At 37.6% G+C, this 68,009-nt stretch overlaps 2 protein-coding genes and 1 long non-coding RNA gene across 3 annotated transcripts; 1 reads left to right on the top strand and 2 right to left on the bottom strand.

Moving 5' to 3' along the window:
• The first annotated feature begins 9,014 nt into the window (after positions 1 to 9,014).
• Positions 9,015 to 26,954, top strand: LOC120129180. The gene is made up of 3 exons (XR_005516715.1): positions 9,015 to 9,045; positions 10,723 to 10,725; positions 26,837 to 26,954. It is a non-coding gene; the product is annotated as an uncharacterized LOC120129180 (long non-coding RNA).
• LOC120129179 (feruloyl CoA ortho-hydroxylase F6H1-3-like) lies at positions 26,831 to 28,048 on the bottom strand. Its single transcript, XM_039146755.1, has 2 exons — positions 27,512 to 28,048; positions 26,831 to 27,404 (listed from the first exon to the last, which is right to left on the bottom strand). Exons 1-2 carry the CDS (start codon positions 28,015 to 28,017, stop codon positions 26,831 to 26,833), a joined length of 1,080 nt encoding a protein of 359 aa, XP_039002686.1. The 5' UTR covers positions 28,018 to 28,048.
• A 2,414-nt stretch (positions 28,049 to 30,462) lies between these two features.
• On the bottom strand, positions 30,463 to 31,005 carry LOC120129231 (secreted RxLR effector protein 161-like). Its single transcript, XM_039146795.1, has one exon. It carries the CDS (start codon positions 31,003 to 31,005, stop codon positions 30,463 to 30,465), a length of 543 nt encoding a protein of 180 aa, XP_039002726.1.
• Positions 31,006 to 68,009: the final 37,004 nt, after the last annotated feature.

The following is a 68,009-nucleotide window of genomic DNA, read 5'->3' as shown; positions in this document are numbered from 1 at the left end:
GAAAGGTTGCACTCTCCTGAAGATTGTCGCATTTTTCAAAGATCCTTTGGCAAAGGCTGTATTCAAGGTCACCTAACGGCTTTTCAGCTCAGAAGTTCCCACATTATTGAAATCTAAGATATTCATTTATACCTCATCATGTCTTCATCTTCCAAAATGTTTGTTATGAATTATTTGTTCTTTTTACCTCATGAATAAAAGACAATCCTTTTCTCTACACCAATTCCTTTTGAGCATCTTGGATTGAGCTTAAACTTAATGATTTATTCACTCATGCAAAAGATATTCGCATATTACTGCACAAAGATTCATTGAAAAGCACAGGTACTTAGAAGCTGATCAGGGCTCATGCATATACTTGAGATGGTCGATAGGCGGTTCTCGAATCAAGGATAAAAAAAAAATCAGATTTGAACATTTGAAGAATTCAAGACCAAGAGTCGAAATCTTCAAAATTCCATACAGACAACCAAAGATCGAGATTTTTCTCCAGATCCCCATAACTTTTTCAAGTTTTAGCCAGAGTCAATTTCAACTTCGCGACGAAGGGTATTGAACTAACAATTTGCTCGAGAGTAGATTTCAACCTCACGACGAAGGATATCTAGCTCGAATCCAAACGCCCACGATTTCAACTCCATGGCGGAGGATATCACTCAAGACAACACAAGTTTAACTTCACAACGAAGAGACGGCTGGTTGTCAACGACAATTTCAGAGCCAATTTCAACTTCACAGTGAAGGATATTGGACTCCAGACAACGCAAGTTCAATTTCACGACGAAGGGACAGCTGGTTGTCAACAATAACTTCCCAATTTCGGGGCTAATTTCAACTTCACAGCGAAGGATATTGGACTCCAGACAACGCAAGTTCAACTTCACGAAGAAGGGACCGCTGGTTGTCAACAATAACTTCCCAATTTCAGGGCCAATTTCAACTTCACAGCGAAGGATATTGGACTCTAGACAATGCAAGTTCAACTTCACGACGAAGGGACCGCTGGTTGTCAACAGCTTCCCAATTTCAGAGCCAATTTCAACTTCACATCGAAAGATATTGGACTCTAGACAACGTAAGTTCAATTTCACGACAAAGGGACCGCTGGTTGTCAACAACAACTTCCCAATTTCAGAGCCAATTTCAACTTCACATCGAAGGATATTGGACTCCAGACAACGTAAGTTCAACTTCACAACGAAGGGACCGCTGGTTGTCAACAACAACTTCCCAATTTCGGAGCCAATTTCAACTTCAGAACGAAGGATATTGGACTCCAGACAACGCAAGTTCAACTTCACGACAAAGGGACCATTGGTTGTCAACAACAACTTCCTAATTTCAGAGCCAATTTCAACTTCATAGCGAAGGATATTGGACTCCAGACAACGCAAGTTCAACTTCATGACGAAGGGACCGTTGGTTGTCAACAACAACTTCCCAATTTCAGAGCCAATTTCAACTTCACACCGAAGGATATTGGACTCCAGAAAAAGCAAGTTCAACTTCACGACGAAGGGATCGCTGTTTGTCAACGAAAATTTTCCCAATTTCAGAACTAATTTCAAAGGATATTGGACTCCAGACACCGTAAGTTTAACTTCACAACGAAGGGACCGCTGGTTGTCAACAACAACTTCCCAATCTCAGTGTTCGATTTCAACTTCACGACGAAGGATATCATGCTCATGAGCTTCCAATTCAACTCAATCTCACAACAAGAGAGTCATCCCATATTTCAGTTCAAATTGACAAACCAATCAAATATCGGATTCCAACTCTACGACAGAGGACATTCGATATGGATGAAATTTGTGTCTATTAATCTTTGCTCCATTTTCGTTACACGATAATAAGCAAAGAGGGGCAGCTGTAGACGCCCATATTTCATCCATTTATGCATATTATAATAAACATATTTCAGACCAACAGTGGCCCAAACGAGGTCCAAACAAGCGACCCATCAGCTGCCAGCCCAAGCACTCAAGGGTTTCTCTCCATATTTCATCCATTTATGCATATTATAATAAACTTAATGATTTATTCACTCATGCAAAAGATATTCGCATATTACTACACAAAGATTCATTGAAAAGCACAGGTACTTAGAAGCTGATCAGGGCTCATGCATATACTTGAGATGGTCGAGAGGTGGTTCTCGAATCAAGGATAAAAAAACATCAGATTTGAACATTTGAAGAATTCAAGACCAAGAGTCGAAATCTTCAAAATTCCATACAGACAACCAAAGATCGAGATTTCTCCCCAGATCCCCATAACTTTTTCAAGTTTTAGCCAGAGTCAATTTCAATTTCGCGACGAAGGGTATTGAACTCACAATTTGCTCGAGAGCAGATTTCAACCTCACGACGAAGGATATCTAGCTCGAAGCCAAACGCCCACGATTTCAACTCCACGGCGGAGGATATCACTCAAAACAACACAAGTTTAACTTCACAACGAAGAGACGGCTGGTTGTCAACTACAATTTCGGAGCCAATTTCAACTTCACAGCGAAGGATATTGGACTCCAGACAATGCAAGTTCAATTTCACGACGAAGGGGCCGCTGGTTGTCAACAATAACTTCCCAATTTCAGGGCCAATTTCAACTTCATAGCGAAGAATATTGGAATCTAGACAACGCAAGTTCAACTTCACGACGAAGGGACCGCTGGTTGTCAACAACAACTTCCCAATTTCAGAGCCAATTTCAACTTCACATCGAAAGATATTGGACTCTAGACAACGTAAGTTCAATTTCACGACAAAGGGACCGCTGGTTTTCAACAACAACTTCCCAATTTCAGAGCCAATTTCAACTTCACATCGAAGGATATTGGACTCCAGACAACGTAAGTTCAACTTCACAACGAAGGGACCGCTGGTTGTCAACAACAACTTCCCAATTTCGGAGCCAATTTCAACTTCACAACGAAGGATATTGGACTCCAAACAACGCAAGTTCAACTTCACGACAAAGGGACCATTAGTTGTCAACAACAACTTCCTAATTTCAGAGCCAATTTCAACTTCATAGCGAAGGATATTGGACTCTAGACAACGCAAGTTCAACTTCATGACGAAGGGACCGTTGGTTGTCAACAACAACTTCCCAATTTCAGAGCCAATTTCAACTTCACACCGAAGGATATTGGACTCCAGAAAAAGCAAGTTCAACTTCACGACGAAGGGACCGCTGTTTGTCAACGAACATTTTCCCAATTTCAGAACTAATTTCAAAGGATATTGGACTCCAGACACCGTAAGTTTAACTTCACAACGAAGGGACCGTTGGTTGTCAACAACAACTTCCCAATCTCAGTGTTCGATTTCAACTTCACGACGAAGGATATCATTCTCATGAGCTTCCAATTCAACTCAATCTTACAACAAGAGAGTCATCCCATATTTCAGTTCAAATTGACAAACCAATCAAATATCGGATTCCAACTCTACGACAGAGGACATTCGATATGGATGAAATTTGTGTCTATTAATCTTTGCTCCATTTTCGTTACACGATAATAAGCAAAGAGGAGCAGCTGTAGATGCTCATATTTCATCCATTTATGCATATTATAATAAACATATTTCAGACCAATAGTGGCCCAAACGAGGTCCAAACAAGCGACCCATCAGCTGCCAGCCCAAGCACTCAAGGGTTTCTCTCCATATTTCATCCATTTATGCATATTATAATAAACTTAATGATTTATTCACTCATGCAAAAGATATTCGCATATTACTACACAAAGATTCATTGAAAAGCACAGGTACTTAGAAGCTGATCAGGGCTCATGCATATGCTTGAGATGGTCGAGAGGTGGTTCTCGAATCAAGGATAAAAAAACATCAGATTTGAACATTTGAAGAATTCAAGACCAAGAGTCGAAATCTTCAAAATTCCATACAGACAACCAAAGATCGAGATTTCTCCCCAGATCCCCATAACTTTTTCAAGTTTTAGCCAGAGTCAATTTCAACTTCGCGACGAAGGGTATTGAACTCACAATTTGCTCGAGAGCAGATTTCAACCTCACGACGAAGGATATCTAGCTCGAAGCCAAACGCCCACGATTTCAACTCCACGGCGGAGGATATCACTCAAGACAACACAAGTTTAACTTCACAACGAAGAGACGGCTGGTTGTCAACTACAATTTCGGAGCCAATTTCAACTTCACAGCGAAGGATATTGGACTCCAGATAACGCAAGTTCAATTTCACGACAAAGGGATAGCTGGTTGTCAACAATAACTTCCCAATTTCGGGGCTAATTTCAACTTCACATCGAAGGATATTGGACTCCAGACAACGCAAGTTCAACTTCACGACGAAGGGACCGCTGGTTGTCAACAATAACTACCCTATTTCAGGGCCAATTTTAACTTCACAACGAAGGATATTGGACTCTAGACAATGCAAGTTCAACTTTACGACGAAGGGACCGCTGGTTGTTAACAACAACTTCCCAATTTCAGAGCCAATTTCAACTTCACAGCGAAAGATATTGGACTCTAGACAACGTAAGTTCAACTTCACGACGAAGGGACCGCTGGTTGTCAATAACAACTTCCTAATTTCAGAGCCAATTTCAACTTCACATCGAAAGATATTGGACTCTAGACAACGTAAGTTCAATTTCACGACAAAGGGACCACTGGTTGTCAACAACAACTTCCCAATTTCAGAGCCAATTTCAACTTCACATCGAAGGATATTGGACTCCAGACAACGTAAGTTCAACTTCACAACGAAGGGACCGCTGGTTGTCAACAACAACTTCCCAATTTCGGAGCCAATTTCAACTTCAGAACGAAGGATATTGGACTCCAGACAACGCAAGTTCAACTTCACGACAAAGGGACCATTGGTTGTCAACAACAACTTCCTAATTTCAGAGCCAATTTCAACTTCATAGCGAAGGATATTGGACTCCAGACAACGCAAGTTCAACTTCATGACGAAGGGACCGTTGGTTGTCAACAACAACTTCCCAATTTCAGAGCCAATTTCAACTTCACACCGAAGGATATTGGACTCCAGAAAAAGCAAGTTCAACTTCACGACGAAGGGATCGCTGTTTGTCAACGAAAATTTTCCCAATTTCAGAACTAATTTCAAAGGATATTGGACTCCAGACACCGTAAGTTTAACTTCACAACGAAGGGACCGCTGGTTGTCAACAACAACTTCCCAATCTCAGTGTTCGATTTCAACTTCACGACGAAGGATATCATGCTCATGAGCTTCCAATTCAACTCAATCTCACAACAAGAGAGTCATCCCATATTTCAGTTCAAATTGACAAACCAATCAAATATCGGATTCTAACTCTACGACAGAGGACATTCGATATGGATGAAATTTGTGTCTATTAATCTTTGCTCCATTTTCGTTACACGATAATAAGCAAAGAGGGGCAGCTGTAGACGCCCATATTTCATCCATTTATGCATATTATAATAAACATATTTCAGACCAACAGTGGCCCAAACGAGGTCCAAACAAGCGACCCATCAGCTGCCAGCCCAAGCACTCAAGGGTTTCTCTCCATATTTCATCCATTTATGCATATTATAATAAACTTAATGATTTATTCACTCATGCAAAAGATATTCGCATATTACTACACAAAGATTCATTGAAAAGCACAGGTACTTAGAAGCTGATCAGGGCTCATGCATATACTTGAGATGGTCGAGAGGTGGTTCTCGAATCAAGGATAAAAAAACATCAGATTTGAACATTTGAAGAATTCAAGACCAAGAGTCGAAATCTTCAAAATTCCATACAGACAACCAAAGATCGAGATTTCTCCCCAGATCCCCATAACTTTTTCAAGTTTTAGCCAGAGTCAATTTCAATTTCGCGACGAAGGGTATTGAACTCACAATTTGCTCGAGAGCAGATTTCAACCTCACGACGAAGGATATCTAGCTCGAAGCCAAACGCCCACGATTTCAACTCCACGGCGGAGGATATCACTCAAGACAACACAAGTTTAACTTCACAACGAAGAGACGGCTGGTTGTCAACTACAATTTCGGAGCCAATTTCAACTTCACAGCGAAGGATATTGGACTACAGACAATGCAAGTTCAATTTCACGACGAAGGGACCGCTGGTTGTCAACAATAACTTCCCAATTTCAGGGCCAATTTCAACTTCATAGCGAAGAATATTGGAATCTAGACAACGCAAGTTCAACTTCACGACGAAGGGACCGCTGGTTGTCAACAACAACTTCCCAATTTCAGAGCCAATTTCAACTTCACATCGAAAGATATTGGACTCTAGACAACGTAAGTTCAATTTCACGACAAAGGGACCGCTGGTTTTCAACAACAACTTCCCAATTTCAGAGCCAATTTCAACTTCACATCGAAGGATATTGGACTCCAGACAACGTAAGTTCAACTTCACAACGAAGGGACCGCTGGTTGTCAACAACAACTTCCCAATTTCGGAGCCAATTTCAACTTCACAACGAAGGATATTGGACTCCAAACAACGCAAGTTCAACTTCACGACAAAGGGACCATTAGTTGTCAACAACAACTTCCTAATTTCAGAGCCAATTTCAACTTCATAGCGAAGGATATTGGACTCTAGACAACGCAAGTTCAACTTCATGACGAAGGGACCGTTGGTTGTCAACAACAACTTCCCAATTTCAGAGCCAATTTCAACTTCACACCGAAGGATATTGGACTCCAGAAAAAGCAAGTTCAACTTCACGACGAAGGGACCGCTGTTTGTCAACGAACATTTTCCCAATTTCAGAACTAATTTCAAAGGATATTGGACTCCAGACACCGTAAGTTTAACTTCACAACGAAGGGACCGTTGGTTGTCAACAACAACTTCCCAATCTCAGTGTTCGATTTCAACTTCACGACGAAGGATATCATTCTCATGAGCTTCCAATTCAACTCAATCTCACAACAAGAGAGTCATCCCATATTTCAGTTCAAATTGACAAACCAATCAAATATCGGATTCCAACTCTACGACAGAGGACATTCGATATGGATGAAATTTGTGTCTATTAATCTTTGCTCCATTTTCGTTACACGATAATAAGCAAAGAGGAGCAGCTGTAGATGCTCATATTTCATCCATTTATGCATATTATAATAAACATATTTCAGACCAATAGTGGCCCAAACGAGGTCCAAACAAGCGACCCATCAGCTGCCAGCCCAAGCACTCAAGGGTTTCTCTCCATATTTCATCCATTTATGCATATTATAATAAACTTAATGATTTATTCACTCATGCAAAAGATATTCGCATATTACTACACAAAGATTCATTGAAAAGCACAGGTACTTAGAAGCTGATCAGGGCTCATGCATATGCTTGAGATGGTCGAGAGGTGGTTCTCGAATCAAGGATAAAAAAACATCAGATTTGAACATTTGAAGAATTCAAGACCAAGAGTCGAAATCTTCAAAATTCCATACAGACAACCAAAGATCGAGATTTCTCCCCAGATCCCCATAACTTTTTCAAGTTTTAGCCAGAGTCAATTTCAACTTCGCGACGAAGGGTATTGAACTCACAATTTGCTCGAGAGCAGATTTCAACCTCACGACGAAGGATATCTAGCTCGAAGCCAAACGCCCACGATTTCAACTCCACGGCGGAGGATATCACTCAAGACAACACAAGTTTAACTTCACAACGAAGAGACGGCTGGTTGTCAACTACAATTTCGGAGCCAATTTCAACTTCACAACGAAGGATATTGGACTCCAGATAACGCAAGTTCAATTTCACGACAAAGGGATAGCTGGTTGTCAACAATAACTTCCCAATTTCGGGGCTAATTTCAACTTCACATCGAAGGATATTGGACTCCAGACAACGCAAGTTCAACTTCACGACGAAGGGACCGCTGGTTGTCAACAATAACTACCCTATTTCAGGGCCAATTTTAACTTCACAACGAAGGATATTGGACTCTAGACAATGCAAGTTCAACTTTACGACGAAGGGACCGCTGGTTGTTAACAACAACTTCCCAATTTCAGAGCCAATTTCAACTTCACAGCGAAAGATATTGGACTCTAGACAACGTAAGTTCAACTTCACGACGAAGGGACCGCTGGTTGTCAATAACAACTTCCTAATTTCAGAGCCAATTTCAACTTCACATCGAAGGATATTGGACTCCAGACAACGTAAGTTCAACTTCACAACGAAGGGACCGCTGGTTGTCAACAACAACTTCCCAATTTCGGAGACAATTTCAACTTCACAGCGAAGGATATTGGACTCCAGACAACGCAAGTTCAACTTCACGACGAAGGGACCGTTGGTTGTCAACAACAACTTCCCAATTTCAGAGCCAATTTCAACTTCACACCGAAGGATATTGGACTCCAGAGAAAGCAAGTTCAAGTTCACGACGAAGGGACCGCTGTTTGTCAACGAACATTTTCCCAATTTCAGAACTAATTTCAAAGGATATTGGACTCCAGACACCGCAAGTTTAACTTCACAACGAAGGGACGCTGGTTGTCAGCAACAACTTCCCAATCTCAGTGTTCGATTTCAACTTCACGACGAAGGATATCATGCTCATGAGCTTCCAATTCAACTCAATCTCACAACAAGAGAGTCATCCCATATTTCAGTTCAAATTGACAAACCAATCAAATATCGGATTCCAACTCTACGACAGAGGACATTCGATATGGATGAAATTTGTGTCTATTAATCTTTGCTCCATTTTTGTTACACGATAATAAGCAAAGAGGGGCAGCTGTAGACGTCCATATTTCATCCATTTATGCATATTATAATAAACATATTTCAGCCCAACAGTGGCCCAAACGAGGTCCAAACAAGCGACCCATCAGCTGCCAGCCCGAGCACTCAAGGGTTTCTGGAAACCTTAGCATCAACCCAGCGCCGCAAGGACTCATGGCCAAGACTTCCACAGCCGCACGTTCCGGCCTTTCAGCAGCCCGAACTCCACGCCGGTTTCCTCGGAATAAACCAACAAGAAAACAAGCACGAGTATTAGTGTTTTGTTAGGATTTAAACACCTAAAAATAGGGTATTCGAATTCCTATAAAAGCATGTAATCATCTATTTGTAACAGAACAACAGTGGATATGAAATGAAAGCAAAAATTTCGAGCAAGTACGAGCAGTGATTCAAAGCATTTTTTTACGATTATTAAAGAAGAAATATAAGGTAAAACGGCTCACCTTTTATTATTTCGTTACGCATGTCGTCTCTTGGATGTAAAGCGCCGAAAGTCGATGACCGGAATAGGGGGAATTTGAAAATTTCTTTTTAGATCTACGCCCCTACGAGGCTTATTTAAAAAAACTAAGGCGTTTTTCGTGACAAGGGTGTTATGGGCTTTCGAAAAAATCATTATTTTCAGATTTGCCGCCGGTGAACGAGGCCGCATCGTTCACAGTGGCCGGCGAGGTGGCACACGGTGGCCGGTTTCTGGGTTGTTCTTCAATTTGAAGAACATATCAGAGGATATAAATGAAAAGGGGAGGTGATATTGTTTTGGTTCACGTGTTCTAGAGTTAAAAAGGAAGGAGGAGTGCTTTTTATTTGGATTTTTGGGTTAATCTCACTTAGGGTGCCTATAGTTTTAGTCATCTTTTACTTTGGTCGCTTAAGGTATTGGTTTATTCACATTCAAGTCCCCTCAATTCCTACCGTGTTTTACATTATGACCCGCGTGTTTCTGTTGAGAAAGGGGTAAACTTCTCTTTTAGTCCCTCGGGTTTTAAACTCCTATTTTTTGAACCCCAATTCAATTTCCCCCTAGATTTTCATTCAAAATCGACCCTCAAATTTAACTATCGTTTCAATTTCATCCTTATATTATTAATATATATGTATATTTATTTGTTTCCCTTACTGTTTTTACTATTTTTAGTATTTTCTTTAATTTATTTTTTATTATTATCATTATTCTTATTTATCATTTATTTATTTATTTATATTTTATTCTTATTATATTTTCTCTAATATTTTACATATATATATATATATATATATATATATATATATATATATATATTATGTATACTTTATGTAATTTTTATTATTATTATTTTTCTAATGTATTGCTTATATGTTATTATATATTTTATTTTATTTTTATTTACCTTTTTTCTCTATTTTTTCTTATGTTTTTATACTTGTCCTTATTTTTATTTCTGTCATGTTCTCTACCTTCATGCCAATTATGTTTATTGTTTATTTTTGTCTATTTTGTTCTTTATTGCACTTTCTTTATTTTTAATTTACTTTCATCAATTTTTTTAATACTTTTCATGACTCTTTAAGGGTATACTTTGAAATCGATCGAGGGTAAGTAGTTGGGATCGTTATTTTACCTTTTAATTTAAAATTACAATTTTCTTAATTTAAGACAACTGGAAATTACATAGTACCGAAAGGGCAGTTCAAGGGTGCTAACCCTTCCTTGACTGTAATCGACTCCCGAATCCGACACATCTTTGGTAAGACGCAGATCAGGTAATAAATAAGGTATCCAGTCAACCTATTTATTTTTAAATAAATGATCGGTGACGACTCCTAATCCATTTTCGTAAGTCGAAGCCCAATTCCGGGGCCCAACCGAAAGACAGTTGCGACAGCTTGGCGACTCTATTGGGGACAGGTAAGTGAGTCAGACTAAGGTAATTTCCAGTTGTCTTTTTAACGAAAAGAGTAAGTTTAAATTTTAAGGTAATATTTCGATCCTTTTTACTTACTTTTGATTATATTTTCGAGTATATAGTTGGACTAATCGTTTTCTCATGATTTCAGCCTTCAATGTTTTTTTTTCATCTAAGGCTCTATACCCGAGCTCCAAACCTTATTTTAAGTGGGGGTGAAAGCGACGCCTTCGTGTGAATTTATTCACCGTGCGGGCCTAGCAAGTAGCCTTCGAGATTCATATACCTTATGTCTTTGTGTGAATTTATTCACCGTGCGGGCATAAGGGAATATGTCCTCTCGAGTTTAACTTAGTCCACACAAGCCTGTGATGGGTTTAGGACTATGGGTCTGGCAAGCCCAAGGGGGCACCGGCAAGGAGAACTCAAGTACCGTTTTTAGAACCTAAACCGGGAGACCATGGTGAATTAGAGCCTACCCCGAAACCATATTTCCGAAACCTAGGATATTTTTACCTTAACCATGTCTTTTTTTTTCTTTCGTTATTTATTTATTTATTTTACTAACATTTTTGCCTTCGTGTTTGTTTTTTTAGCATTTGCATCATAAGAAGAGGCTATTGATCTTTAAAAAGCGTTTGTTATACACAAAATAATCTTAATTAATGGACAAAGGTGTTGTAATACAAGAGATTAAGAACGCCGAGGCACGACTATGGTCCGAGATGACTCAGAAAGAGAAGGGAGACAATCTTCAGGGGAACTATGTGTCTGTCAGAGCTGGTTAGCTATGCCTCTGTCAGCCTGAAATAGAATGATGTCCAAGAGTTGCGAAACATTTGGGACAGTTGGAAGAATGACAGAAAGTAGAAGTTCAGCCAACGATATGGTGATATTGCCCTCTTACTTCATGTCAAGACTGATGAGCCCCTGCTCCGAGCACTGATTCAATTCTGGAACTCGGGATATAGTTGCTTCACCTTTAACCGGGAGGACATGGTGCCCACTATCGAAGAGTATACCACACTACTGCACTGTCAAAACATCAGACTAGAGAAGGCATATATCAAACATATCAAGGGTCAGCCTTTTAAGAACGGACTGGCCATGATTACAGGGGTTTATGAAAAGTGGGTGATTGATCGACTCCGACACAAAGGTAGTGGGGAAGGAATCGAGTAGATCCATATAAAACAACTAATGAAGAACCACCCTAATGAATGGAAGACTATAGATCTTTTTGCACTGGGTCTGTACGGTTTGATTATCTTTCCGAAGACCTTGGGGTGCATCGACGCAGCCGTAGTAGAACTATTTGAACAACTTCCAAGGCGAGTCAACCCAGCGCCGACCATCTTAGCCGAGACCTTTCGATCTCTTAATCATTGCAGAAGAACTGGTGGAGGAAGGTTCATTGGATTTGTTCATCTCCTTCAAGTCTGGATTCACAGCCACTTCTGAAAGACTAACGGGGTAGCCTACCGCCGATTCATCACTACCTATTCACCATTGGGAGAGTTCATCACTATGAAATGGCATGAGGGCGTTTCGAAGGAAAAATGGATGAAGGTCTTCACTCATCTTCAGGACCGGGATATTACCTGGAGAGCCCCTTGGTTGTTCCTCAGTGACGTTTTTTTTCGATGTAGGGATTCTGACACTATAACCTTACTTGGACTTTGGGGTGCAGCTGGGTATGCTCCGTTATTGACACAGAGACAGTATGAGGCACGTCAGTTTGTCCCAGCAACATACAGATTATCTACATCAGAGTTTGTGTATCATGGTGATAGTTATAAGAAGAAGATCAAAGAGATAGCCGAGTCATGGAAGAAAGTATCCCGGATGGATGTTATGGATGCTAAAGACATGCTCACCCCAAACTATTTAGAGTGGCAAAGATTGCGTAAAAACGACAATACCCCGGTGCCAATCTGTGAGGACACACGGACCATGGAGGACCATCTCAGGCATGTCCTTTCTGAACTTGAAATAGCTAGGGCGGAGTTTGAAGTTGTGAAAAATGAGTTAAAGCAAAAGGTCAGAGAACTTGAAGCTGAGCGCTATCAGTGGAAGCTAGATACTGACTCTCAGAAAGATCGAGCAGATAAACTGGAAAGAGAGCAGGAAAGAGTCCGTTTTGTGCTTGAAGACTTGAGAAAGGGGTATCAAGATAAAGTCAAGGATAACTCCAAGTTGAAAGTGTTCTCTGAATACTGGAAAGATGAAGCTCATAGCCTGAAAAGAAAATTCGAGGGGCCTGATGAGAGAACTTGGAAAGAAAATATGAAGACTGCCCAGAGGCGCTTAGTAGACAGTCAACATCAAAACCAACGCTTGAGAATCCAAATGACTGATCTGGAGAAACAACATGAGAGAGATGGCAAAACAATAGCTGAGTTAGAAACTATTGTAGATGGGTTCAAAAAGAAAGCGAGCGAGCTTCAGATAGTACCCTTCGACGGGGGTTTGCAGTGGCATTTCCGTTGGGAGCAAGCACAACAAAGGGTAAAGGCCAGAGACGCAGTTATCCAAGACTTCCTGGATTAAGTACAGAAGGCAGCTCGCCATCTACATGGCTTGGCAAGGGAAGTTGGAGTGGTTCGACAAGGTATACAACCAGTGACAGATGGAGGAAGAAGACTTGTCAACCTACTAGAAGTTGTTCGGGGTTTAGAGGATTTAGTCCGAATGTACCTTTGATTGTTTTTATGTCTCTTACAAGATAAAACATTTTTGTCTAAATAAAGATTATTTATAATAATGAATACTTTTCTGGATCAGTGCCTCTAAATCGTATACATCATGCATTGCATACTTTGCATTTTATATTTTATATTTCATGTTTATTTTTATATTTTCCATGTTTTTACATTCATATTAACTAACAGAACATGTCTCAGAAAGGGAAAGAACAAACACCAAGCTTACCACTGCAAATATTAAATACGCATCACCCACACAATACCCGAGCAAAGAAAAGACAAATGGAGGCTAGAATGGAAAAAATCGAGGAGAACATGGCTAGATTACAAAAAGAACTGGAAGATAAGATGGCTCAAAATAGTCAAAGCACTCTAGAGTCCATCAAGAAAAACCAGGAATCCTTGGTCGACCAAATAGTGGCCAAGTTATCAGGTTTACAGCAAGCTAGTGCAGTAGGGGGAAGCCCCTCCGAAGGGGTAACCATATCACCAACCTCACAGGTGATTATGTCACCCGAGATCTTAACCAGACCACAAGAAAATTCTTCTGCTGTCAAAGGAAAAGCACCATCTGTTGTAAAGGTGCAAACTTCCAAAACTAATCCTGATAATCATCCGGATGATTACAGTATCCCGGATTTCAATGAAGATGACAAAGCGAAAAAGATGGAAGAAAAGATCAGGATGATAGAAGATCGAATGAAAATGGTCCAATGGGACCATGATTATTATGGAGTAGACGCAAGGGAGCTGAGCCTGGTTTCAGATTTGGTGCTTCCACCAAAGTTTAAAGTTCCTGAGTTTGAGAAGTTCGATGTGAACAACTGCCCATCAACCCATATCACTATGTTCTGTTGGAAGATGACAGGATATGGAGGGAATGATCAACTCCTGATCCACTGCTTTCAGGAGAGCCTATCTAGTTCAGCTATCCGTTGGTACAATCAGCTCAGCCAAACTCACATCAAGACATGGAAAGACTTAGCCAAGTCTTTCCTAGAACAATATAAACATATCAACGATATGAGACCAGACCGGGTTATGCTGCAAAGCTTAGAAAAGAAGCACAATGAGAGTTTCCGACAATATGCGCAGTGATGGAGGGATTTGTCTGTACAGGTTCATCCACCCTTGGATGAAAAAGAGACTAGAAAGTTGTTTATACAAACCCTGAAGGTACCTTACTTCGGACACCTGGTGACAATTACATATGGAGGTTTCTCAGATTTAGTCATGGCCGGTGAAATGATTGAGTTGGCCATTAAACAAGGAAAAATCGAGGGATGAGACTCCAGTAAGAAACCTCCCATGAAAAACAAAGACCGATAGATCAACAATGTCAACACTTATAACGTCAACAAAGGTGTTACGGTCTCAAGCTCAAAAACCACTGCAACTGTACCATCTAGTACTTCAACCCAAACTCAAAGGGAACCAAGGAGGGAAAGGGAGCAGTTCGATCCTTCCCATGACATATAAAGAGTTATATCAACAACTCCTCGACACTCACGCAGTTTCACCTTACCTAATGGATTCGATAAAGACCCCATATCCGAGATGGTATGACGAGAACGCAAACTGTGAATATCATGGTAGTGTGCAGGGGCATTCGATTGAAGGTTGTCTCGCATTCAAGAGGCTTGTTCAACGAATGCGGAACAAGAACTGGATCACCTTCAACTCTGAAACACCAAACGTCGCCCAGAATCCCTTGCCTAATCATCCGAAGGCCGGAATTAATGTAGTCATCACCAAAAATGACAGGAGAATCAAAACCAATGTTTTTGAAATCAAAGCTCCTTTGGCTTGGGTATAGGAGCCAAATGGTAAAGGCATGGCTTCTTGTATCCCAATCATATGAAGTAAAAAATGAAGGTGGTAGCTACTGTTGTTACCACGATGAAGAGGGGCATAAAGTGCAAGAATACCCGAATTTAAGACATTAGTCCAACTCATGAAGGACTAGAAAGAGCTTGAGTTTTATGAAGAAGTTTAGGATTCCCTAGAAGCAGACATTTGCGCTACCGGAGAATCATCAGAAAAAGACTCGGCAGGGGTAGTCCTTTAATCATCACCCCTAAGGCAAAGACGACAACGACAACTCCACAAGCAAAAGTGGTGATTACAACACCTTGACCTTTTCAGTACAAGGACAATCGGCAAGTGCCATGGAAGTACAGATGCCAGGTGAGTACTTCCAAAGGATGTGACAACAATGTGGGGCAAAGACAACTAGAGCTCTTCAAGGAAGACGTATTGGCTATCAATGAGCCTATAAAGGAGGAAGAAGCTAAAGAATTCCTCAAATTTATGAAGCATAATGAGTACAGTATGTAGAATAACTCCACAACTTGCCAACACGTTCTTCAATGTTGGCACTTTTATTAAATTCAGAAGCACATCGGGAGGCACTGTTGAAGGTCCTGAATCAGACATTCGTGCCACAAGACATACCAGTCAGCAAAATGAATCGACTGGTAAATAATATTCAAGCTGATAATCTCATCTCATTTTTAGATGATGAGATTCCATCCGGAGGAAGAGACCGAACGAAGGCATTGCATATCACCACCTACTGTAAGGGTCATGCTCTGCCAAGTGTATTAATCGACAACGGATCAGCCTTAAACGTGATGCCTCTAGTAACATTGAAAAGGATGCCAATAGATACCTCGTATATGAAAGCCTGCCAGAATGTGGTCCGAGCATTTGATGGGACCAAATGAGAGGTTATTGGTAAGATAGATGTGCCACTCACTATCGAACCTGTCACCTATGATATCGAGTTTCTGGTAATGGGTATCATGTCTTCCTACAACTGTCTTCTGGGAAGGCCATGAATTTATCAAGCTGGTGCAGTACCATCCACACTGCACCAGAAGGTTAAATTTGTTATTGACGGGGCCTTAGTAATTATCGATTCTGAGGAAGATATTGTGGAAAGTGTGACCACGGAGGACCCATACATCGAGGTGGATGAGGAAGCGGTGGAGTGTTCATTCCGCTCCTTGGAGTTTGTGAATGCCACCTTTGTGGTAGAAGGAAGAATGATTCCTAGACCCCGGCTTTCCAAGTGTACCAGAATGGAGATCATGCAGACATTGGGACGAGGTGCCAAGACTGGAAGAGGGTTTGAAAGTTTTGCAGGGGAGGATTGATCCAGTCCTTCCTATTTCAAAGCCAGACCGGTTTGGGCTCGGCTTTCAGCCCAGTTACCATGAGAAGAGAAAAGAAGTTTAGAAGAACCGAGAAAGAAGATTAGCCAGGTTGACTGGAAGTGAACTTCAATGGGAGCCCATGACATTCCCGCCTTTTTGCCACACATTCAAGTCAAGTGGTTATGCGTTTGAGACCCATTGTCAGACTTAGAAGCGGATTTGGAAGATTTGAGCATCAATGTTTTATCCACTCGAAATGCTGATGACACAGTTAGACCTGGGATATACCCTCTGCCACCTGGGTTCGTGCCTAGCCGTTGGTCGGTCGAAGAACTACCTGTGGTTTACAAGAGTCTTTCAGAGTAATATTCGAACTATCCCTATTCGCCTATACCCGGGGCAATAGGTGATCTTTTGTAAGGGTTAATAAACATTATGTTTGAGTTCAATAAAAATGCATTTTTTTCTTTTCCCATAGCAAACAAATTTTCCTTTGTTCCTTTTTGAATTCATTGTCTATCTTCTTCATTTCGATATTTCATTTCCACTTTCCCTCGAATTTAATTCTTGATTATTTTGTGTGGGATATTTTCCTCTCACACATGCACATTTTCCCTTCTTTTAGATTCCCAGATAACAATAATGTAGGCCCTAATGATCCTGATCCGGAGGTGGATTTTGAATCGGCCATTTGCCTCGGGGAATTTGATGAGTGCGACACTGAATAGGAGAGCAACTTGCCTACTGAATTGTTGAGAATGGTAGAAAGAGAAGATAAACAAATACTACCCCATAAAGAGACAATCGAAATCTTGAATCTGGGTACTGAGGAAGATCGAAAGGAGGTTAAAATCAACACGACTCTTTCGACGGAAGCAAGACACAACCTGATAGTCTTACTTCAAGAGTACAAGAGTTGTTTGCCTGGTCGTATCAAGACATGCCTGGATTAGACACGGATATGGTAGTCCACAAACTGCCAATTAAACCAGAATACAAACCAGTGCAACAGAAACTGAGAAGAATGCGGCCAGAAATGCTCCTTAAGATCAAGGAAGAAGTTAGGAAGCAATTTGATGTGGTTTTCTTCAAGTGGCCAAATATCCGGAGTGGGTGGCCAACATAGTGCCTGTGCCAAAAAAGGATGGGAAAGTACGTATGTGTGTCGATTACCGGGACCTTAACAAGGCAAGTCCCAAGGACAACTTTCCCCTGCAACATAGACACTCTGGTGGACAATACAGCCGGGAACAACTACTTTTCATTCATGGATGGATTTTTGGGTACAATCAGATCAAAATGCATCCCGAAGATATGGAGAAGACCACTTTTGTCACGATGTGGGGAACTTTCTGTTACAAAGTGATGCCTTTCAGATTAAAGAATGTTGGGGTAACATATCAGAGAGCTATGGTGACTCTGTTCCATGACATGATGCATAAAGAAATCTAGGTTTATGTCGACGACATGATTGTCAAGGCACATACCAAAAATGAACACCTCGAGCATTTGAGAAAGCTCTTCCAAAGATTGAGGAAGTTCCAGCTTCGTCTGAACCCTAGCAAGTGTACTTTTGGGGTAATATCTGGGAAACTGTTAGGCTTCGTGGTCAGCAGAAAAGGCATTGAAGTTGATCCTGACAAAGTTAAGGCCATCCAAAATCTACCTCCACCTCGAACACAAAAGGAGGTCCGAGGTTTTCTGGGCAGATTAAATTACATAGCTCGGTTCATATCTCAATTAACCGATAAGTGTTATCCAATCTTTCGACTTCTCCGAAAAAACAACCCTGGGGCATGTGATGAAAACTGTCAGATTGCATTCGAAAAGGTGAAAGAGTACCTGTCTCATACTCCTATCTTGATGTCCCCCATCCCAGGTAAACCTCTGTTCTTGTACCTATCCATATTCGAAAACTCAATGGGGTGTGTCCTGGGTCAACATGATGAGTCTGGAAGAAAAGAAAGAGCCATCTACTATCTGAGTAAGAAGTTCACCGATTACGAGGTCAGATATCCTCCCATCGAGAAAGTTTGTTGTGCTTTAGTCTGAGCTACAAAAAGACTCAGACAATACATGTTGTATCACACCACGTGGTTGATTTCCAAATTAGATCCTTTAAAATACATGATGGGTGTACCTGCTCTATCTGGAAGGTTAGCCCGATGGTAGATGTTATTGTCTGAATTCGACATTGAGTACGTGAGCCAGAAAGCCATAAAAGGAAGTGCCATATCGGATTTCTTAGCAAGCAGAACCAATGAGAATTATGAGCCATTAGACTTTGATTTCCCAGACGAAGACTTGATGGCTTTATCCTTAGAAGAATTAGGTACTTCAACAAACAGTTCCTGGAGAATGTACTTCGATGGGGCATCCAATGCATTAGGACATGGCATCGGGCAATACTGATCTCTCTAGAAGAGAGTCACTATCCATTTACCAGCAGACTAAACTTCGATTGTACCAATAACATGGCAGAGTATGAGGCCTGTGTCTTGGGAATTCGAACTGCACTAGGGCAAAATGTAAAGACCTTGCGGATATACAGAGATTCAGCATTAGTAATCTATCAGCTCCGTGGAGAATGGGAAACCAAAGATACAAAACTGATGGAATATCGGAAGCTAATACTGGATCTGCTCGAAGAGTTCGATGAAGTCACTTTCCACTATGTGCCAAGAGAAGAGAATCAAATGGCTGATGCTTTGGCTACCTGGGCAGCAGCATTCAAAGTTGGCAGGGAGTTCGAGATTATGCCAATTGACATGCAGTCGTATGAGTACACGGCTCATTGCTACAAGATTGAAGAAGTAAAAGACTCTAAGCCTTGGTACGACGACATTTTGCAGTATATCAAACATCGAAGCTATCCAGAGGAGGCCACTGAAACCGATAAAAGAACCATTAGAAGGATGGCAGCTGGATACGTCCTTGACGTAGAGGTCTTGTACAAGAAAAGCCATAATCAAGTTCTGTTAAGGTGCGTCGATGATGAAGAGGCAAAAATGATAGTGGAAGAAGTACATGACAGAGTTTGTGGAGCACATGCAAATGGACATATGATGTCGAGACAGATAATGAGATGTGGATATTTCTGGTCTACACTGGAAAGTGATTGCATCAACAATGCTAGAAAGTGTCATAAATGTCAGATTTACGGAGATAAAATAAATGTTCCACCACATTCGCTTCATGTCATGACGTCACCATGGCCTTTCTCTATGTGGGGCATGTATGTAATTGGACAAATCCATCCAAAGGCTTCGAATGGTCATCGTTTCATCCTTGTAGCTATTGATTATTTCACTAAGTGGACAAATCCACCAGATTTACGGAAATCGTTTTTGAAGAAAGAAATCATATGTCGGTATGGTTTACCTGAAAGGATCATTACCGATAATGCTACAAACTTGAACAATATAATGATGAAAGCTACTTGTGAGCAATTCAACATAAAACATCACAATTCTACTACCTACAGACTAAAGATGAATGGTGCAGTAGAAGCAGCAAACAAAAACATTAAAAAGATAGTGGAGAAAAAGACTGAGACCTACAAGGACTGGCATGAGAAGTTGCATTTTGCTTTGTTCGCTTATCGAACCTCAGTACGAACCTCGACTGGGGCAACTCCATTTTCACTAGCTTATGGAATGGAAGCAGTACTACCCATTGAAGTAGAAATTCTGTCACTACGGGTCTTGATAGAAGTCAAACTAGATGACGCAGAATGGGTGCAATCCAGATACGATCAACTTAATCTGATAGATGAAAAGAGAAAGAAAGCCATTCACTATGGTCAAATCTATCAAAAACGAATGATTCGAGCACATGACAAGAAGGTACGCCCAAGAATATTCCATGAAGGAGATCTGGTGCTAAAGAGAATTTTGCAGGTTCAGAAAGATTTCCGAGGAAAATGGACGCCAAATTGGGAAGGACCCTATGTCGTGAAGAAGGCCTTTTTCGGAGGGGCCCTTGTCCTGGCCGAAATGGACGGAGCTGACCTGCCACATCCCATCAACTCAATGCAGTCAAGAAATACTACGCTTAGGATGAAAACCTGAAAGGGCGTCCTAAGTCGAAAAAAAAACGTTTAGGGTGAAAACCCGAAAGGGCGCCCTAGAAAAAAAAACAAAAAGGTGGGTTCAAGGTGAAAACCCACAAAGGGCATCTTGCAACCAAGGATGGATCCAAGTTGAAAAACCGAAAGGGCGATTTGGATAAATCAAGAAACCCAGACATTTGAAACTCCCCGGCATCTGAATTTCCGCAGACTCAGCGAGTCAGAGAAAGGTTGCACTCTCCTGAAGATTGTCGCATTTTTCAAAGATCCTTTGGCAAAGGCTGTATTCAAGGTCACCTAACGGCTTTTCAGCTCAGAAGTACCCACATTATTGAAATCTAAGACATTCATTTATACCTCATCATGTCTTCATCTTCCAAAATGTTTGTCATGTATTATTTGTTCTTTTTCCCTCGTGAATAAAAGACAATCCTTTTCTCTACACCAATTCCTTTTGAGAATCTTGGATTGAGCTTAAACTTAATGATTTATTCACTCATGCAAAAGATATTCGTATATTACTGAACAAAGATTCATTGAAAAGCACATGTACTCAGAAGCTGATAAGGGCTCATGCATATACTTGAGATGGTCGAGATGGTTCTCGGATCAAGGATAAAAAAATCAGATTTGAACATTTGAAGAATTCAAGACCAAGAGTCGAAATCTTCAAAATTCCATACAGACAACCAAAGATCGAGATTTCTCTTCAGATCCCCATAACTTTTTCAAGTTTTAGCAGAGTCAATTTCAACTTCGCGACGAAGGGTATTGAATTCACAATTTGCTCGAGAGCAGATTTCAACATCACGACGAAGGATATCTAGCTCGAAGCTAAACGTCCACGATTTCAACTCCACGATGGAGGATATCACTCAAGACAACACAAGTTCAATTTCACAACGAAGAGACGGCTGGTTGTCAACGACAATTTCGGAGCCAATTTCAACTTCACAGCGAAGGATATTGGACTCCAGACAACGCAAGTTCAACTTCACGACGAAGGGACAGCTGGTTGTCAACAATAACTTCTCAATTTCGGGGCTAATTTCAACTTCACAGCGAAGGATATTGGACTCCAGACAACGCAAGTTCAACTTCACGACGAAGGGACCGCTGGTTGTCAACAATAACTTCCCAATTTCGGGGCCAATTTCAACTTCACAGCGAAGGATATTGGACTCTAGACAACGCAAGTTCAACTTCACGACGAAGGGACCGCTGGTTGTCAACAACAACTTCCCAATTTCAGAGCCAATTTCAACTTCACAGCGAAAGATATTGGACTCTAGACAACGTAAGTTCAACTTCACGATGAAGGGACCGCTGGTTGTCAACAACAACTTCCCAATTTCAGAGCCAATTTCAACTTCACATCGAAGGATATTGGACTCCAGACAACGTAAGTTCAACTTCACAACGAAGGGACCACTGGTTGTCAACAAAAACTTCCCAATTTCAACTTCACAACGAAGGATATTGGACTCCAGACAACGCAAGTTCAACTTCACAACTTCCCAATTTCAGAGCCAATTTCAACTTCACAGCGAAGGATATTGGACTCCAGACAAAGCAAGTTCAACTTCACGATGAAGGGACCGCTGTTTGTCAACGAACATTTTCCCAATTTCAGAACCAATTTCAAAGGATATTGGACTCCAGACACCGCAAGTTCAACTTCACAACGAAGGGACCCCTGGTTGTCAACAACAACTTCTCAATCTCAGAGTTCGATTTCAACTTCACGACGAAGGATATCATGCTCATGAGCTTCCAATTCAACTCGATCTCACAACAAGAGAGTCATCCCATATTTCAGTTCAAATTGACAAACCAATCAAATATCGGATTCCAACTCTACAACAGAGGACATTCGATATGGATGAAATTTGTGTCTATTAATCTTTGCTCCATTTTCGTTACACGATAATAAGCAAAGAGGGGCAGTTGTAGACGCCTATATTTCATCCATTTATGCATATTATAATAAACATATTTCAGCCCAACAGTGGTCCAAACGAGGTCCAAACAAGCGACCCATCAGCTGCCAGCCCGAGCACTCAAGGGTTTCTGGAAACCTTAGCATCAACCCAACGCCGCAAGGACTCATGGCCGAGACTTCCACAGCCGCACGTTCCGGCCTTCCAGTAGCCTGAACTCCACGATGGTTTCCTCGGAATAGACCAACAAGAAAACAAGCACGAGTATTAGTGTTTTGTTAGGATTTAAACACCTAAAAATAGGGTATTCGAATTCTTATAAAAGCATGTAATCATCCATTTGTAACAGAACAACAGTGGATATGAAATGAAAGCAGAAATTTCGAGCAAGTACGAGCAGTGATTCAAAGCATTTTTTTGCGATTATTAAAGAAGAAATATAAGGTAAAACGGCTCACCTTTTATTATTTCGTTATGCATGTCGTCTCTTGGATGTAAAGCGCCGAAAGCCGATGACCGGAATAGGGGGCATTTGAAAATTTCTTTTTAGATGAAATGAAAGCAGAATTTCCGAGCAAGTACGAGCAGTGATTCAAAGCATTTTTTTGCGATTATTAAGAAAATATAAGGTAAACGGCTCACCTTTTATTATTTCTTATGCATGTCGTCTCTTGGATGTAAAGCGCGAAAGCCGATGACCGAATAGGGGGCATTTGAAAATTTCTTTTTAGATCTACGCCCCTACGAGGCTTATTTTAAAAAAACTAAGGCGTTTTTCGTGACAAGGGTGTTATGGGCTTTCGAAAAAATCATTTTTTTTCTTCAGATTTACCGCCGGTGAACGACGACCGGCGTCGTTCACAGTGGCCGGCGAGGCGGCACACGGTGGCCGGTTTCTGGGTTGTTCTTCAATTTGAAGAACATATCAGAGGATATAAATGAAAAAGGGAAGGTGATATTGTTTTGGTTCACGTGTTCTAGAGTTAAAAAGGAAGGAGGAGTGCTTTTTATTTGGATTTTTGGGTTAATCTCACTTAGGGTCCTATAGTTTTAGTCATCTTTTACTTTGGTCGCTTAAGGTATTGGTTTATCACATTCAGTCCCCTCAATTCCTACTGTGTTTTACATTATGACCCGCGTGTTTCTGTTGAAAAAGGGGTAAACTTCTCTTTTAGTCCCTCGGGTTTTAAACTCCTATTTTTTGAACCCTAATTCGATTTCCCCCTAGATTTTCATTCGAAATTGACCCTCAAATTTAACTATCGTTTCAATTTCATCCTTATATTATTAATATATATGTATATTTATTTGTTTCCCTTACTGTTTTTACTATTTTTAGTATTTTCTTTAATTTATTTTTTATTATTATCATTATTCTTATTTATCATTTATTTATTTATTTATTTTTTATTCTTATTATATTTTCTCTAATATTTTACATTTATATATTATATATATATGTATTTTATGTAATTTTTATTATTATTATTTTTCTAATGTATTGCTTATATGTTATTATATATTTTATTTTATTTTTATTTACCTTTTTTCTCTATTTTTTCTTATGTTTTTATACTTGTCCTTATTTTTATTTCTTTCATGTTCTCTACCTTCATGTTAATTATGTTTATTGTTTATTTTTGTCTATTTTGTTCTTTATTGCACTTTCTTTATTTTTAATTTACTTTCATCACTTTTTTTAATGCTTTTCATGACTCTTTAAGGGTATACTTTCAAATCGATCGGGGTAAGTAGTTGGGATCGTTATTTTACCTTTTAATTTAAAATTACAATTTTCTTAATTTAAGACTACTGGAAATTACATAGTATCGAAAGGGCAGTTTAAGGGTGCTAACCCTTCCTTGACTGTAACCGACTCCCGAATCCGACACATCTTTGGTAAGACGCAGATCATGTAAGAAATAAGGTATCCGGTCAACCTATTTATTTTTAAATAAATGATCGGTGGCGACTCCTAATCCATTTTCGTAAGTCGAAGCCCAATTCCGGAACCCAACCGAAAGACGGTTGCGACAACTGGTGGTTACACAATGTAGTGACTATTTATATAGAGAAATTTGGAGAAGGTGGTAAAAGAAAGGGGCAAAGACTTTGGTCTTATTTTGAATTCTCACCAACCCAACCCAACTATGCAGCACCGCACGCTGCACGCGTTACTGCCACAAAACCTAATTCGGGCATCAAAATAGTTGCAATAATCACCTCTAACAGTACGTCCAAGACGGTTGGCTGAGGTTGTAAGAACTCCACCGTTTAAAGTAATATATTAAAGTTTGGTTTATTTAATTTTTTATATGACTTATTTATATAATTCAATTGTTGCATTTCATTTAAATTGTTGGTCAATAACTCTTTCTATCTTACGCAAGATAAACTTTTTCATAGACAATAACTAATTCGTGAATGCATAGTATTTATATTAGCCATTTTTATTTATTGATCCATTAACAACATTATTATATTGGAGGAAAGAAGATAAAACATTAGGTTTATATTGGAGGAAAGCGGGCTCACCGACTCAAGTATCCGCATGCTGCACGCAGTTACTGCCAACCTTGTTTAGCAGAAAGCCTAATGGAAATGCCACATATATGTGCATGTACCTTCCTCACAAGATTATATATTCATATATATTATATCAGTTTATTTTTAATTTATTTTTTATTATAAGTTTTCTTTTTGTAAATTGTTATATATTTTATAATTAAATGATTCTCCTGTTGTATTTTATGTTATGTTTATGTATATTTTATATATTAAAATATTTTTAAAAAATTATATTGGTTTATTTCTTCTTTTGAGAATCGCAATGCTAATTGTGTTTTATTTTTTATTCGAGTTTATGAATGTTGAAGTATTATGTTAATTTTTGGGATAACATTCATATCGTGATTACACAGAACAAATTTAGTTTTAAAATAACGGGGTTTAGACAACATAATAATAATTTCTTTTATTTATATAAAGTTTATATTTTCATCGATAATAACGATTTATTTTATCATAATTTATTTTTTAACTATGTATAAAGTATCCTAGACTAACTTAAATATAAAAAAATATCGTAAAATCAAATTTCAACGTCTCTTAATTTACTTTCGTCTTATATGAATTCAAAACAACTTTATTCATCTCCAATCTAATACGTTTTAAAAATGAAAAAATAAACATCTTAGTTATTAAAGATATGTTCGTTATCTTTAGAGATCTCAAATTCGAGTATCTAAGATATCACTTATAGTATATCACTTATAGTCATTCGACATTAATAAAAAAATGTCACACTCATCAACAAAAATCAGCCCGATCCATGCTAATGTGTTTGGCGGCCATGTAATTAGGTTGTTTTTCTTAGTTATACACTAATAAAATGTTTAATAGCTCTCAAATGAAATGATGCCAGTGCTGCAAAATTTGGACCAAACTCAGGAAAAAAACGAGAAGTAAACATTAAGACAACACCAGAAGAACGACACAATTTAATCATCTTAATAGGCCTCGTAATTTGACAACTTTAGATATCTTTGAATGTATTCTTTTGGTAAGAAAAGAAATAAACATAATTGACTACAATAGTTACCAGTTTTGATGGCAGAGAATAGGAATATATGGGTTGATTGAATGCTATAGACGTTCGTACTCTTTAAAACTTTAAATTCTTATATGATTAAATATTTTATTTATATTTTCTATTAATAATTTATTTTTTTATATTTTTAAAATTTTATAAATTTACATATTTAAATTTCTAATATAACCTCCTAAAAATCCACACATCTAATATAAAATCTTGTGTATTTTTCAAGATTGGGTATTGCAGAGAAGGGGCGATCCTTAAATCTAGTTTGTTCCATCCACAAACTCCAGGATTCAAATTTATTATCCTTACTTAAGGGATCTAGTACCTCATCCAACTAGACCAACAAGATGTTGGTAAAATCTTGTACCTATTTAATCATCATGTACCACACTAAGAATCTCATCGAGGGCTGTCAAAACACATGTAATCACAGTGGTTTGCTTAAGGCTAAAAATAACAATTTTCAAGCCCTTAGCAATGAAAATTACAAAAGAGAAGAAAATTAAGAAAAGCTTTAAACTAAAAATGTAATTGTACCAAATCAAATAAAATATATCATTTTGATTTTACATAAGATACATATATATGTAGATGATAGCTTTGGATACATATTATTTATCTTAGTCATTTTTTTTATTACAAACAATAGTTTTATTATTTTAAACAAAGAAAGAAAAAAACATTACATCTACAGTTCAGCAAATCCGACTGTTTTCTTACCGTCATGTGCTTTACGAAAGAAATACTTGACGTAATCTGAATAAAGAACTTGTTTGTAAATTGGTTTCTCACCACTTGCAACCAATTCAGGTAACGGTCCTATCTTATCAGCGGGTCTTGGATTCACAAAATTGGGCACCGAAATTCTGTTATTACTTCTGTTAGCGACCACACGGTGTTCAACACTCCTATACCTTCCATTGCTCATTATTTGTAAGGCATCTCCAACATTGATCACAAGGGAACCTTTAATTGGAGGAACATGAATCCAATTATCTCCCTCATTTTTCCTTACGAAGAGTCCTCCGATCTCATCCTGAAGGAGAATTGTGAGAGTCGAGACATCAGAGTGACGACCTACTCCGACAGTAAGTTCAGGATTTGGACATTTAGGATAGTAATTAAGATTAGTCCTCATTGAACCCATCAATAATGATTCTTGTGTCTCATCAATCTCATTAATATTTAAACCCTTCATTAGAACCTGTAATAGTTGTTTGATGACAACTTCAGACTTCTTCATGTAATCTAACACTTCTTTCCTACAAATTTACCAAAGTAGTCCATTAATATAATATTTAAAAAAAAAGATGTATGTTATATGAATAGTTTAACGATTCAAGAAAATTTAATAAGTAAAATTGTTTACCTGCAGGCTGAAGGCCATAATGCAGAAGCTTCTTCTTCAGAGACATAAAACAAGCTGAGATAATCTTTCCATTCAAGAGCCTTTTCAGCTTGAGGGGTGAAACTTGTGCCGAACCTCACATTGTTGGAAGAAGAATGGTCCTTGGAATACTTATTTTTGACATCAGCTGGAAGCCTGAAGAACCTGTAAGTGGCATCCTTAACATTGTCCAACACATGAATGGGGACGTCATGGTTAACAATTTGGAAGAAACCCCATTTGGAAGCAGCATCGCATATGGATTTGGCCACCTTGGGGTCTTGCCAATTGGACATATCAATGATGGGAATGGATTCTTGGGGTATGACATTGGTCATGCAGGTCCTCTCTTCCAAAGGTTGGATATATTGCTTAGGGAGAGCTTTGAGACCCAATTCAGACAAACCCTTCACACCATTCCCTTGGTTGATAACAAACTCACGGAGATCAGAAGAGTCACTGAAAGGATCAACAAGTGTTGGGGCCATTGGTTTGGGTAAATTATGAGTCAAAGAAGGAGGTGGTGTTTGAGGAAGAAGATAACAAGAGAAGGGCAGTGGTGCTTGTTGGTTTCAATGGAGTGGATATTTATATACAAAATTTGTGAAGGGAGGCTCAGCAACCCAAGTAAGACGCACGCTGCACGCTGCTACCAACACCCTTAAATTGTTTGGCGCAAAGCCTCAAGTCATGGAAATGAAAAAAATATTTGCATTCACCTTTTAAATTTAGTCCAAACTGGCGGTCAGGGTTCCACCATCGAAAAGTCATATATATTTAATTTTAGTGTAAAATTAATTCAATTTTTATGTTTTAACAAATATATATATATAATTCAACTATAATGTTCTATGTTTTATTTCTGTATACTGAATATATTGGATCATATTTCATTTTCATACATATATATGGACAAAACTCAAAAGGCGATAAGAGGGGTTCATGTCCTCATAATTTTCTTTAATGATAATTTACGCACTATAAATTAAAATATTAAATAAATCAGATTTTATTCTTTAAATTTAAATATTTATAAATTTTTATATTTTTAATATCCAATAATTTAGTCTCTCGTGATATCTGATATTAACTTTATATTTGTACATATCATTTATAAATATAATTGAGTGATTTAACAATAAAAGAGAATATTGTTCTACTGAAAGATTTACGAATAATTGTACTTACAGAGTATATATTCGTTATTAATAACGATGCACCTCTCTCTCTATATTATTAGATATGTATAATTGTTTTAATGATACCAAAAACAATTTGTTTTTCAAGAATATAATAAAATTTTTATTTTTATAAGAAAATATGAGAAAGATTATTAAACATTGGACTTAATATTTAATATTAATCAAATTTTATTTTTTAAAAAATAAATTTTATTTTAACATAAATCCTTTATCGTTATATTATAAATTCAGTTGAATAAAGGAGTAAAGTTTTATTTAAGAAAATCTCATATTTTTTAAACATTTAAAAAAATCTGCACAATATCTTTTATCATGCCATATAAAATGAAAAAATATTTGGATAAAATGTAGAAGATGATATATTATGGTTGTTTTCGTCAATCTTGCTTGCGTGATTATTCGGAATAATACAATTCCCGTTTTGACTGTCAACATAAAAATCAAAATGGATCTCATCATCAAACAATGACTAGTGTAAATTTGTTTTCCGTACTACTCCCACCTGCAGAATATTACAATTAAATTTAATTAGCATTATCGACACCTATGAACGATGTCTGCCGATAAAACTTGTTAATATTAATATACATGTTATTAATGGCACTAGGGCTGTAAAATCAAAGGGGAGACCAAGCTCCCCCCGGTTTTTTCAAATCAATAACCTTTTTTATAAGTTATTAGAAAAATGACCTATCCAGCATTATTTAGAAAGATGACATTCAAATGATTCACATAAGGATACTGGCGTTCTATAAAAAAAAATATTTATAAACTTTGCGTTTTATAAAAAAATGAGTTTTATGTACTTTTCTTATCTAAGTTCTTCTAGTAGATGGATTTCGCATTTTACAGAAAAAAATCTTTAAACTCCTTTTTTACAGAACACAATGTATTTTTATGTAGGTCGTTTGAAATTCATTTTTCTAAATAATTCTAGATAAGATTATTTTTATAATCAATTAATATAAAAAAAATTTCTAATAAAATCCTTTCCCATTATTTCTGAAAATTAACATTTTGCCCTTTATTTTAAAAAAAATCAAAAATTCTCATTAAGTTTTTATTTCTTTAAATATTTTTAGTTAAATCTCCTTTATTTTTTTTTAAAAAAATTCTCTTTAAGTATTGAACATTTTAAGAATTTTAGTCTAGGTTTCTAAAATTTTCAAAACTTAAGTAGCGCCTCTCAGTTAGTTTTGTCAAGATCCGACGTTAGTTAATGTTAACAGACTTAATATCATAGTAAAAACAGAATGGGATTTACTTCACTGTATTGCAACAATACTACATCATACTATTTATAAGTCCCTACATACAATCATAATTCTAGAATGATCTAACAACCATGACAGCTCACCATAACAGCTCATCAATACTAGCAACTCATTACTAACAACCTGCCCCTAATCCATGCAACGTAGGTGTCTCATCTTTCTTGTTATTCATAGCTGCAACATCCTTCCAACTTCTCTGTGCTAAATCATCTTTCTGTTTCTTTTCATGGCTGCAACATTCTCCCAACTTTTCTGATGCTTCTTCATTAACAACTTGAAATTTTCACGAAACAAAGCAAATGTTGAATTTGATAATGATTTTGTCAACCCATCAGCAAGTGATGACACGCAGGAACATAATTTACACTTAGTTCCTTATTTGCTACATTCTCTCGCACAAAGCACATATCTAGTTCTACATACTTTGATTTAGCATGAAATACAAGAATGACACTCATCACCACTGCACTAGTGTTATCACTCCATATAACAGGAACTTCTCATTGTTTTTCACCCAGTCTCGTAGCAATGATTGAATCCAAACCACTTCAGCAACTGTGTCAGCAATACTTCGATATTTTGCTGAATGAGCCACAGTTTTCTGTTTCTTTAAGCTCCATGAAACTAGATTTTCTCCAAGAAATACATATTGGCCTGATATGGATCTTCGGTCATCTGGATTGGTTGCCCAATCAGCATCAGCAAAGGCAACAATGTCATTTGTAGAACTGTTAGCATGAAATACAATAAAATAGTGAGTTGTCTCAGCCAAATACCGAAGTATTCGTTTGATAGCTATCCAGTGTTCTTCACATGGATTATGCATATACTGTGCTACACGATGTACACTAAATGCAATGTCTGGCCTGGTGTGAGTGAGGTACATTAAGCCACCAACAATACTCTGAAACTGTTGACCATCACTAAGAGGTCTACATGCAGCATTCTTAAGCTTTGATGACAAAATCATTAGAGTAGGGACTGCCTTAGCTCCAGTCATGTTTGATTTCATAAGAAGCTCATTGATAAACTTTTGTTATTTTAAAACAAGCTTATTACTATATCTTATAACTTCAATCCCCATAAAATAGCTTAAAGAACCAAGATCTTTAAGCGAGAATTTCTGACCTAGCTGTTGAACAACTGTTTCAATAACAATAGGTGAATCCCTAGTGATGACCATGCCGTCAACATAAACAAGAATAATCACTTGACTGCCATTCATACATCGAACAAATAATGAAGCATCAACAACTGACTTTTGAAAATATAAATCCATTAGCTCCCTGTTGTTCAAATCCAGGAGGTTGAGTCATAAACACCTCATTACCAAGATCAACGTTTAAAAATACGTTATTGATATCTACATGTCGCAGAGGCCATCCATGAGCAGTAGCAATAGAAAACACTACATTAATTGTAAAAGTTTTGACCACTGGACTGAAGGTATTGTCAAAATCGCATCTAGGTGTTTGGGAAAAACCTTTAGCTACTAATCGAGCTTTGTGTCGAGCTATCGTTCCATCCGCATTTCACTTGGTTTAAATATCCACTTACAGCCTACAGCAGGTTGACCAAAAGGTAGTGGTTCAAGTATCCAAGTGTTGTTTTGAACCAATGCATTTTACTCATCAAATACAACTTGCTTCCATTCATCTGACTGCAAAGCTTGATAAACTGATAGTGGTTCATTGGCAGAATTAATATGATCAGCTGTAGAGAAAAACACCTTTGGTTTAAAAATTCTCGCCTTGCTGCATGTTATCATCGACTGAGAATTTTGAATATGCTGAGAATTAGAAGCCAAGACAATGTTAGAGTTAATATTCTCATCTTCAATAGGACATGATGCATCCGTTATAGGAGCAGTGTTACTTTGACTAGATGTAGTAGGGCTATTTTGAGATTGATGCATAGAGGAAGATGTAGTAGGGCTATTTTGAGATTGATGCACAAAAGAATATGAAATAGGTGCTTTTCTAAGACGATCAACACTTGAAATAACTAACAACGACCTGCTCAAACTTGAAAGATTCTGCGATGCATTACCTCTCATTTCAACATCCACATATGGATACACACACTCATCAAAATTAACATGTCGAGAAATATACACCCTACCATATTTTACCAAGCATTGATAGCCTCGATGCTGAGGACTATAGCCCAAAATAATGCATGATTCAGACCTGAAGGCAAGTTTGGTAGAGTGAGATGGCCGAGTGTATGAAAAACAACGACAACCAAATACTCTTAGGTGAGCATATTCAGGCTTCTTCCCGAACAATCGTCCAAATGGAGATACACCATGAAGGAATTTAGTTAGAAGTCTATTGATCAAATGAGTAGCAGTAATAGTAGCATAGGACCAGAACTTCATTGACAATGAAGCGTGAGCTAACAAGGTAAGTGTTATTTCAATGACATGATAGTTTTTCCTTTCAACAACACCATTTTGCTGGGAAGTGTGAGGATATGTAAGCCGATGTTGAATACCCTCTTGAGAAAGAAGATTAGTGAATGTGCGATACTCCCTGCCCCAGTCACTCTGAATAACAAGTATGTTAGCTCCAAATAGTGTATGAACAAGTTGATTGATCAACTGAAAGCAGTGCAATGCTTCACTCTTATCTCGAAATAAATATAGCCAAATATGTCTGGAATATGCATTAACAAAAGCAATGTAATACTTAAAACCATTGGATGGAATGGGTGCATGACCTCAAAGATCAATAAAAATCAATTGGAATGGTCGATCATAAACTGTTAGAGATTTAAGAAAGGGTAGAGCATGCCCTTTTCCCATTTGACAAGCAGCACATAAAGAAGGAGGAGTTTTATTTAAACTGAGTATATTAACATCGATACATGTATTGTTCAAGTCTAACAAAACAGCATGAGAAGGATGACCAAGACGATCATGCCATATATTGTAATCAACACCAACTCCTTTTGAAATAAACACTTTTGGAGTAGAGTCTTCAAGCAATGGAGCACTAGACTGAAATTCGTAAACTTTTCCTCCTTATCTCGCAACAAAACAACACAAGAATCTTCATCACGTACCACACAATCTCGATCATGAAATTCTAGGAAGATATGATTGTCTTTAGCAAGCTTTGACACCGATACAAGATTTTTAGTTATAGATGGAACATGAAGCACGTGAAATAATGTCAAAGAAAGAGAGTAGGTGGGTAATGAAGAATAACCAGTTCCTGAAATTTGAAGAAAATTATCATACCCAATCATTAACTTACCATGACCATCATAATATGTTTCATTAGCAACAACAGTTTCATCAGCAGTTACATGGTGAGTAGCACTTGAGTCAATAAACCATGTACCTTTGTCAGTACTAAGAGCTCCACGACCCCGACCAGCAGGCCTAGGAGATTGTACAACAATCGAATTTACACAACCACATTCACAATTATCCTTGTAGTGACACATATTGGTTGCTGGAGACTGATCATTCGAACGACCTCTGTGACTTGAAGAAGAGACACCACTGAAGGTTTTATCAAAGCTATACCAGCAACGGTCAACAAAAATATTTGTTGAGTTTCAACATCTATCAAGAAAAAAATGACTCTATCAAGTGTAAATAGCTCTCGACTGGCCATGATAATTGTAATAAATGGGCGATGTTCTGGTGGAAGGCCATTAAGGAGAGCAACAATCTTCTCAAACTCGGAGATGGGACTTCCACAAGCAGCCAACGCATCAGTGACGTCCTAAACTTGAGAAATATAAGCTCGCATTCCCAGTTCACATTTCTTGATTGTTTTAAGCTTGTAATGAAGATTCATAATTGTGGTGGTAGACTTGTCGGTAAAGAATCAATTCACAGTTTGCCAAACATCAGCGGCGGTCTCAGCTCCAACAAGCTGTGGAAGTAAGAAATGGCTGATGGTCGAAAGCAACCAAGATGCCAGGGCACTGTCTTGAGCTATAAACACCTCATAATCTTCATTTTCAACTTCCAGCCCATCATCCCCAAGAACCGTAGCAGGTGGAGGTTGGAGAGCACCGTTGAGAAGCTTCTCAAGCCTATGAGTCCTAATAGCTAAGAGGACCTGCTGCTTTTAGAGTAAGAAGTTGAAATCATCAAGGATGATACTGATCTTTTTATTGGTAAATACCTTACCACTAAGTGACTCAGAGGAGCCACCAGTGGAGTCAGCAAAATGAGTAGCCATTAGAGAAAAAAAACTAAGCTCCCACAGATTCCCGGGCACAAGCGACTGATACCATGTTAACAGACTTAATATCACAGTAAAAGCAGAATTGGATTTACTTCATTGTATTGCAACAATACTACATCATACTATTTATAAGTCCCTACATACAATCATAATTCTAGAATGATCTAACAACCCTGACAGCTCACCATAACAACTCATCAATACTAATAGCTCATTACTAACAACCTGCCCCTATTCCATGCAACATAGGTGTCTCATCTTTCTTGTTATTCGTAGCTACAACAGTTAATGACATGATGATATGCTCGTTTATTTTTCATTTTCTGTATATATCAACACCTCTGACAATCACTGTCAATCAATCATCAGTCATCATTAGTCATACTTACGATAACATTGGCACCAAAATGTTCGTATTTCATTCTTTTACATTCTACTCCAATTAGTTTTTCTTAAAACTCACTTAAAATTAACGAAATCCATATAAAAGTTTGACATTCTAATACTCTATCCTCTTCCAATGATCGTCCGATGAGATTAATTTATATTTATGTTGTTCCTATTCTCGAAAGAACATTTTTTGTTGTCTAGTCTTTTTAATAAACCCCTTCAAAAGAAAACTTCAAACCCTAAAATAATGATTGTTTGTTTACTCTTGTAATTCTTAAAGAAGTTTTAAGAAAATCTAAACTGATAAAATGATACGAATAATGAGAGAGGTTCATGAGTGTCTAAAATGGCTGCAATAAATGTCGAAGAATGAAGATTTTCGAAGGTGGCTAAAAACGAGTAAAAAATAATTATTCTTTTTATAAAGATGATGAGGTAGGATAAAACTTATTGTTTTTTTTTCTTTCATTGCAATACATGTTAGTTTTTATGTTACCACAAAATTAGTACACCGTCCGTTGTTAATAATTTAATAGTTCGATGTCTTAATTAAACGTAAATGAAAAAATAATGTTAAAAATAATATACAACTTAAAATATAATGACTAATAGTATAATTGATCCTAAATAAAAATGATTTGGCCAAAAGTATAAGATATTTTATGGCGGCGTATAAATAAAAATAAAATGAAATATTTAGATTTAAAATTTACTATAGAATGGAGGATCTTATACGACATTATAATTAGATTGTTTTTCGTTGAACTTGCCTTATTATTTAAATGACAACCACAAATAAAAATAGGACTTCTATCATCAGTATATATAATGTCCAACTTTCAAAGTAATGAACTTTTAATATTATTACATTGGGCACTACTAAAGCTACCAACTTTGACTAAACATACCAAGTCAAACAATTTAAAAAACCCCACTTATTAAATATACCAGGTTAACCCCAATTTTTTTTGCACGTTAGCAAAACCCATATCCCTTTTATTTCCCTACCAGGTGCATTTTAGTAAAACCAATTTTTTAACTACCGTTTTTTCATTGTTTGCTTTTCAGATCTCAGTTTTCATTCACTGCACTTTTTTAAATAAATAAACATAAAAAATGTATTATGCTTAACCCTCGACGAAACCTGGCCTCCGTCGCCTCTACCGTCTCCCATGGTCCTGGCGAAGAACTCACAAACCCCAATGATAATCCCGTCTAGAAACCTATCTAAAACATAATCTTAACCTAGAATTAACCCCAAACTCAATCAAAATCCTAACCTATTTCACCCTCTGCTCCCACCTAACATCAACAACGCCATTGTAACTTATAAAAAACGATAAAGGTTCAAACTACTATCAAACCCCCACCAAAACAAAACCTAACCTACCTAAAGAAAACTCAACCTCCACAACTCAAGACTAACCCCTCTTCAAAGGTCAAACCCCATAAACCTATTTCATGAGACAACAGTAAACTAAAAGTGTAAAAAATCTCACCCTCAATGACTCAACGACGTTCAGTTTTCAAGCGGTGGTGATGGATTTCTTTGACTCAGGAAGGTAAGTTTCTTTCGTGTTTTATCTATCCTGGTTGCTCTGGATGGTTTTCTACTTTCGATTTGGTAGATGAGTTTTTCTCGGTTGTTCTTGATGGATGTTGTTTTTTTAGTCTTCTGCTTCGTGTTCTTCCCTAATTTTAGATGCTAGCTTTTTTGTTTATGCTTTTGGTTGCTAATGGTTGGTTTCCTCGTTCTCTCTGGTTGAGCTCTCATTTCGTGTTCCTCTGGTTGATATTTTGTTCGTGTTTTTCCTCCCCCCTTCTGTTGAAATTCTCCTCCCATAATATGCTACCCCCTAATCCTTGAATTTACTAATGGAAACAATATTAAATTCATCCCTTCCTCGTGTGTTGTAGGGGAAATAGAGAAGAGAATTAAGGAAGAGATGGAATTAGGGTTCAGGGAATTAGGAACTCGAAGGCTAGGGATTTGGGAGAAAGAGGAATCGAGAAACTTACCTGATGGAATGTGGTTTTGGAGCAGACCAAGGGAGATAACCAATCTGATGGTATATGGAATCAGGCCGGCCTGATAGAGAGACCCAAGTCATTACAACCATTGAAGACCAGGAGATGATGACAGCCCAATCATGAAGCCCAAGAAGTAATCTGTTACAGGAATTTAGCAGTTATACTACAAGACAAAGGTAGTGACAACTGCACACAAATAATTGGCTGTTGTTATTAAATATATGTAACAGAATTGTAATTGAGATTTATGTTGAGATTTTTCAATGCAATTCTTCATCTTCAACTTTTTTATTTCTAAAATCCCCAATTCTATTACTTTCTTCATTGCAATTGTGACAATTTGGTAATCAGAGCCACGTTAATTGATCCAAAATTCGAAAAAAAATTTGGTATGCCTAAGAAAAATACTAAAATGGCTAAAATGAATCAATTGAAGCAATTGATACTTTACCTGTCGAGCAGCCAGAGGAAGTACTGAAATGGTGGGTTGTTCAATGCGAGAAATAGGAGGAACGTTTAGCTACCTTAGAAGCTCAGTCTACAGAAAATCCTGGGTATCTTCAGAAGATTATTCAGATGATTGCAAAAAGCACAGAGGAAGGTGATCACCTAACTCCAGCAACCAGTAAGAAATGAGCTGAAATTCCTGCACCAAAAACAGAAGGTAAGACACTTTTTGAGGTTACTGTAATTAATGAGCATGAAAGATACTCTTTTAAACCTGGAGAACCAGGTATTTTACAATCTAAACCTGGTGATAAACAATCTGATCCTATTATGCCAACTGTTCCATATTTGAGACTGGTTAGTAATGGAGATGACTCAGGAGAGAATTCTAGTGCTATTCCTGCTACTGTTGGTGTTTCTGTTTCATTTTCTAGACCTCGAATTGAACTTTAGTTCTTTGATGGTTCTAATCCTAGGATTTGGTTGCAGAAATGTCAAAAATATTTCAGAATATTTGCTATTCCTGAATTTTAACAGATTGAAATAGCCTCTGTGTATTTGACTGGAAAGGCTGAAACGTGGTTTGATGGGTATCTTATGCACAAACATAAGGCTACTTGGCATGAGTTTGTAGCTGATTTGTGTCACAGATTTGGCAGCAGTACATATATTGATGTGGTGGATGAGTTCAACAAATTAACTCAGAAAGGTACTGTGGAAGAGTATCAGGAACGTTTTGATGAATTAATGCCTCTTATCATACAATAGAATCCTTATCTTGGGGAAGACTATTTTATTTCTAGTTTCATTAGTGGCTTAAAGGATGAATTGAAGCACAAGGTTAGAGCACATGAACCAAAATCTTTGGCTGCTACATTTAAACAAGCTAAACTTCATGAACTTGCAGGTGAAATTGAAAGTAAAAAATTTTGAATTCCTGTTCGGAGTTTCTACAATTCAAATCAAACTTCTACAATAAAGAATTTCTCTAATACAATTCTTCCTAAGCCTAGTCCTCCAAGTAACAACACTAAGCAGAGTCTTTTAGATTATCACTTAGCTAATAATCTCTGTTTTAAGTGTGGAGACAAGTTTACTCCAGGACATCAATGTAAACAGATGCAGTTGAATTGTATGAATGAGGGTGAATTTGTTGAAGATATTGAATAGGAGAATATTCAAGAGACTGAATTACCAGATTCTGTGACTCAGAGTGCAGGAGCCAAAGATTTTGAAATTTCAATGAATGCTTTAAATGGGCAGGCTAGTTTTTCAACTTTAAGAATTCAGGGGACTGTAAAAGGAAGACCCTTAAATATTTTGATTGACAGTGGTAGTACAAATAGTTTTGTAACTGCTGATTGGGCTAAGGAAGGAGCAGAGGTTATTTCTACTAGACCTCTGTCAATTACTGTAGCAAATGGAGAGAAACTTTATAGCACACTCACCAATAAACAACTTCAATGGAAAATGCAAGGACATCTCTTTGAACATGATTTCAAAGTCTTGCAGCTGGGAGGGAGTGATATGGTTTTAGGGGTTGCTTGGATGCAAAAATATAGTCCTATTTTGATGGATTTTAATGAACTGACATTACAATTCCACAAAGATGGACAACAAATTTCATTACAAGGAAAGAAAAGGATGCCAACCATTAAATTACTTTCTGAGAATAAATTACAGAAAATGGTTGCTAAAGATGTTACTTTTTCTGAGGAATTCTATTTAATGATTACAGAAGAAGATCAGTTTTCAATTTCAGCAGACTTACAACCAATTTTACAACAGTATGCAGATAAATTTGCTGAACCTGATGGTATGCCACCTGAAAGAGGTCAGGACCATGCTATTATACTTAAAGAGGGAGCTCAACCTATCAATCTACGTCCATACAGATTTCCTCACCATCAAAAGGTAGAAGTTGAGAGATAAATTAAGGAGATGTTAGCCTCTTCCACTATACAAACAAGTAAGAGTCCTTTTGCCTCTCCTTGTTTGTTGGTTAAAAAGAAAGATGGATCATGGAGACTTTGTGTTGATTATAGACAGTTGAATTCTATGATTGTTAAAAATAAATTTCCTATACCAGTGGTAGAAGATCTTCTAGATGAATTGGATGGATCTCAGTTTTTTTCTAAAATTGATCTTAGATCAGGGTATTAGAAGATTAGAATAAGACCTGATGATATTGAGAAGACTACTTTTAGAACTCATCATGGCCACTTTGAGTTTAAACCCATGCCACTTATGAATGAAGTTTTTGGACCATATTTGAGGAAATTTGTTCTAGTATTTTTTATGACATTCTTATATATAGTAAGTCTATGGCAGAACACAAGACACATTTACAAATTATTTTGGAGACTTTGAGGTGGCACCAGTTATTTGCTAAGAAAAGTAAGTGTTTTTTTGGACAAACTCAGGTGGAATATTTGGGTTATGTAATTTTAGCTCAAGGTGTGGCTACTGATTTTTCCAAGATAGAGGCTATGAGGACTTGGAAGATGCCTACATATTTGAAGTCTCTTAGAGGATTTTTGGGTCTTACAGGCTATTACAGGAAGTTTATACGCAATTATGGAATGATTAGTAGACCACTGACTGATATGCTCAAAAAGAATAATTTCACATGGACACCTGAATCCATAGCAGCTTTTGAGACACTTAAAGTAGCCATGTCTCAGGCCCCTGTTCTTCCTTTGCCTGATTTCACTAAACCATTCTATTTGGAAACAGATGCGAGTTCTACTGGTATTGGAGCTGTTTTATCTAAGGATAGACGTCCTATAGCCTATTTAAATAAAGCTTTAAGTCCTAAACATTCTGATTTGTCTGTATATGAAAGGGAATATTTAGCCATTCTTATGGCAGTCACTAATGGGAGAAATTACTTTGAAGGAGTTCCATTTGTTATCAAAACAGACCATTAAGCACTTAAACATCTTTTGGAACAAAGACTCACTACCTCTATCCAAAAGAAAGGACTTATAAAACTTTTGGGGCTGGATTATACAATTATGTACAGAAAGGGAAGAAGTAATTTGGCTGCTGATGCTTTATCTAGAAAAAATGAAGCTGAATTACAACAGTTGACTATGACAGCTATTATTCCACAGTGGGTTCAAGATCTTGAAAAAAGCTATACAGAATATGACTTTGCTAAGACTAAAATTGCAGAATTAAGTATCTGTATAGATGATAACAGTTAATGGACTTTTACTCAAGGAGTTTTGAGATTTAACATGAAGGTTTATGTGGGAGAAATTGGAGGATTGAGCAATAAATCTTGACCCTTTTACATGCATCTCCTTTGGGAGGACATTCAGGAATTCAAGCTACTTTCTATAGAGTTCAACTTTATTTTTATTGGCCAAAGTTAAAGAAACAGATCAAGGATTTTATTGCTCAGTGTGAGGTCTGCCAGATGACTAAAGTTGACCATTCTCACAAGGTTGGTCTCTTACAACCACTACCAATTCCACACCAGGCTTGGGATATGATTTCTATGGATTTCATTGAAGGTTTGCCATCTTCAAAGAAATTTACTTGCATTTGGGTAGTTGTTGACAGGTTTACTAAATATGGTCATTTCATTCCTTTAAAACATCCCTACACAACAGTTGAATTGGCAAAGCTCTATTTAGCTCAGATTTATAAACTACATGGGCATCTTAAGTCCATTGTGTCAGATAGAGACAAGTTATTTACAAGTGTTTTTTTGGAAGGAATTTATGAAACAGGTTGGCACAGAAACTCACTTCAACACTGCCTATCATCCTGAAATGGATGGCCAAACTGAAAGAGTAAACCCAGTGATTTGAGCAGTATTTGAGGAGTATTTGTTTTCTTAAACCCACTATATGGATTGAATGGTTACCACAGGCAGAATGGTGGTATAACACCAACTATCACACTGCCTTAGGTATAACTCCATTCGAAGCTATGTATGGTTATAAACCTCAAGTTTTATCTTGAGGTGGTCAATCAATGGTGCAGACAGTACATGAGTTATTGGAACAGAGAGATGTTATGAACAAGATTTTACATGAACAGTTACAAAGGGCACAAACAAGAATGAAAGCATATGCAGACAAGAAGCGTACAGATAAGGAATTTTATGTTGGGGATAGTGTTTACCTCAAACTCCAGCCGTATCACCAAACGTCATTAGCACTTCGCAATAACCTTAAATTAGCTGCTCGATTTTTTGGACCCTACACAGTGATTGAACGAATAGGGTCATTAGCATATAAATTAAAATTACCCGATCATTCAAAAATTCATCCAGTTTTCCATGTTAGTCTCTTAAAGAAGAAGATTGGTGAACAGCAGATTACCTCGTTCGATCCTCCGGATATTGATGTTGAAGGCCAGATAAAGGTCTATTCAACTGCTGTTTTGGCCAAAAGAATTGTGAAACACAATAATCATGATGTTGCCTAATTCCTGATTTAACAGACGAACTTGGGGAAGGAAGATGCCACATGGGAGGACTACACTATTTTGCGAGCACAGTTTCTAGGATTTGATCCTTTGGGTCAAGGATCGACTGAAGAGGGGGTATTGTCATGGTAGTAGGAGAAATAGAGAAGAGATGGAATTAGGGTTTAAGGAATTAAGAACTCGAAGGCTAGGGATTTGGGAGAAAGAGGAATCGAGAAAGTTACCTGATGGAATTATGGTTTTGGAGCAGACCAAGGGAGATAACCAATCTGATGGGTATGTGGAATCGGGCCGGCCTGATAGAGAGACCCAAGTCATTACAACCATTGAATACCAAGAGATGATGACAGCCCAATCGTGAAGCTCAAGAAGAAATCTATTATAGGAATCTAGCAGTTAGACTACAGGACAAAGATAGTGACAGCTGTACACAAATAATTGGTTGTTGTTATTAAATATATGTAACTGAATTGTAATTGAGAATTATGCTGAGATTTTTCAATGCAATTCTTCATCTTCAACTTTCTTCATTTCTAAAATCCCCAATTCTATTACTTTTTTCATTGCAATTGTGACAGTATGGTAGTGGAGAATGATGGGGTAGAGCTGTTGTCGGGCGTACGAGGGTGATAACTCCATAAAAATGTCATATTAGGACCTTTTACCTAAGTTATTGACTGTCTAAAAGCCTATTTAGGATCATATAGATGCATTTAGGAGCATATAGTTGTGTGGTAAAATTCTGTTTGCCGTGGCATTTTATTTTGTAATCACTGCTGCTTTATGGGGAAGGTGTTTTGTTTAATGATGTGCAGGATTTGGGAGCAAAGAAAAGCAAAAAGGAAATGCCATGACATAAGGAGACTGCTGAGCAGAATGCAAATGCCGAACCAGTTGGCATTTCGAGACCGATCAAAACAAAAGAAAAATATTTTTAGTAAGAGCAAGTTGTTATGGCATAAAAAGTGATTTCTGCAATCAACATTAAAAGAGGGGCCAATTACCATCTTTGCACCAACTTTTACATAAAAGGAATGAACTTTAGGGTGCTAGTGTGGGAAGCTTCAGCATTGCATGTCGAAGGCTTTTTCTCATCCCTTTGCTTTTTGCATTCGTTATTTATTATTTGGGTTGTAAGGAACGGATTAACTTGCTTTGTGCTTGCTTATTTCGAACCCACCATGAACTAATCCTATTTGGTGGGAGTTTATTTTGGATATTTAAATTTTGCTTTAATGAATGGTTACTTTTTTATGTTATATTCTGTTTTGTTTATGAAGCTTAGTGCCTTAAGGTTGTAGGAGCTACGAGAGTAGCCGTTCTTTAGGAGATTACTTAGTGTTCGAAAGAATGTCTAAGTAGCACATCCTTAGTATTCGAGAGAAATTAGGGAGGAACCACATAAGCATGGGGTTCTAGTTAGTAACTAGGTCTAATCCACCTTAGAGATAAGGCTAGGATTTTATTCGACTAAAAGGAGTTGTGCATGAGCGATAGGTTAGATGTTAATGCTACCGCAAAAAGGTATTGCCGAGACATATCCTGTTATATGGACCAATAGTATCCCTGCAGTAGCTAACACCAACCGTTTTGCCAAGGCATCTTCAACCTGTCGAGTACCTTAACTAGAGATAGCATAGGGCACCCTCAGTAAACTCTGTCGGTAGATAAGGCATGGAAGAAGACCATTATGAGAAGTAGACTTAGATTTTCCTAAGTAACTCCTATCACTCATTCCCATAGTAGATTGTCGTGTGAGGAATCTAAAGCCTTTATAAGTAAATCGAGTATTTACAGTTTATTTTGCCTTTACATTTTCATTTGTTTGCACTCAGCATAATTTAATTTGCCATATCATATCTATTTGCTACCGTATTACCATCAGACAATTTCCACAACATCCATTCATTTTGCCAAAGAATTTTAATTTGCAAATACCATCACTAACTTTACTTAGGTGACAAAGTAAAGTGCCGTGACAAACTTATTTGATTTCCCCCAATCCATGTGGAGAACGATACTCACTCATCACTATATTACTTGTTCGATTGTGTATACTTGCACATATTTCCACACCATATTTTAATACTCATACCGAACAAACAAGTTTTTGGCGCCGTTGCCGGGGATTGGTAACTGGAAGTTAATTTGTTTTGTCATAGCATTTTTATTTTACTTGTTTATTTTTTTAGATAGTTTTACTTTTTATTTTCCTTATCTTTTTCAGGTTTATCTCGGTGTATGACCTAGAAGAAATTCGAACGAGCCATTAGAACCGGTTAAACCGGAGAATGATAGACTTTTTAGGCAAAGAAAACATGCTCAACGTGAAAATATGTATCAAATCGGAAATCAAGGCATTTGTCATGAGGAAGATCATAATGCCGAGGCAATTCCAAATGCTGGGAATGTAGCCAGACCTCGTGCCATTCATGATCACTTAAACTCAATCCTGGATGACTTAAATCCTGGAATAGTGGCACCAGAAATTCAGGCAGCCCACTTCGAGCTCAAACCTGTTATGTTCAATATGTTGAATTCTATAAGGCATTTTGGGGGCATGCCAAATTAAGATGCCAGGAAGCATATTCGGAACTTCTTGGAGGTGTGCGATTCCTTTCGCCAATAAGCGATGCACGAAGATGTTCTGAAATTAAAGTTATTTCCTTACTCTCTGCGTGACCGAGCAAGAGCTTGGTTGAGTGGCGTTCCAGCGGGTTCAATGGAGTTATGGACTGATCTGTGCAAAAAAAATTTGTTGCGGTATAATCCTCCAAATATGAACACCCAACTAAGGAACAACATTGCTTCCTTTCGTCAGGCTGATGACGAGTCGATGTATGAGTGCTAGTATCGATACAAAGCATTGCTTCGTAAATATTCGAATAATGGTTTTGAAGATTGGACGTAAGTGGTGATGTTCTATATTTGAGTAAATACCCACAAGGATGATGCTAGATGCCTCGACAAATGGGACGTTACTTGAAAAATCACCAGCAGAAACATTTGGCATTCTGGATAGGATTGCCACCAATGTTATTAGTTTCCATCCACAAGGCTTGGATTTCGGCGCAAATCACATGAGCTTTCGAGCTAGATTCTAAAGATACAGTGTCCGTCCAACTTGCTGCTATTACTAATATGTTGAAGAATTTACAAAGACCAAGTGAGGTGAGAGAAGTGAAGGCAACCCATTCAGCATGTTTATTATGCCAAGACAATCACAATGAGAGTGACTTTCCGACCAATTAGGAATCTATCAACTTTGTAGGCAACTTCAATCGAGGTAACAATAACCCATAATCTAACACATATAATCCTGGATGGCATCAACATCGAACTTTTCTTGGGGAAATCAAGGAACCACCAATGCTTATCAACCAGCTCGACAGAATTTCAATGACTCCCGGGGATTTCAATCGAATATGCCATGGCATAATTCCAACAAAGGAGGACTATCTTCATTTAACACCAGTTCCATGGAGGCCACAATGCAGGAACTCATAGCAACAACGAAGACCATACTACAAGACCATACGACCTCCATCAAAAACCAAAGAGCCCAACTTCAGAGCCACAAATCATTGCTGAGGGCATTGGAGAGTCAGGTTAGTCAGATTGCCGTGGCATAACAAGAACGCAGACCAGGACATCTGCCGAGTGACACTGAAGTCACAAAACCACATGGTAAAGAACAGTGCAGTGTGCTAACTTTCTGAAGTGGTACACAAATTAATGTTGAAAATAAGTTTGGGGGAAGACCGAAAGATGATTCACCCCTGCAACTTTGTAAGCTGATCAAGAAATGCAGAAAAAAGCACCAGAGGAAGAGGATAAGGCTGAGGGTTCGTCAAGTAAAGAAATTAAAGGGGCAAATAAAAATGTCAAGGCAACTTCTGTTCGTACCCCGTCAGTACAGGAAGCCAGAACCCCACCTTCTTTTTCGCAAAGACTGAAGAAGCATAATGAAGATATCCAATTCAGAAAATTCGTTGACATTCTGAGTCAACTTCAAATCAATGTTCCTTTTCTGGAGGCTATGGAACAAATGCTACATATGCTAAGTTTCTCAAGAAATTGTGACCAATAAAAGAAAGGCTGAGCAATACGAGACAATTGCCATGTCAAAAGAATTTTGCCCATCCTTGAGCAAACTGCCACCGAAGAGACATGATCCGGGCAGTTTTATCATTCTATGCTCGATAAGAGACAAAATTGTGGGGAAGGCCTTATGTGACCTTAGCTCAAGCGTAAACTTGATGCCTAAGTCAATTTTCGTAAAGCTTGGGATAGGAAATGCGAGACCCACATCCGTCATCTTACAGTTAGTCGATCGTTCGCATGTTCATCCCGAAGGGTGAATTGAAGATGTCATCGTGATGGTTGACAAGTTCACTTTTCCTATCGATTTCCTGATTCTAGACTGTGAGGTCGATGACACAACACCCATCATTCTAGGGAGACCCTTCTTAGCAACCGGTCGTATTCTCATAGACTACGAGAGGGAAGAGCTGACTATGCGAGTGACCGATCAACATGTCACTGTGAACGTCTTCTGATCTCTCATGTACGTGGATGATTCTGAAGAATGCCAAAGCATTTTTGAAGAGGATACAGTAATTACAAAAGAAGCATATCAATTTTGCCATGATAATTTCATTCAGTTGGGACCTGATGAGGGCTATTTGAAGACTTAAAGGTCGTAGAGCCTAATGATTTTTCTTCCAAGGAGCATCACGCTAGCTTCCTCAAAGCTAGCCCAGGTACACGTTCGAACCTCTTAATTTTGAAGAGTTTGTTCCCCCAAGCCCTATTACAACATGCACCTACCCTAGAGCTTAAGAATTTGCCACAACATCTTAAATATGCTTATCTGGGTAGTAACAAAACTTTACTGTGATTATTTCCTCTTCCCTTACTCCTAACAAATAATCGAGTTTGCTAAGTGTTTTGTCACAGAATAAGAAAGCGTTAGGATGGACGATGACAGATCTCAAGGGAATATTCCAATAATCTATATGCACAAAATCCTACTGGAAGAATGCTACAGCAAATCCATAGAGCCGCAACGCAGACTAAACCCAATCATGAAGCAAGTTGTGATGAAGGAGATTCTTAAATAGCTTAACGCTGGTGTAATATACCCTATTTCTGATAGTTCTTGGGTGAGTCCTGTTCAATGTGTTCCAAAGAAGGGAGGTATAACCGTGGTGACGAGTGAGGACAATGAGTTGATACCTACACGCACGGTCACCGGGTAGCGGATTTGCATGGACTACCGCAAGCTCAATAAGGCCACCAAGAAGGATCACTTCCCTTTGCCGTTCATCGATCAAATGTTGGATCAACTTGCTGGCAAGACATTTTATGTTTCTTGGACGGATACTCGGGGTATAATCAGATTGTTATCGCACTGGAAGACATAGAGAATACAACATTCACGTGTCCCTATGACACATATGATTTTCGAAAAATGCCTTTTGGACTCTGTAATGCCCCGACAACTTTTCAGCGCTGCTTTTAAGCCATATTTTCAGACATGGTTAAGGACTTTCTGGAAATTTTATGGATGATTTTTCTGTTTATGGAGATGATTTTCAAAAATGCCTCGGCAATTTGGCGAAGGTACTGAAGCGATTCGAGGAGGCTGATCTCGTGCTAAACTGGGAAAAATGCCACTTCATAGAGACCGAAGACATTGTTCTAGGCCAAAAAATTTCTGCAAAAGGCATTGAGGTGGACAAAGCCAAGATCGAGGTGATCGAGAAGCTACCCCCGCCAACTTCTGTCAAGGGCATTCAGATTTCCTTGGACATGCTGGATTTTATAGACGATTCATCAAGTACTTTTCCACGACATCCAAGCCTTTGTGTACCCTGCTTCAACAGAACCAGTCGTTCGTGTTTGATCAGAAATGCCATGGCGTATTCAAAGAGCTGAAGCAAAGACTTATCTATGCACCGATCGTAGTTCCCCTAGATTTGACATCACCATTTTAGTTGATGTGTGATGCAAGTGATTTTGCCATGGGAGTTGTGCTTGGACAACGTAGAGGTAAAATTTTTCATGTTATATATTATGCTAGTTGTACCTTGAATGAGGCACAATTGAACTATACTACCATTGAGAAAGAATTACTTGCGGTGATATTTGCATTTGACAAGTTTAGGCCATACCTGATAGACACCAAAGTCATAGTTCACACTGATCACTCAGCTATAAAATACTTAGTGAACAAGAAAGATGCCAAGCCTAGACTTATTAGGTGGATATTACTGTTGCAGGAGTTCGACTTAGAGGTAATTGATAGGAAAGGTAATGAAAACCAGGTTGCAGACCATTTATCTAGGCTAGAAAACATTTCAGAATGCCATGGCATTTTTTATATTAAGGATGAATTCCCTGATGAGAAAATTTTATATGCCACAACAATTCTGTGGTACGCTGACCTTGTTAATTTTCTTGTTAGTGGTGTTTTTCTTTATAAATTAAACAGCCAAGGCAAGAAGAAGTTTATGCATGATGCCAAGTTCTATTTTTGGGATGAGCCATACTTGTTTAAATAATGTGACGATAAAATCATTCGACGATGTGTCCCCGAAGAGGAAAACAAGATGTCTTACACCATTGCCACACATCACCCTGTAGAGGGCATTTTGGAGGTACGAGGACTACTGCCAAGGTCTTCCAATCAGGCTTCTACTGGCCATCACTATTTAAAAATACCCACGAATTTCGCAAAGCATGCGATAGATGCCAATACACTGGGAACATTTCCAGATGACACGAAATGTCGCTGTAAAATATTTTGGAGATATAGCTTTTTGATGTTTGGGGCCTTGATTTTATGGGACTATTCCATTGTCTTTTGGAGACTTATATATATTACTTACAGTGGCCTACGTGTCTAAGTGGGTTGAAGCTATTGCCACACCGAGGAATGACTCTAAGACGATACTCAAGTTCCTTCACAAGAATATCTTTACTCGATTTGGAGTACCGAGAGCCATCATCAGTTACGAGGGCACCCACTTTGATAACAAGCTAATTGCCAAGGCATTACAGAAATACGGAGTGTGACATAAAATTTTCATGGCATATCACCCACAAACAAATGGGCAAGTTGAAGTGTCCAACCTTGAAGTCAAGAAGATTCTCGAGAAGGTGGTGAACCCTCGAAGAAAAACAGGTCCCCAAAACTCGATGAAGCGTTATGGGCATACCGGACGACATTTAAAACACCTTTGGGAAAGTCACCCTTCAAGATGGTATATAGAAAAGCCTACCACCTACCAGATGAGCTAGAACACAAGGCATACTGGGTGATAAAAAAGCTAAACTTCGACATGCAACTCGCTGGGGAGAAACGATTGCTCGATCTGAATGAAGTGGAAGAGTTTCGAGTGCAAGCATATGAAAATGCCAAGCTCTACAAGGAAAAAAACAAAGAAGTGGCATGACAAAATGCTTTTTCCATGACATTTTCATGTGGGCTAGAAAGTGTTATTGTTTAACTCTAGGCTCAAACTCTTCCCGGGCAAATTAAAGTCATGTTGGTCGGGACCATTCGAAGTCCACCATGTTTACGTATACGACGTTGTTGATATCAAGAACATGGACAATGGGTCCATCTCTAAAGTCAATGGATAGCGCCTAAAGGCTTACCAAGGAGTCTCACCATTACATGATAAGACTGCACTTCTCTTGCATGAAGTTGATACTGGCCCAACATCTTAAGGATGTCGTGACATTTTAGTTTTACTCCTGTGCATAAATAAATTGTTATGTTGTTACTATTTTTATTCAGTTTCCTTTTAATTTACTATTTTATTTTTATTTACAAGGTTAGGGTTCATCCATATTTCAAACGTACTAGTATCGAATTCTGAATATTCTATCCCCACACAATTACGAAAGTGCACATGTCGCACGACCGCCGCACCACCACAAGCATGAAGTCAAGGTACGTTGCAATGCATTGAATTTCATAGCATGTAATTTAGATTTTCCTTAGTTTTTAATTAGCATTGAGGAAAATGCTTCTCTCAAGTTTGGGGGAGGTAGGGTTCTTAAATCATTGCATGATAGTATTAGTAGAATGAATATGTCATGACATTAGTAAGTGGTAGAATTAGTTTTCTGGAATAAATTAATGATGCCCGATGATGATGAACTCTTGATGGTTAGGATTGAATGTACATGACTGTTGAGGATGATAGAACCAACTCTAGGACTTGCTTCTTTGAAACCCTTGAATACACGATTGAATGTTTTTCATGCTTAAGGAACTTAGAAATTTTTTATAAGAGAATTCTTGCATGTCTTTGCATAAACGGTGAAAACCCCACACTGTATAAAAAATGAAGTTGTGAATAAATGCTTCGGTATATCTGTAGAGGGACACTCCGCTATGTCGTGGCATTGCCTGGAAACTATAAATAAATAAATGGCAGCTATGGTATATGAGTGAATAAAAGTAGTCACGGGATGACTCTACTTGACTAGATCGGGGGTGGAAGGTATGCTCCCTTTCACCTAGAGTGTGGGATGGTAGGTGTGATGGGCTGACTCACCTCGTAACAGTGTTAAAAAAGAAAAAAAAGAAAAAAAAGCAAAAAGGAAAATAAAACAATGTGGGAGGAAAAATTGTAAATGTCATGGCAAAACAAGAAAATTGCATAGAAAATTTTTAGGTTTGTTCAGCATGGACTATATACAAACAGGCACACACCTACACAAAGAATCTTTCCCTAGGGGACAATACTTGATTTCTCAAACCAATCTAGCATGTTGAAGCCAAATGTTTTGAGGGTTGAAATTCTATCCCATATAACTATTCTGCTTCTGAACTTGTTATGGTATTTTTATTTTGTTTAATATTATCCATTGCTTGAGGACAAACAATAGCTTAAGTTTGGGGTGTGATAACTCCATAAAATTGTCATATTTAGGACCTTTTCACCTAAGTTATTGACTGTCTAAAAGCCCATTTAGGATCATATAAATGCATTTAGGAGCATATACTTGCATGTGGTAAAATTTTGTTTGTCGCGACATTTTATTTTGTAATCAGTGTTGCTTTATGGGGAAGGTGTTTTGTTTAATGATGTACAGGATTTGGAGCAAAGAAAAGCAAAAAGGGAAATGCCATGACATAAGGAGACTGCTGAGCAGAATGAAAATGCCGAACCAGTTGGCATTTCAAGAGCGATCAAAATGAAAGAAAACTATTTTTAGTAAGAGCCAGCTATCATGGCATAAAAAGTGACTTCTACAATCAACATTAAAGGAGGGGCCATTTACCATCTTTGCACCAACTTTCACATAAAAAGAATGAACTTTAGAGTGCTAGTGTAATTTTAACACAAAACCCTAGGTTCATTCTCCCCTATAAATAGGAGATGAAGCCTGACTTTTTGAGAGGACTTGGATATTTTTAGACAGCCGCCGAGAGCCTAAAAATTCAGAGAAAAAGTTCTCTTTTTTCCGTCAATCATTTTTGCCATGATATTCCTCCGCTGACAAGCTAGAGGGAGTGGCGTTCTAGACGTCTGAGAGGAGCTAGTTCGCTGGGACAGTTCAGGTGGCCGAGGGAAGCTCCGACAGTGCACGTTGAAGGCTTTTTCTCCTTCCCTTTGCTTTTTGCTTTCGTTATTTATTATTTGGGTTGTAAGGAATGGATTAACTTGCTTTGTGATTGCTTATTTTGAACCCCACCATGAACTAATCCTATTTGGTGGGAGTTTATTTTGGATATTTAAGTTTTGCTTTAATGAATGGTTATTTTTCTATGTTATATTCTGTTTTGTTTATTAAGCTTAGTGCCTTAAGGTTGTAGGAGCTACGAGAGTAGTCGTTCCTTAGGAGATTACTTAGTGTTCGAGAGAATGTCTAAGTAGCACATCCTTAGTATTCGAGAGAAATTAGGGAGGAACCACATAAGCAAGGGGTTCTAGATAGTAACTAGGCCTAATCCACCTTAGAGATAAGGCTAGGATTTCATTCGACTAAAAGGAGTTATGCATGAGCGATAGGTTAGATGTTAATGTTGCCGCAAAAAGGTATTACCGAGATATATCATGTTATCTGGACCAATAGGATCCCTGCAGTAGCTAACGCCAACCGGTTTTGCCAAGGCATATTTAACCTGTCGAGTCCCTTAACTAGAGATAGCATAGGGCACCCTTAGTAAACTCTGTCGGGCAGATAAGGCATAGAAGTAAGACCATTATGAGAAGTAGACTTAGATTTTCCTAAGTAACTCCTATCACTCATTACCATAGTAGCTTGTCGTGTGATGAGTCTAAAGTCTTTATAAGCAAATCCAGTCTTTATAAGCAAATCCATTATTTATAGTTTATTTTGCCTTTACGATTTCATTTGTTTATACTCAACATAATTTAATTTGCCATATCATATCCATTTGCTACCATATTACCATCAGAAAATTTCCACAACATCCATTCATTTTGCCAAAGCATTTTAATTTGCAAATATCATCACTAGCTTTACTTAGGTGACAAAGTAAAGTGTCATGACAAACTTATTTGATTTCCCCCAATCCCTGTGGAGAACGATACTCACTCATCACTGTATTACTTGTTCGATTGTGTATACTTGCACATATTTCCGCATATTTTTGTTCTCATACCGAGCGGACAAGTTTTTGACACCGTTGCCGGGGATTGGCAACTGGAAGTTAATTTGTTTTGTCATAGCATTTTTATTTTACTTGTTAATTTGTTTAGATAGTTTTACTTTTTATTTTCCTTATCTTTTTCAGGTTTTTCGCGGTGTATGACCAGAAGACATTCGAACGAGCCATTAGAACCGGTTGAAACTAAGATCGAGAGACTTTTTAGGCAAAAAAGACGTACTCAACGTGCAAATATGTATCAAATCGGAAATCAAGGCATTGTTCATGAGAAAGATCAGAATGCCGAGGTAATTCCAAATGCTAGGAATGGAGCCAGACTTCGTGATCACTTAAACTCAATCCTGGATGACTTAAATCCTAGAATAGTGGCACCAGAAATTCAGGCAGCCCACTTCGAGCTCAAACCTGTCATTTTCAATATGCTGAATTCTATAAGGCAGTTTGGGGGCATGCCAAATGAAGATGCCAGGCAGCATATTCGGAACTTCTTGGAGGTGTGTGATTCCTTTCGCCAACAAGGGGTGCACAAAGATGTTTTGAAATTAAAGTGATTTCCTTATTCTCTGCGTGATAGAGCAAGGGCTTAGTTGAGTGGCGTTTCAACGGGTTCAATGGAGTCGTGGACTGATCTGTGCAAAAAAAAATTATTACGGTATAATCCTCCGAATATGAACACCCAACTTAGGAACAATATTGCTTCCTTTCCTCAGGATGATAACGAGTTGATGTATGAGTGTTGGGATCGATACAAAGCATTGCTTCGTAAATGTTCAAATCATGGTTTTGAAGATTGGACGCAAGTGGTGATGTTCTATAATGGAGTAAATGCACCCACGAGGATGATGCTAGATGCCTCGGCAAATGGGGCGTTACTTGACAAATCACCAGCAGAAGCATTTGACATTCTGGATAGGATTGCCAAAAATGATTATCAGTTTCCTTCCACAAGGCTTGGATTTGGTCGCAAATCACATAGATCTTTCGAGCTAGATTCTAAAGATACCGTGTCCACCCAACTTGCTGCTATTACCAATATGTTGAAGAATTTACAAAGACCAAGCGAGGTGAGAGAAGTGAAGGCAACCCATTCAGCATGTTTATTATGCCATAACAATCACAATGAGAGTGACTGCCCGACCAATCAAGAATCTATCAAATTTGTAGGCAACTTCAATCGAGGCAACAACAACCCCTATTCTAATACATATAATCCTGGATGGTGTCAACATCCGAACTTTTCTTGGGGAAATCAAGGAACCAACAATGCTCATCAACCAGCTCGGCAGAATTTCAATGACTCCCAGGGATTTTAATCGAATATTCCATGGCATAATTCCAACAAGGAGGACCGTCTTCATCTAACACCAGTTCCTTGGAGGCCACAATGCAGGAGTTCATAGAAATAACGAAGACCATGTGACCTCCATCAAAAACCAAGGAGCCCTGCTTCAGAGCCACAGTTCGTCGCTGAGGCCATTGGAGAGTTAGGTTGGTCAGATTATCGTCGCATTACAAGAATGCAGACCAGGACATCTGCCGAGTGACACTGAAGTCGCAAATCCTTATGGAAAAGAACAGTGCAGTGTGCTAACTCTCCGAAGTAGTACACAAATTAATGTCGAAGATAATTTTAGGGGAAGTCCGAAAGATGATTCACCCCCTGCAACTTTGTAAGCTGATCAAGAAGTGCCGAAAGAAACACCAGAGGAAGAGGATAAGGCTGAGGGTTCGTCAAGTAAAGAAATTGAGGGTGCAAATAAAAATGCCAATGCAACTTCTGTTTGCACCCCGTCAGTACACGAAGCCAGACCCCCACCTCCTTTTCCGTAAAGACTGAAGAAGCATAATGAAGATATCCAATTCATAAAATTCGTTGACATTCTGAGTTAACTTCAAATCAATGTTCCTTTTCTGGAGGCTATGGAACAAATGCCTACATATGCTAAGTTTCTCAAGGAAATTGTGACCAAGAAAAGAAAGACTGAGGAATACGAGACAATTGCCACGGCAAAAGAATTTTGCTCATCCTTAAGCAAGCTGCTACCGAAGAGACATGATCTGGGCAGTTTTATCATCCCATGTTCGATAGGAGACAAATTCGTGGGGAAGGCACTATGTGACCTTGGCTCAAGCGTAAACTTGATGCCTAAGTCAATTTTCGTAAAGCTTGGGATAGGAAATGCGAGACCCACAACCTTCATCTTGCAATTAGCCGTTCGTTCGCATGTCCGTTCCGAATGGCGAATCGAAGATGTCATCGTGAGGGTTGACAATTCGTTTTTCCTATCGATTTCCTGATTCTGGACTGTGAGGTCGATGCCACAATACCCATCATTCTAGGGAGAGCCTTCTTAGCAACCGACCGTATTCTCATAGACTGCGAGATGGGAGAGCTGACTATGCGAGTGGCCAATCAACATATCACTGTGAATGTCTTCCGATCTCTCAAGTACATGGATGATTCTGAAGAATGCCAAAGCATTTTTGAAGATGATACAATAATTACAAAAGAAACAGATCGATTTTACCATGACAATTTCATTCACCTGGGACCTGATGAAGGGCTATTTGAAGACTTAAAGGTCGGAGAGCCTAATGATTTTTCTTCCAAGAAGCAGCAAGCTAGCTTCCTCAAAGCTAGCCCAGGTACACGCTTTGAACCTCTTAATTTCGAAGAGTTTGTTCCCCCAAGCCCTCATTACAGCATACACCTACTCTAGAGCTTAAGAATTTGACACATAATCTTAAATATGCTTATCAGGGTAGTAAAAAAACTTTACCTGTGATTATTTCCTTTGCCTTTACTCCTAACCAAGAATCGAGTTTGCTAAGTGTTTTGTCGCAGCATAAGAAAGCGTTAGGATGGATGATGGCAGATCTCAAGGGAATAAGTCCAACAATCTGTATGCACAAAATCCTGCTGGAAGAATGCCACAGAAAATCCATAGAGCCGCAGCGCAGACTAAACCCAATCATGAAGCAAGTTTTGATGAAGGAGATTCTCAAATGGCTTGACGCTGGCGTAATATACCCTATTTCTGGTAGTTCTTGGGTGAGTCCCATTCAATGCATGACAAAGAAGGGAGGCATAACCATGGTGACGAGTGAGGACAATGAGTTAATACCTACACGCACGGTCACCGGGTGGCAGATTTGTATGGACTACCACAAGCTCAACAAGGCCACCAAGAAGGATCACTTCCCTTTGTCGTTCATCAATCAAATGCTGGATCGACTTGCTGGCAAGGCATTTTATTATTTCTTGGACGAATACTTGGGTATAATCAGATTGTCATTGCACCGGAAGACCAAAATAAGGCAACATTCACGTGTCCCTGTGGCACGTATGCTTTTCGAAGAATGCCTTTTGGACTCTGTAATGCCCCGGAAACTTTTCAGCTCTGCATGCAAGCCATATTTTCATACATGGTTGAGGAATTTTTGGAAATTTTTATGGATGATTTTTCTGTTTCTGGAGATGATTTTAAAAAATGCCTCGACAATTTGGCGAATGTACTGAAGCGATGCGAGGAGGCCGATCTCGTGTTGAAATGGGAAAAATGCCACTTCATGGAGATCGAAGGCATTATTCTAGGCCATAAAATTTCTGCAAAGGGCATTGAGGTGGACAAAGCCAAGATCGAGGTGATCGAGAAGCTACCCCCGAAAACTTCTGTCAAGGGCATTCGGAGTTTCCTTCGACATACTGGATTTTATAGACGATTCATCAAGGACTTTTCCACGATATCCAAGCCCTTGTGTACCCTACTTCAACAGAACCAGCTGTTCGTGTTTGATTAGAAATGCCATGGCGCATTTGAAGAGCTGAAGCAAAGACTTATCTCTGCACCGATCGTAGTTCCCCCAGATTGGATATCACCATTTGAGTTGATGTGTGATGCAAGTGATTTTGTTGTGGGAGTTGTGCTTGGGTAACGTAGAGGTAAAATTTTTCATGTTATATATTATTCTAGTCGTACCTTGAATGAGGCACAATTGAACTATACTACATTTGAGAAAGAATTACTTGCCGTGGTATTTGCATTTGACAAGTTTAGGCCATACTTGTTAGGCACCAAAGTCATAGTTCACACCTATCACTCAGCTATAAAATACTTAGTGAACAAGAAAGATGCCAAACCTAGACTTATTAGGTGGATATTACTGCTACAGGAGTTTGACTTAGAGGTAATCGATAGGAAAGGTACTGAAAACTAGGTTGCAGACCATTTATCTAGGCTAGAAAACATTTCAGAATGCCATGACATTTTTTATATTAAGGAAGAATTCCCTGATGAGAAAATTTTATATGCCACGACAATTCCGTGGTACGCTAACATTGTTAATTTTCTTGTTAGTGGTGTTTTTCCTTATGAATTAAATAGCCAGGGCAAGAAGAAGTTTCTGCATGATGCCAAGTTCTATTTTTGGGATGAGTCGTACTTGTTTAAACAATGTGCCGATAAAATGATTCGACGGTGTATCCCCGAAGAGGAGCAACAAATATCTTACACCATTGCCACACAACACCCTATGGAGGGCATTTTGGAGGTGCGAGGATTGCTGTCAAGGTCCTCCAATCAGGTTTCTACTGACCATTACTATTTAAAGATTCCCACGAATTTTGTAAAGCATGTGATAGATGCCAGTGCACTGAGAACATTTCCAGATGTTTGGGGCATTGATTTTATGGGACCATTCTATTGTCTTTTGGAGACTTATATATAGATTACTTGCAGTGGACTACGTGTCTAAGTGGGTTGAAGCTATTTCCACACCGAGGAATGACTATAAGACGGTACTCAAGTTCATTCACAAGAATATATTTACTCGATTTGGAGTACCGAGAGCCATCATTAGTGACGAGGGCACCCACTTTGATAACAAGCTAATTGGCAAGGTATTACAGAAATACGAAGTGCGACATAAAATTGCCACGACATATCACCCACAAAAAAATGGGCAAGCTGATGTGTCTAACCGTGAAGTCAAGCAGATTCTCGAGAATGTGGTGAACCCTCGAAGGAAAGACTGGCCCCCAAAATTTGATGAAGCACTCTGGGCATACCGGACAACATTTAAAACACCTTTGGGAATGTCACCCTTCAAGATGGTATATGGAAAAGCCTGCCAACTACCAGTTGAGCTAGAACACAAGTCATATTGGGCGATAAAGAAGCTAAACTTCAACGCGCAACTCGCTAGGGAGAAATAATTGCTCGATCTGAATGAAGTGGAGGAGTTTCGAGTGCAAGCATATGAAAATGCCAAGCTCTATAAGGAAAAAAAACCAAGAAGTGGCATGACAAAATGATTTTGCCGCGACATTTTCATATGGACCAAAAAGTATTGTTGTTTAACTCTAGGCTCAAACTCTTCCCGGGGAAATTAAAGTCACGTTGGTCGGGACCATTCGAAGTCCACCATGTTTACCCGTATAGCGCTGTTGATATCAAGAACATGGACAATGGGTCTATCTTTAAAGTCAATGGATAGTGCCTGAAGGCTTACCAATGAGTCTCACCATTACGTGATAAGACTGCACTTCTCTTGCATGAAGTTGATACTGGCCCAACATCTTAAGGATGCTGTGACATTTTAGTTTTACTCCTGTGCATAAATAAATGGTTATGTTGTTACTGTTTTTATTTAGTTTCCTTTTAATTTACTATTTTATTTTTATTTACAAGGTTAGGTTTCATCCAGATTTCAACCATACCAGCATCGAATTCTGAACATTCTAGCCCCAACACAATTACGAAAGCGCACATGTAGCACAACTGCCGCACCACCACAAGCATGAAGTCAAGGTACCTTACATTGCATTGAATTTTATAGCATGTAGTTTAGATTTTCCTTAGTTTTTAATTAGCATTGAGGATAATGCTTCTCTCAAGTTTGGGGAGGTAGGGTTCTTAAATCATTGCATGATAGTATTAGTAGAATGAATATGCCATGACATTAGTAAGTGGTAGAATTAGTTTTCTGGAATAAATTAATGATGTCCGATGATGATGAACACTTGATGGCTAAGATTGAATGTACATCACTGTTGAGGATGATAGAAATTTTTTATAAGAGAATTCGTGCATGTCTTGGCATAAACGATAAAAACCCCACATTATAAAAAAATGAAGTTGTGAATAAATGCTTTGGCATATCTGTAGAGGGACACTTCGTTATATCGTGGCATTATCTGGAAACTACAAATAAATAAATGGCAGCTATGGTATATGAGTGAATGAAAGTAGTCACGAGATGACTCTACTTGACTAGCTCGGGGGTGGAAGGTATGCTCCCTTTCATCTAGAGTGTGGGATGGTAGGTGTGATGGGTTGACTACCCTCATAGCAGTGTTAAAAAAAGAAAAAAAAAAAAGAAAACAATGTGGGAGGAAAAATTGTAAATGTCGTGGCAAAACAAGAAAACTTGCGTAGAAAATTTTAGGTTTGTTCAACACGGACTATATACAAACACGCACACACCCACATAAAAAATCTTTCCCTAGGGACAATACTTGATTTCTCAAACCAGTCTAGCATGTTGAAGCCAAATGTTCTGAGGACTGAAATTCTATCCCATATAACTATTCTTCTTCTGAACTTGCCAGGGTATTTTTATTTTGCTTAATACTATCCATTGCTTGAGGATAAGCAATAGCTTCAGTTTGGGGGTGTGATAACTCCGTAAAAATGTCATATTTGGGACCTTATCACCTAAGTTATTGACTATCTAAAAGCTCATTTAGGATCATATAGATACATTTAGGAGCATATAGTTGCATGTGGTAAAATTCTGTTTGCCGCGGTATTTTATTTTGTAATCACTGCTGCTTTATGGGGAAGGTGTTTTGTTTAATGATGTGCAAGATTTGGGAGCAAAGAAAAACAAAAGGGAAATGCCATGACATAAGGAGACTGCTGAGCAGAATGCAAATGCCGAACCAGTTGGCATTTTGAGATCGATCAAAATGAAAGAAAAATATTTTTAGTAAGAGCCAGCTGTCATTGCAAAAAAAGTGATTTCTGCAATCAGCATTAGAGGAGGGGCCAGTTACCATCTTTGGTCCAACTTTCACATAAAAGGAATAAACTTTAGGGTGCTAGAGTAATTTTAACACAAAACCCTAGGTTTATTCTCCCCTATAAATAGGAGATGAAGCCTGACTTTTTGAGAGGACTTGGAGATTTTTAGACAGCCGCCAAGAGCCTAAAAATTCAGAGAAAAAGTTCTCTCTTTTTTCCGTCAATCGCTTTTGCCGTGGCATTCCTCCGCTGACAAGCTAGAGGGAGTGGCGTTCTAGATGTCTGAGAGGAGCTAGTTCGCTGGGACAGTTTATAGTGGCCGAGGGAAGCTCCAAAACAGTGCACGTCGAAGGCTTGTTCTCCTTCCCTTTGCTCTTTTCTTTCGTTATTTATTATTTAGGTTGTAAGGAACGGATTAACTTGCTTTGTTCTTGCTTATTTCGAACCCCACCATGAACTAATCCTATTTGGTGGGAGTTTATTTTGGATATTTAAATTTTGCTTTAATGAATGGTTATTTTTCTATGTTATATTCTGTTTTGTTTATGAAGATTAGTGCCTTAAGGTTGTAGGAGCTACGAGAGTAGCCGTTCCTTAGGAGATTACTTAGTGTTCGAGAGAATGTCTAAGTAGCACATCCTTAGTATTCGAGAGAAATTAGGGAGGAACCACATAAGCAAGGGGTTGTAGATAGTAACTAGGCCTAATCCACCTTAGAGATAAGACTAGGATTTCATTTGACTAAAAGGAGTTGTGCATGAGCAATAGGTTAGATGTTAATGATGCCGTAAAAAGGTATTGCCGAGACATATCTTGTTATCTATACCAATATGATCCCTGCAGTAGCTAACGCCAACTGGTTTTGCCAAGGCATCTTCAACTTGTCGAGTCCCTTAACTAGAGATAGCATAGGGCACCCTTAGTAAACTCTGTCGGGCAGATAAGGCATAGAAGTAAGACCATTCTGAGAAGTAGACTTAGATTTTCCTAAGTAACTCCTATCACTCATTCCCATAGTAGTTTGTCGTGTGAGGAGTCTAAAGTCTTTATAAGCAAATCCAGTATTTACAGTTTATTTTGCTTTTACATTTTCATTTGTTTGCACTCAGAATTTAATTTTCCATATCATATCCATTTGCTACCATATTACCATCAGAAATTTCCACAACATCCATTCATTTTGCCAAAGAATTTTAATTTGCAAATACCATCACTAACTTAACTTAGGTGACAAAGTAAAGTGTTGTGACAAACTTATTTGATTTCCCCAATCCCTGTGGAGAACGATACTCACTCATCACTGTATTACTTGTTCGATTATGTATACTTGCACATATTTCCGCACCATATTTTTGTACTCAATTCCGAGCGGATAAAGGGCATAAGCAGCAATGGGGAACCTAATGTTGGGTGTGGTTTTGGTAGGTTTAGTAAAAGAATTGGTATATTTATACTAAACCATTACATTTAGCAGAGTCTGATGTCTCTTTCACACGTAAATGACACTCTTTATAAGATATTAGTGCTCCCACACCCGAACGAGGTTACTTGGTTTCCACGTATGACGCCTTTAAATTATGTCATCCAACGTGAAAAGTATGGAACGTATTATATTCTTATATGAGTCAACTACGTATTTAATACATAAACTATCACTTTTGTCAAAATATTCTTTAAAGAATTTTTCACCACACATCTTATTAAGCCTATGTACAAACGTATTTATACAAGGAGAAACGCATTCTATCAATCCATAACAGCTAAACTAATTCTACCATAATTATAACAACCAATTCTAATTGCTAACTCTAGCAATTTTAGTATTTAAATTTTCACTCTTTTCAAAATTATATTTAATGTTTAGTTTTTATTTTATTTTACTACTTCACCATTAAAAATTTAACATAAATTTTGCACGTGACTTTTTTATTGGGTAAATTACATCATTCATCCATTAACTATCTTCTCATTCCTATTTTGGCTATGAAAGTTTAAAAATTTTCAATTTAAATTCTCAACTTTCAAATTGCTCATGTTTTAATCACTCTAATTTATTTTATTAATAATATTTCATGAAATGATATTTTTTTATTATTTTATTAATATATAATTAAAATAAAAAATAAATTTTAAAGTTATAGTGATTAAATTAGAAGTAATTTGAAAGTTAAGTAATTAAATTAAAAAAAATCAAACTTCAATGACCAAAATAGGAGTGAGAAGATATTTAAGGGATGAATGATGTAATTTACCCATAAAAAAGTGTCAACTTGTAATAATTCCGTTAAGTTTTTAACAATGGTGTATTAAAATGAAACAAAAAGTAAACATTAAGTATGATTTTGAAAAAAATAACAAATTTAAGTACTAAAACGAACCAAAACTGATAGTTTAAATACTAAAAGTATAATTTACACTACTTTTATTATCAAATGGTGCATTAATGAAGTTCAAAAAGTTAAATTATAATTTTATATCTTTTAAAATTTTAAAGATAAAATAATAATCTCATAAAATAGATAAAAAAAAAGTTGTTTCTAAAGAATAAAATAATAATAATCTCTAAAATTTAAATAAGGAAAAGGGTACACAAACTTAGAACATTTTAGATAATAGATATTCATGTAATCTTAACAGTCCATTTTAACAATGCCTCAACCATTAAAGGACTTAACCAAAAAATAAAAGGTTATTCATGTCAGTTTATCTATAAATGTGACATGTGATATATTACATGATCTTAAAATTTGAGGTCTCACACTTTTAAAAAAAAGTCACAATTTCGTTTTTAGGAGTGTTCGGAGAATGACACTGTTTAAATAAAATGTCATGATTATAGAGTTATTTTGTGACATTAACTTAGTTTTGTATGTTATGATTTTTTTAAGAAACAATCTTAATATGATATATTTTGATATTTTACAATTTTATTTTATTATAAAATATTTAAGAAGCCTCATTTTAAAAAAGTAACATAAAACCTTCACATCTTTTGGGACGAGCCTGGGCACACTCCACCATCTACCGATAGTAGATAGTTTTAGGTGTAACGTGTGTATATATAGTGCCAAATGTACATATATTTTAGGGTAGGCATGTGCCCACTATAAAATTTAAATTTATTTATATTAATTGTTTATTTTATTGATGGTGTCCATCCTGAAATTTTATTTATGTCCACCCCATATAAAAAATTTCTACTATAATTATATGCATGCCGCCTTAAAAAATATTTTTGGATAGTATAGTATGATTGATATAGAATTCCTTTGAATTATTGAAGAGATGGGGTTTTAGTTGGTGGATGATCTCGGTAAGTATATGTCTTGGTGTTTTATTTTTTAAAATAATGACAAATGGATTTTTATGATGAAAAAAATATAAGGAATTAAAATTATAATACATTTAAAGAAAAACGGAGACAAAATAAAAAAAAACTCTTACATAATACAAAAATATGAAACCTAGATACGCAAAAAAAGTAAAACATTCCTTTGAGAATGACGTCTAACATCAAAAGAAATCAATAACCTTCATAAAACTCATTTTCTCTGTTGAATGAGACGTTTTACGGAGTGATAAAGGAGTTGCAAACGAATGAACCAAACAATTTGGTAGACTGCTTCACTACACAATTTTGATTATATCAGCAAAAACCTTTTACCAAAGAGAGAATCTGACAATACGTGGTCATGGGCAAATCAATCAGAAAACAAATGTTATGAGGATCTTTGTGCGAGCATCAACACAACTTCATAGGTATGCGAAAAAACTTACCAAAAGTCCCAAGGAACGTGCACAAGGGAAGAGGAAAAACATGCCACAAGAGTAGAGAAAATGTGTCACAATGATAAAAATTCTTATTTAAAATTAAAAAACTTAAGAAAAAGGGGGAAATAACATAATATGGAAAAGAATAAGAGATAAACAACCACTATTAAGAATAGTATCGTCGTCGATTAAACAAAAAAAATGATGCATAAAAATATCAAGAGAAAACTTAGGTTAAAAAACAAATAATTTTAAAAAAAAAATAATGTAATGAAATTGAGAAAATGAGTAGTAGCTTTATTTGGGGATCCTTTAGTGAACCTAGGAAAATCGCAATTGTTAAGTGGGATGAAACAATGCTGTCAACTTTTATCTGCTGCTCCATTGTGAACGTGAATCATATAATTTACGACTTGCTTTTTAGAGGCACAAAAGTTTTTAGTGCATTTGATAACATCAACAAAAGTTTCGTATCATCATATATAAACAATATGTAATTATTTAAAACTAATGCAATCAGGGATCGAAATATTGAAGTTTTTAAGAAAAATACAATAACATATTAGATATTTAAACTTAAAATTCTGAAGATAATTTTAATTTGTTTAATATTTGAACTTATAATGACTTAAATTGTTATTAGATCAAAAAATTGAGAACATTATATTATTATTCTTTAGTTCGGCTCCTACTTAATTAAAGATTTAATTAATTCTTATAATTTTTATTTAAATACTTATTTTTATATGAACTGAAATACTATTATATTAAAATCTATCAAATATAATTTTTTTCACATAGGCCAAGCCCTTTGGACCTTAAGAGAGCTCCGCTCCTTAATGCAATCAAATATAAAATTTCAAAGGTTTAAGATTGAAACCTAAAAAAATAACAGTAAAAAGATTAAGACTAAAAATGTAATAATTTCAAAATAAATACAAAATATCATTTTAATTTTGTACAATATACATGATTAGGAGATAATATAGTTTTGATAGATGTTATTTATATAAGCCATTTTTCATTACAAAATCAATAAAAACATTATAATAGACGAAGAAAGATGATATTAAGTTTATAATTCAGTAAATTCAACTGTTTTTTCCGTCATGTGCTTTATGAAAAAAATACTTGGCGTAATCTGAATAGAATGAAGAACTTGTTTGTAAATTGATTTCTCACCCTTGCAACCAATTCAAGTAACGTCCTATCATGATAAGTCCTTGATGAGAACTTTTTCACATATTTTTAAAGGAAGCTGACATTTGTCACATATTTAATGATAAAATTTTTTCACAAATTCATCTGTTTGTAAATTAGACTTATAGAGTGCACTGCCATGAGTTTGAAGCTGACATTTGTCACATATTTAATGATAAAACTATTTCAAATATCATGGAGGAATTTAGCAAATTGATGCAAAAAGGGGGAGTCGAGGATTATCATGATAGATTCGAAAAGCTCAAACCTTTTGTTCTGCAACAAAACCCAACCTTGCGCGAGGAATTCTTTGGCTCCCTCTTTGTAAGTGACCTTAAAGATGAATTGAAGCACCGAGTGAATGCACACAGTTCGAGAACGGTGGCTGAGGCCAGCAGACAAGCCAAGCTATACAAACTTTCAGTAGAATTTAAAAATAAAAGAAGGTTCAATTTTTTAAACCCACCCCAACTAGCCCCTAATATGAGTTTCAAGCAACCTAATCCTACTGCTCAAAACAAGCCTAATTTGTTGAAGTTTCGTAGAATGAACAATTTATGTTTTAAATGCGATGAAAAGTATGCAAAGGCCATCAATGTAAACTGAGACAGCTGAATTTGATGGAGGATGAAGGAGATGAAAATGCTGAACCACTACAGGAAACTTTAAAGGATCAACAACTACCTACTGATGAACTTTTGGAAATTTCGGTGAGTGCTTTAACGGGTAACTTAGGCCATACTACACTTTGAATCCGTTGACTAATTCATGGTAGACCACTGAATATTCAGATAGACAGTGGGAGCACCCACAGTTTCTTAACGCCAAGGTGGGCTAAAGAAGGTCTTCAGCAGGTTTATACACAACCATTAGCAATTATTGTTGCCAACAGTGAGAAATTGTTCACATCAACAAAGATCTAATCAAGTCAGCTGGACAATGCATGGGTTTTCTTTCTGTCATGATTTTCAAATTCTATAGTTTGGTGGAAGTGATATAGTACTGGGGGTCGATTGGATGAAGAAATACATCCCAGTTCTTTTGGATTTCAATGATATGACACTAAGTTTCCAAAAGGATGGCCAATTGATGATTATACAGGGACAGAATCCACCTTTTACGTGCAAGTTAATTACAGGGGATAAGTTACAGAAGTTGACAGTGACGAACCCCGATATTCAAGGTGAATTATATGTCCTCAGTGTTGATTATACTCACTCACATATCGCAGATATCTTACAACCTACATTGCAAGAATTTGACTGTCTTTGATGAACCTGCGGGGTTTCCACCATTGAGAACTCACGATCACCCAATCACCCAATCACACTAAAGCCAAGCTACTCTCCGGTTAACCTACGACCCTATCATTTTGCTCACCACCAGAAAGCTGAGGTACATAAGCAGATCAATCATATGATGTCTTTTTCCATCATTCAGACAAGCAAAAGTCCCTTTGCTTCGCCTAGTCTATTTGTTAAGAAGAAAGATGGTTCGTGGTGTTTTTGTGTGGATTACAGGGAATTAAACAGCCAAACGGTGAAAAATAAATTCCAAATTCCAGTTGTTGAAGACCTCCTTGATGAATTACATGGTGAAGTTTTTTTTTCTTTCAAAAATTGACCTTCGATCTGGATATTGGTAGATTCGTATACAACCAGAAGACATTTACAAGACAGTATTTCATCCTCATCATGGGCATTTTGAGTTCTAGGAAATGCCCTTCAGCTTTACCAATGACCCGACCACCTTTTAATCCCTTATGAACGACTTGTTCAGTCTCTACCTCTGTAGGTTCGTCTTGGTTTTTTTTATGATATTTTGATTTATAGCTCGAATCTGCATCAACATGAACAATACCTAAGGGTGGTTTTACAGACCTTAAAGGACAACAAGCTGTATGCGAAATTCTTGTTTTTTCGGGAAACAATAGGTCGAGTACTTGGGACACATTATCTCATCTTCTGAGGTTTCCACCGATCCATCCAAAGTGAAGTTATGAAGAATTGGGCAATTCTCAAAAGCTTAAAGTCTTTACGAGGATTTTTGTGGCTAACCAGTTACTATAGACGATTCATTCAGGGTTATGGAGAAATTAGCAGACCCTTGACTCAGTTACTAAAAAAGAACAATTTTATATGGACCCGAGGCAATAACAACTTTTGAAGAATTGAAAAAGGCTGTGTTCTGCGCCTATTTTAAGAGTATCAGATTTTTCTAAGACAATTTTATATGGACCCTTGACTCAAAAGCTCGACTGGTGTTGGAGCAGTCTTGTGATAAAAAAGGGCGTCCTATTGCGTTTCTCGGTAAGGATACTAATTTTTTTAATCCATTTGTTTTTTATTTATCACTATTGTTATTGTATTATTTTTATTATTATTTTTTATTATTATTATTATTAATTAATATTATTACAAACAGATCCAGGCCCAATCCCGGAGCCCAAAAAAACACAGGCCCAGTTTACAAGCCCAACATCGATGGCCCATGAAACCCTAAACCCATTCAGGGTTTCTACTAGGGTTTGTAACCCTAGCGCCGCTGCCGCCTTATCCAAGAGCTCCCAGCAGCCGCCTCTGCCGACGTCTCCCAAGCCAGGTGGTCCAACGCCCAGCTGCCGACACTACAGAGCCACGTCGAGCCTCCGCTGAAGACTCCAGAAGGCCCACGTCGCTTGCTCTATGGTGAGTCACCACCATAGCTATGGTGACTCACCAAACTTTACCCTTGTGACCGGTCTAAGGCGAGACTCGGTGGTGGCTATAAAGCCTCGGTTCACCTACAAACAAGAGAGAAGAGAGGAAGAAACGGACAGGAGGCCACAGCAAGCAAAGACGGAGAGCAAGAGACCAAATATTGAAGCAAAACACCAATAAACCACGAAACAAAAAGAGAAGAGCGAGAGAAACTTACCAAGGAAGACAACACCTCGATCGGAGTCACCACCGGCCTCCAAGCGTCACCAAAAACCTTCGAAAACCGAAGGTATTTTCGTAGATTTGCTCCGATTGGGAGCTTTTTAGGGAAAAATGGCACCGAAATCGGCATTAGCACGTTCCGATTTATATTTTGGGGGTTTTTTTAAATTTTTCGACCATCGTTCACGTGGCCGACATGGTTACCGGATTCTCTCCGTTGAGAGAAACTTAAAGAGAGGCGAGAGAGTCTCTCTCCTAGAGAGAGAATGAAAAATTAAAAATAAAACAAAATGGCCATTTTGGGGAGGATGTGTGCGTAATTTCACTAAGGGGTAAACCCCTTCCGCATTATTCCACGTTTGTATTCTTTACGTTTTAATCACCGAAAATACTTTTTGATTATTCTAATTTATTCTTCGAATTTTATTTTATCGTATTTTAGTCCATACCAGTATACATATATATTTTAGAATAAATAGCTATTTAGTCCCTCATAGTTTTAACATTTTTATTTAAATCCCGTATTAATATTTATGGCTAATTTACACTGTTAATACTTAAATCTTATAATACTTCGAATTAGAGATTTTTAATTTTAATTAAGTTTTATTTTAATCACATATTAATAATTAGGGGCTAATTACACTACTAGTAGTTATTTTTATGATTCGAATTACGTTCATTAATTTAGATATTTTACATTTTGACCTTGTTATTTAATTTTATTTAATTACTATTTACTTGTATGTTATTTTTATTATTTTCCTTTATTTATATGTTTAAATTATTATTTTAATTATTATTATTATTTTTATATAAATATTTATATAATAAGTGATATTTATTTATTTTATTCTATTTTTATCCTATTTATAAATTTGATTTTATATAAATTATTTTTAGGAAAAATA

This window comes from Hibiscus syriacus, unplaced genomic scaffold (assembly GCF_006381635.1).
Source record: "Hibiscus syriacus cultivar Baekdansim isolate YM2019G1 unplaced genomic scaffold, ASM638163v2 tig00110483_pilon, whole genome shotgun sequence".
NCBI classification, from domain to species: domain Eukaryota; kingdom Viridiplantae; phylum Streptophyta; class Magnoliopsida; order Malvales; family Malvaceae; genus Hibiscus; species Hibiscus syriacus.
The sequence above is the reverse complement of the archived record's forward strand: the minus strand, read 5'-3'. Positions and strand labels throughout refer to the sequence as shown.

Coding starts and splice junctions, on each gene's coding strand:
- LOC120129179 (XM_039146755.1), bottom strand. CDS start 28,017: ATGGCCCCAACACTTGTTGATCCTTTCAGTGACTCTTCTGATCTCCGT. Junction 27,405..27,511: donor TTATGGCCTTCAGCCTGCAG/GTAAACAATTTT, acceptor GTAAATTTGTAG/GAAAGAAGTGTTAGATTACA.
- LOC120129231 (XM_039146795.1), bottom strand. CDS start 31,005: ATGACTGGAGCTAAGGCAGTCCCTACTCTAATGATTTTGTCATCAAAG.